We start from the raw sequence: 72,089 nt of genomic DNA, 5'->3' as shown, positions 1-72,089 counted from the left end.
AAATAATTTAAATATCATTGGTCCAGATGAGAAGTTTCCAAATTCCAGCATTATGCTGTGATAAAGCTTTAGTCATTATGAGGCAAAGTTAGATGTTTAATGTCACCAACTACTTTTTCTTTGGGAAATCTAAAATCTAAATCCCCTCTTTAAAGTTTTAAAAAATAATTTTACTCTTTTGCAAGTTACTCAAGTGAGGGAAACCACTGGTATATGATTTCCTATCTCTGACTTTAAATTTCCATTATTCTCTGGCCTTGAGAAAAAGTGGCCTTGACTCCTTGCCTACCTTTCCAGAGACCCCAGAGAAAGTATCCAAGCAATGTGAGTTATTTAGGAGCTTCCTTGCCAGTCTCAGTTTTCCCTCCATAGTGGGCCCAACTATTTAATTTAGTATACAATTTTAGAATAGTAGTATTTCTTGAGGAAAGATTCCAATAAAACTACATATTTCAGAGAAGAAAGGGAAAGCCTGTTTAATGTTGATAATTTTTTCTTGAGAAATCTTCCAAAGATCTAGGTGAATTTAAGCCCCTATTATTTACTGCTACTCATGTACCACTCTTTCAGTTACAGTCTTCCAAACATTTCCCCCTCATCTGTCATAGAAGCTCATCTAGCACAGATTTTAGGAGAACCTATAGGTATTACTATTCCCATTTTACAGAGGGGAAATTAGGATCAGAGAGGTTAAATAATTTTTCCAAGTTTCTGATTAAATGACTTGGTTTGTATTAGAATCCAGAGTGGTCCTTCTCAAAAACTCTACTCTTGAACTCTTATACAATCCTGCCTCCCTTGAGAGGTGTAAGCCAGCTGGCAGGACTAGTTATCTTAAGGGCAAGCCTATCCAAAGATACTGGACCAGACAAGTAGCAGTCATCTAAGGCCCATTTCTCTTATAAGAAATAAGTATTTCTCTGGAATGAGAAATCAGGGTTCAGTAAGGTAAGTACCACTTGAAGAAACTGGATCAGAGCCTCAGACACTCAGCTCTTGTTATAAGACTGTGAATGCAGAAGGGAGAAGAAGAGAGAGGGCGATGTAGAAGGAGAAGGTTAACATAGAGCTCCAGGGCCATAATAGGGGATGCTAAATGTGAGGAAATAAGGCAGTTATCTGAACTGAAGCCCAAGATTTTAGACAGAAGATCAGAGGAGGACTAAAACAAAGGTGACTCTATGGAGTGTCAGAGGGCTGGGCCTGGTAGGGCTATAGTTTCTTAAACTTACTCTGCTTCTGATGAAGACTGTCACCAGAGTTTGGAGCCTATTAATATGCACGTATGTGTTAAGTGTTCACCTCTGGGAAGAGTAATGTTGCAGCATCTGGGAACCAGGAAATCCTTGGCAGAAAGTCACTTGAACTTCTCAGAAATGTCTCTCTGAGAAGAAAAGACAACACAGTGGCAGTCCTTTCCTCCTATGTAAGCAAGACCTTTTAGTCAACCCTGATTTATACTGAAAAACAGCTTAAAATGTCACTATGAAATTGAGATTTCTTTTCCTAAGGAATTCTGAAATATTTTCAGTGTATATTAGGGGTGGAGGAGGTGGGGAGAATCTTACGGTTTATTTGAAAATTTATTTAAAAACTTAGCCTACATAGCATATCCTTTACATATTCTCTTGGTCTTTAACGTTTTGAAGTCACTGCTGTGCCTTGACTTTGCTTTCTTGGAAGAACAGTTTTATCAGATTACTAGTACCTGCTTTGCATAGCAATTAGGAAGAACACATTTTTAAATTTTAACTTTTTATTTTGAAATAATTGTTGCAAGAATAGAATAACTTCTTGTGTACTCTTCACCTCAAGACTCTAATTCAAATTTTACCATCTGTGCCAACAATGCCTTTATAACAAAATGATCCAATCCAACAAGATTTAATATTGTTAAGATGGCAATACTCTGTATCAAGGTTAGCTGCCCTTTTTGGAAAATGAATGAGCTAACCCTAAAATTCTAATGGAAATAAGAGTTAGCCAAAACAATCTTGAAAAAGAAAAAAGATGAAGAGCTCACACTTAACAATTGAAAATTTTACTACAAGGTTATACTTATCAAAAGAGTGTATAATAGAGTTGGGAATCTAAAAATAAATTCTAATATATATGGTCAATTCATTTTTGACAAGAATGACAAAACAATTCATTGAAGAAAGAATAGTCTTTTCAAAAATTGGTTCTGGGACAACTGGATATTCACATAGAAAACAATGAGATTGGACCCCCACCTCATTTTGTATTAAAAATCATAACATAAATTAACTCAAAACACTTAAATGTAAGAGCTAAAACTATACAATTCTTAGAAGAAAACGTGTAAATCTTTGTGACCTTTGAACAGGCAATGGTTTCTTAGATATGACACTTAAGATTACAAGAAACAAAAGAGTAAATAGATAAATTGGACATCATCAAAATTAAAGACTTTTACACTTAAAAGCGTCCACAGAATGGGAGAAAATACTTGCAAATCACATATCTGATAAGGGATGAGTATCTAGAACATATTTTAAAAATTATATTTACATCTCAACAATAACCAAATAATTTAGTTGAAAACCAAGCAGAGAATTGAAATAGACATTTTTCAAAAGAAAATATACAGATGGCCAATAAGCACATGAAAATATGCTCATCATCATTAGTTATTAGGGAAATGCGAATCAAAACCAAAATGAGATACCATTTCCCATCCATTAGGATGGCTACAATTAAAAAAACAAACAGACAAGATGTTGGCAAGGATGTGGAGATGTTGAGACTCTCATACATTGCTGGTGGGAATATAAATTGGTGCATCTGCTTTGGAAAATAGTTTGGTAGTTCCTCAAAAAGTTAAATGTAGAGTTACCATAATGACTTAGCAATTCCATTCCTAGGTATTTGCCCAAGAGAATTGAAAACATATATCCACCAAAAACATTAATGTTCATAGCAGCTTTATTCATAATAGCCCCAAATTGTAAAAAATCCAACTATTCATCAACTGATGAATGATTAAATGTAGTACATCCACAGATTAGAATATTATTCAATAAAAAGGATAAAGTACTGATAAATGCTACAGCATAGAATAATCTTATGGACAAAAGGCTACATACTTTATGATTCTATTTAAGCATAATGTCAAGAATAGCAAATCTATAGACAAAAGTCAGATTAATGATTGCCAGGGGCTAGAAGGATAGGGGAATAGGAGTGACTGCTAATGGGTATGGAGTTTGTTTTGGGGGTGATGAAATGTTCTGGAATTAGATAGTGGTGATAGTTGCACAGTTTTGTGAGTAGACTAGAACCCACTGGATTATACACTTTAAAAACAAGAATTTTATGATATGTGAACTATTAATAATCATAACAATGGTAATAATTTTAAAAATCCATCAAGGATCTTGCATTATCATGTCCTTCTGTCTTATTTATTTATCTATCTATGTTTTATTGAAGTATAGTTTATTTACACTTTTGTGTTAGTTTCAGGTGTACAGCAAAGTGATTCAGTTATATATATATATATTTTTCAGATTATTTTCCATTATTGGTATTACAAGATATTGGATATAGTTCCCTGTGTTATACTGTAAATTGTCTTTGCTTACCTGTTTTATGTGTAGTAGTTTGTATCTGTTAATCCCATGCTCCTAATTTATCCCTCCCGCCTTCTCCCTTTCCCTTTTGGTAACCATAAGTTTATTTTCTATATCTGTGAGTATGTTTGTTTTGTATATAGGTTCATTTGTACTATTATTTAGATTCTGCATATAAGTGATATCATATGGTATTTGTCTTTCTCTGTCTGACCTACTTCACTTAGTATGATATTCTCTAGGTCCATCCTTGTGGCTGCAAATGGCATTATTTCATTCTTTTTTATGGCTGAGGAATATTCCATTTTGTGTATGTGTGTATACACCCTACATCTTCTTAAACCAGTCGTCTGTTGATGAGCACTTGAGTTGTTTCCATGTCTTGGCTATTGTAAATAGTGCTGCTATGAACATTGGGATGCATGTATCTTTTCGAATTAGAGTTTTCATCTTTTCTGGGTATGTGCCCAAGAGTGGGATTGCTGGATCATATGGTTGCTCTCTGTGTAGTTTTTTAAGGAAGCTCCATAATGTTTTCCATAGTGGTTGAACCAATTTACATTCTCACCAATAGTGTGGGAGGGTTCCCTTTTGTCCATACCCTATCCAGCATTTATTATTTGTACACTTTTTGATGATGGCCATTCTAACCAGTATGATTTGCTATCTCATTGTGGTTTTGATTTGTATTTCTCTAATAATTAGAAGTTTTGAGCATTTTTTCATGTGCTGTGTTGGCCATCTGTATGTCTTCTTTCAAGAAATGTCTATTTACGTCTTCTGCCTATTTTTTGATTGGCTTATTTGTTTTTTTGACATTGAGTTATATGAGCTGTTTGTATATTTTGGAACATTAATCCCTCATCGGTTGTGTTGTTTGCAAATGTTTTCTCCCATTCTGTAGGTTGTCCTTTCATTTTGTTGATGGTGTCCTTTGCTGTGCAAAAGCTTTTAAATTTGATTAGGTACCATATGTTTATTTTTGCTTTTAATTCTTTTGCCTTGGGAAACTGATCTAAGAAAATATTGCTACAATTTATGTCAGAGAATGTTTTGCTTATGTTCTCTTCTAGGAGTTTTATGGTGTCATGTTTTACATTTAGGTCTTTAAACCATTTTGAGTTTATTTTTATGTGTGGTGTGAGGGAGTGTTCTAATTTCATTGCTTTACATGAGGCTGTCCAGCTTTGCCAACACCACTTGCTGAAGAGACTGTCTTTTCTCCATTGTATATTCTTGCTTTCTTTGTTGTAGATTAATTAACCATACGTGTGTGGATTTATTTCTGGACTCTCTGTTCTGTTGATCCATATGTCTGTTTTTGTGCCAATACCATGCTGTTTTGATTATTGTAGCTTTGTAGTATTGTCTGAAGTCTGGAAGGGTTATGCCTCCAGCTTTGTTCTTTTTCCTTAAGATTTCTTTAGCAATTCAGGGTCTTTCATGGTTCCGTATAAATTTCAGGATTATGTGTTCTAGTTCTGTGAAAAATGTCATGGGTAATTCGATAGGAATCACATTAAATCTGTAGATTGCTTTGAGTAGCGTGGACGTTTTAAAAATATTCTTCCAATTCAAGAACATGGGATACCTTTCCACTTCTTGAATCAACTTCAATTTCCTTTTTCAGTGTTTTATAGCTTTTAGCATGTAAGTCTTTTACCTCCTTGGTTTAGTTTATTCCTAGGTTTTTTTTTTTTTTTTTTCTGGATGCAGTTTTAAACGGGATTTTTTTTTTCTTTCTGATATTTTATTGTTAGGTAAAGAAATGCAACAGATTTATGTATATTAATCTTGTATCCTGCTACCTTGGTGAATTAATTTATTCTAATAGTTTTTGTGTGGAATCTTAAGGTTTCTCTGTAGAGTATCATGTCATCTGAAAATAGTGACATTTTTACTTCTTCCTTTCCAATTTGAATTACCTCTAATTTCTTTTTTTTTTTGTCTGATAGTTGTGGCTAGGACTACCAATACTGTGTTGAATAGAAGTGTTGAGAGGGGGCATCCTTGTCTTATTCCTGAATTTAGTAGCAGAAAGACTTTTAGCTTTTCACTGTTGAGTGTTATATGGACTGTGGGTTTGTCGTAAATGGCTTTTATTGTGTTGAGATACGGTCCCTCTAGACCCACTTTGGTGAGAGTTTTTATAATGAATGGTTGTTGAATATTATCAAAGGTATTTTCTGCATCCATCAAGATGATCATATGGGGGGTTTTTTTGAATTTTATTTTATTTATTTTTTTTATACAGAAGGTTCTTATTAGTTATCCATTTTATACATATTGGTGTATATATGTTAATCCCAATCTCCCAATTCATCACCCCCCCCCCACCACTTTCCCCCCTTTGCTGTGCAAAACCTTTTAAGTTTCATTAGGTCCCATTTGTTTATTTTTGTTTTTATTTCCATTACTCTAGGAGGTGGATCAAAAAAGATCTCGCTCTGATTTATGTCAGAGTGTTCTTCCTATGTTTTCCTCTAAGAGTTTTATAGTGTCCGATCTTACAGTTAGATCTCTAATCCATTTGGAGTTTATTTTTGTGTATGGTGTTAGGGAGTGTTCTAATTTCATTCTTTTACATGTAGCTGTCCAGTTCTCCCAGCACCACTTATTGAAGAGACTGTCTTTTCTCCATTGTATATCCTTGTCTCCTTTGTCATAGATTAGTTGACCATAGGTGCGTTGGTTTACCTCTGGGCTTTCTATCCTGTTCCATTGATCTGTATTTCTATTTTTGTGCCAGTACCACATTGTCTTGATTACTGTAGCTTTGTAGTATACTCTGAAGTCCAGGAGCCTGATTCCTCCAGCTCCGTTTTTTCCCTCAAGACTGCTTTGGCTATTCGGTGTCTTTTGTGTCTCCATACAAATTTTAAGATGATTTGTTCTTGTTCTGTAAAAAATGCCATTGGTAACTTGATAGGGATTGCATTGAATCTGTAGATTGCTTTGGGTAGTAGTCATTTTCACAGTATTGATTCTTCCAATACAAGAACATGGTATATCTCTCCATCTGTTGGTATCATCTTTAATTTCTTTTATCAGTGTCTTATAGTTTTCTGCATACAGGTCTTTTGTCTCCCTAGGTAGGTTTATTCCTAGGTATTTTATTCTTTTTGTTGCAGTGGTAAATGGGAGTGTTTCCTTAATTTCTCTTTCAGATTTTTCATCATTAGTGTATAGGAATGCAAGAGAATTCTGTGCTTTAATTTTGTACCCTGCTACTTTACCAAATTCATTGATGAGCTCTAGTAGTTTTCTGGTGGTATCTTTAGGATTCTTTATGTATGGTGTCATGTCCTCTGTAAACAGTGACAGTTTTATTTCTTCTTTTCCAATTTGTATTCTTTTATTTTTTTTTCTTCTCTGATTGACGTGTCTAGGACTTCCAAAACTATGTTGAATGATAGTGGTGAGAGTGGGCACCCTTGTCTTGTTCCTGATCTTAGAGGAAATGCTTTCAGTTTTTCACCATTGAGAATGATGTTTGCTGTGGGTTTGTCATATATGGCCTTTATTATGTTGAGGTAGGTTCCCTCTCTGGCCACTTTCTGGAGAGTTTTTATCATAAATGGGTGTTGAATTTTGTCAAAAGCTTTTTCTGCATCTATTGAGATGATCATATGGTTTTTCTTCTTCAATTTGTTAATATGGTATATCACATTGATTTTCATATATTGAAGAATCCTTGCATCCCTGGGATAAATCCCACTTGATCGTGGTGTATGATCCTTTTAATGTGTTGTTGGATTCTGTTTGCTAGTATTTTGTTGAGGATTTTTGCATCTATATTCATGAGTGTTATTGGTCTGTAATTTTCTTTTTTTGTAGTATCTTTGTCTGGTTTTGGTATCAGGGTGATAGTGGCCTCATAGAATGAGTTTGGGAGTGTTCCTTCCTCTGCAATTTTTGGATGAGTTTGCGAAGGATGGGTGTTAGCTCTTCTCTAAATGTTTGATAGAATTCACCTGTGAACCAATCTGGTCCTGCACTTTTGTTTGTTGGAAGATTTTTAATCACAGTTTTAATTTCATTACTTGTGATTGGTCTGTTCATATTTTCTATTTCTTCCTGGTTTAGTCTTGGAAGGTTATACCTTTCTTAGAATTTGTCCATTTCTTCCAGGTTGTCCATTTTATTGGCATAGAGTTGCTTGTAGTAGTCTCTTAGGATGCTTTGTATTCCTGTGGTGTCTGTTGTAATTTCTCCTTTTTCATTTCTAATTTTAATGATTTGACTCCTCTTCCTCTTTTTCTTGATGAGTCTGGCTAATGGTTTATCAATTTTGTTTATCTTCTCAAAGAACCAGCTTTTAGTTTTATTGATCTTTGCTATTGTTTTCTTTGTTTCTATTTCATTTATTTCTGCTCTGATATTTATGATTTCTTTCCTTCTGCCAACTTTGGGTTTCGTTTGTTCTTCTTTCTCTAGTTCTTTTAGGTGTAAAGTTAGATTGTTTCTTTGCGATGTTTGTTGTTTCTTGAGGTAGGATTGTATTGCTATAAACTTCCCTCTTAGAACTGCTTTTGCTGCCTCCCTTATGTTTTGGATCGTCATGTTTTCACTGTCATTTGTCTCTAGGTATTTTTTGATTTCCTCTTTGATTTTTTCAGTGATCTCTTGGTTATTTAGTAACGTATTGTTTAGCCTCCATGTGTTTGTGTTTTTTACATTTTATTTCCCTGTAATTGACTTCTAATCTCATAGCGTTGTGGTCAGAAAAGATGCTTGATATGATTTCAGTTTTCTTAAATTTACTGAGGCTTGATTTGTGACCCAAGATGTGATCAGTCCTGGAGAATGTTCTGTGCACACTTGAGAAGAAAGTGTAATCTGCTGTTTTTGGATGGAATGTCCTATAAATATCAATTAAATCTGTCTGGTCTGTTGTGTCATTTAAAGCTTGTGTTTCCTTATTAATTTTCTGTTTGGATGATATGTCTATTGGTGTAAGTGAGGTGTTAAAGTCCCCCACTATTATTGTGTTACTGTCGATTTCCTCTTTTATAGCTGTTAGCAGTTGCCTTATGTACTGAGGTGCTCCTATGTTGGGTGCATATATATTTATAATTGTTATATCTTCTTGTTGGATTGATCCCTTGATCATTATGTAGTGTCCTTCCTTGTCTCTTGTAACATTCTTTATTTTAAAGTCTATTTTATCTGATATGAGAATTGCTACTCCAGCTTTCTTTTGATTTCCATTTGCATGGAATATCTTTTTCCATCCCCTCACTTTCAGTCTGTATGTGTCCCTAGGTCTGAAGTGGGACTCTTGTAGACTGCAAATATATGGTCTTGTTTTTGTATCCATTCAGCAAACCTGTGTCTTTTGGTGGGAGCATTTAATCCATTTACATTTAAGGTAATCACTGATATGTATGTTCCTATTACCATTTTCTTAATTGTTTTGGGTTTGTTTTTGTAGGTCCTTTTCTTGTGTTGCTCACTTAGAGAAGTTCCTTTAGCATTTGTTGTAGAGCTGGTTTGTTGGTGCTGAATTCTCTTAGCTTTTTCTTGTCTGTAAAGCTTTTGATTTCTCTGTCGAATATGGATGAGATCCTTGACAGGTAGAGTAATTTTGGTTGTAGTTTCTTCCCTTTCATCACTTTAAATATGTCATGCCACTCCCTTCTGGCTTGTAGAATTTCTGCTGAGAAATCAGCTGTTAACCTTATGGGAGTTCCCTTGTATGTTATTTGTCACTTTTCCCTTGCTGCTTTCAATAATTTTTCTTTGTCTTTAATTTTTGCCAATTTGATTACTGTGTGTCTCGGTGTGTTTCTCTTTGGGTTTATCCTGCCTTGGACTCTCTGCACTTCCCGGACTTGGGTAGCTATTTCCTTTCCCATGTTAGGGAAGTTTTCGACTCTAATGTCTTCAAATATTTTCTCGGGTCCTTTCTCTCTTCTCCTTCTGCGATCCCTATAATGTGAATGTTGTTGCATTTAATGTTGTCCCAGAGGTCCTTCTTAGGCTGTCTTCATTTCTTTTCATTCTGTTTTCTTTATTCTCTTCCGCAGCAATGAATTCCACCACTCTGTCTTCCAAGTCATTTATCCATTCTTCTGCCTCAGTTATTCTGCTATTGATTCCTTCTAGTGTATTTTTCATTTCAGTTATTGTATTGTTCATCTCTGTTTGTTCTTTAATCCTTCTAGGTCTTTGTTACACATTTCTTGCATCTTCTCAATCTTTGCCTCCATTCTTATTCCGAGGTCCTGGATCATCCTCACTATCATTATTCTGAATTCTTTTTCTGGAAGGTTGCCTATCTCCACTTCATTTAGTTGTTTTTCTGGTGTTTTATCTTGTTCCTTCATCTGGCACATAGCTCTCTGCCTTTTCACCTTGTCTATCTTTCTGTGAATGTGGTTTTAATTCCACAGGCTGCAGGATTGTAGTTCTTCTTGCTTCTGTTTTCTGCCCTCTCGATGATATGGTTTTTGTCTTTTCTTTTGTTAACATGGTGTATCACATAGATTGATTTGCATATGTTGAACCATCTTTGCGACCCAAGAATAAATCCAACTTGGTCATGGTTTATGATCCTTTTTATGTATTGTTGGATTCAGTTGCTAATATTTTGCTGAGGATTTTTGCATCTATATTCGTCAAAGATATTGGTCTGTAATTTTCTTTTTTTTGTAGTGTCTTTGTCTGGTTTTGGTACCAAGGTAATTTTGGCTTCATAGAATGAATTTGGAAGTCTTTCCTCCTCTTCAGTCTTTTGGAAGAGTTTGAGAAGGATCGGTGTAAGTTCTTCTTTTTTTTTTAATTTATTTTTATTTAATTATTTTTGGCTGTGTTGGGTCTTCGTTGCCTTGTGTGGGCTTTCTCTAGTTGCGGCGAGCAGGGTCTACTCTATTGCATGGGCTTCTCATTGTGGTGGCTTCTCTTGTTGCGGAACATGGGCTCTAGAGCGCGTGGGCTTCAGTAGATGTGGCACGTGGGCTCAGTAGTTGTGGTTCTTGGGCTCTAGAGTGCAGGCTCATTAGTTGTGGTGCTCGGGCTTAGTTGCTCCACGGCATATGGGATCTTCCTGGACCAGGGCTTGAACCTGTGTCCCCTGCTTTGGCAGGCGGATTCTCAACCACTGTGCCACTGGGGAAGCCTGCAAGTTCCTCATTTTATGTTTGGTAGAATTCCCCAATAAAGCCATTCAGTCCTGGACTTTTGTTTGCAGGGAGTTTTGTTTTTTGTGTTTTTTTGTTTTGTTTTGTTTACAGATTCTATTTCACTTCTAGTGATTGGTCTGTTCAGATTATCTGCTTTTTCTTCTTGACTCAATTTTGGTAGGCTGTATGTTTCTAGAAAATTGTCTGTTTCTTCTGGGTTGTCCAATTTGTTGGAATATAACTTCATAGTATTCTCTCATGACTTTTGTTGTAGTTCTGTGGTATCAGTTGTTATTTCCCCTCTTTCATTTTTTATTTTGTTTATTTGGGTCCCCTCTCTTTTTTTCTTGCTGAGCTTGGCTAGAGGTTTTTGTTTTGTTTATCCTCTCAAAAAAACCAGGTCTTGGTTTTATTGATCCTTTCAGTTTTTTTAAAATTTCTATTTCATTTATTTCCTCTCTAATCTGTATCATTTCCTTCCTTCTGCTGACTTTGGGTTTTGTTTGTTCTTTTTCTAATTCTTTTAAGTGGTAGATTAGGTTGTGTATTTGTGATAGTTCTTGTTTCTTGAGGAAGGCCTGTTATTGCTATGAACTCCCTCTTAGAACTGCTTTTGCTGCATCCCATACGATTTTGTAAGGATGTGTTTTCATTGTTGTTTGTCTCAAGGTATTTTCTGATTTCCTCTTTGATTTCATCATTGACCCACTGTTTTTTTAGTAACATGTTGTTTAGTCTCTGTGTAATCATTTTTGGTTTTTTTTTCTCATTTCTCTTTCTGTGGTTGATTTCTAGTTTCATACCATTGTGGTCAGAAAAGATGCTTGAAATGATTTATATCCTCTTGAATTTGTTGAGGCTTGTTTTGTGACCTAGCATGTGTTGTATCCTAGAGAATGTTCCATGTGCACTTGAAAAAAAATGTGCATTCTGGTTTTTCTTTTTTTTTGGATGTAGTGTCCTGCAGATGCCAATTAAGTCCAACTGGTGTTATGTCATTTAGGATCTGTGTTGCCTTATTGATTTTCTATCTGTAAGACCTGTCAATTGATGTCAGTGGGGTGTTAAAGTCTCCTACTATTATTGTATTTCTGTCCATCTCTCCCTTTATGTTTTAGTATTTGTCTTATATATTTCGGTGCTCCTATATCGGGTGTGTATTTGTCAACAGATGTAGTATTCTCTTCTGGTATTGATTCCTTTATCATTATATAATGTCCTTCTTTGTCTTTCTTTATGAACTTTCTTTTAAAGTCTATTTTGTCTGAGTATTGCTACCCCTGCTTTTTGTCATTCCCATTTGCATGAAATATCTTTTTTACATCCCCTCACTTTCAGTTTATATGTCTTTCACCCTAAAGTGAGTCTCTTGTATGAAGCGTATTGTAGTTCTTGGCTTATCTAATCTGTGACTCTATGTCTTTTGATCCAAGCATTTAGTCCTTTGACATTTAAAGTAATTATTGTTGAGTATGTGTTTATTGCCATTTTTACCTTGTTTTCCAGTCAATTTTGTAGTTCTTCTTTGTTCATGTCATGTTTTTGTTTTTCCTTTTGTGGTTTGATGGTTTTCTTTTCTATTTTGCTTAACTTCCTTTCTTTTTACATTTTTGTTTGTTTTGTCAGTCTTTTGTATGTTTTTGATTTGTGATTACCCTGGTTTTCAAGTATGTTAACCCATAACTCTATCAACTTGCTTTAGATTGATAGTCATATAGGTTGAAACACATTCTGAAAGGCCTACACTTTTTTCCTCCCTTCTTCACATTTTGCAATTTTGATGTCCTATTTTACATCTTTTTGCTGTTGATTATAGTTATAATTGCTTTTACAAAAATTTTTTTGATTGTTTCTTAGTCTGTGTACTGGTTTATTTAAGTGATCTTCAATCCTTTTATATATTTGCCTTTCCTATTGTGTTTTTCCCTTTCCTATAGGTTTTTGCTTCTTTTCTATTGAGAGGAGACCTTAAATATTGCTATTAGGTTTAGTATTGTTGTATTCTTTTAGTTATTGCTTCTCTGAGAAATTCTTTATTTCTCCTTCTATTGTAAATGATAATTTTGCTGGGTAGAGTATCCTAGGTTGCAGGTTTTTCTCTTTCAGCACTTTGATGTATCATGCCACTCCCTCTGGCCTACAAATTTTCTGCAAAGAAATCAGCTGATAACCTTATGGGGGTTCCCTTGTAACTTTCTGTTTTCCTCTTGCTGCCTTTAGAATAATCTCTTTAACTTTTTTTTTAAATTTATTTATTATTTGTTTTTTCTTATTATTTATTTTTGGCTGTGTTGGGTCTTCGTTTCTGTGCGAGGGCTTTCTCTAGTTGCGGCAAGAGGGGGCCACTCTTCATCGCGATGTGAGGGCCTCTCAATATCGTGGCCTCTCTTGTTGTGGAGCACAGGCTCCAGATGCACAGGCTCAGTAGTTGTGGCTCATGGGCCTAGTTGCTCCATGGCATGTGGAATCTTCCCAGACCAGGGCTCGAACCCATGTCCCCTGCATCGGCAGGCAGATTCTCAACCACTGCGCCACCAGGGAAGCCATCTTTAACTTTTGCCACTTTAATTATGTCTTGTTGTGGGTCTGTTTGGGTTCATCTTGTGTTGGACCCTCTCTGATTCTCATATGTGGATATCTGTTTCCTTCAGGTTTGAGAAGCTTTCAGCAGTAATTTCTCCAAATATATATATATTTTTTTAAATTAATTAATTCATTCATTTTATTTTTGGCTACATTGGATTTTCATTGCTGCTTGTGGGCTTTTTTCTCTAGTAGCGGAGAGTGGGAGCTACTCTTTGTTGTAGTGCGTGAGCTTCTCATTGTGGTGGCTTCTCTTGTTGTGAAGCATGGGCTCTAGGCATGCGGGCTTCAGTAGTTGTGGCATGCAGGGTCAGTAGTTGTGGCTTGTGGGCTCTAGAGCGCAAGCTCAGTAGTTGTGGTGCACAGGCTTAGTTGCTCTGTGGCATGTGGAATCTTCCCGGACCAGGGCTCAAACCCGTGTCCCCTGTGTTGGCAGGCAGATTCTTAACCACTGTGCCACCAGGGAAGTCCTCCAAATATATTTTTGATCCCCTCTTCTCTTTCTTCTCCTTCTGGAATCCCTATTATGCGCAGGTTTGCACACTTTATATTATCCCATACATCTCATGTGTTGCTTTCATTTTCTTTTCATTTGTCTTTCTGTCTGCTGATACAATTGAGTGATTTCTGTTATTCTGTCTTCCAGATCACTTATTTATTCTTCTGTGAAACTTAGTCTGCTATTCATTCCTTTTAGCTTGGTTTTTTTGTTTGTTTTTTTTTAATTAATTAATTTTAGTTTTTTTGGCTGTGTTGGGTCTTCGTTTCTGTGCGAGGGCTTTCTCTAGTTGCGGCGAGTGGGGGCCACTTTTCATCGCAGTGCGCGGGCCTCTCACTGTCGCGGCCTCTCTTGTTGCGGAGCACAGGCTCCAGACGCGCAGGCTCAGTAGTTGTGGCTCACGGGCCTAGTTGCTCCGCATCATGTGGGCTCTTCCCAGACCAGGGCTCAAACCCGTGTCCCCTGCATTGGCAGGCGGATTCTCAACCACTGCGCCACCAGGGAAGCCCTAGCTTGGTTTTTATCTTGGCAATTGAGTTGTCTAATTTTGATTGGTTCCTCTTTATAGTTTTTAGTTCCTTGTTACACTGATCTGCATTTCTGTTGATAATCTTTCTTATTTCCTTTAGCATTTTTATTACCTCCTTTTTGAACTTGGGGTCTGGTAGACTTGAGAGGTCTGTTTCATTGTTTGTTCTTTCAGGGGATTTCTCTTGTTCTTTTAATTGGGAATAGTTCCTCTGCTTTTTCATGTTACTTAACTGTTTCCCATAAACTCATAGAGACAGAACAAGTTATCTACTGTGGCCTTGAAGGGGTGTTTTTATGTGGGAACATCCATGTGTAGACTGTGTAAGTCCAGTATTTTTGGTGCCAGGGCTATTTTTGGTATGGATGCCAGCCACTTCTTTCCTCAGCATGTGCTGGCCATTATCCCCTTGATAAGGGGTGTGATGGTGTTGTGGTGACCAGAGCCTGCACTGGATGATGAGAGGGGCCTCTTCTTTGCTGCATGGCTGTCACAGCCCTGTTGAGGGTGGGGTCTCCTCCCCAGATTTTAGAGTAGAAGCCCTGAGGGTTGATTTCATTAAGGGTCCATTGCCTTTACATGTGTGCTCTGTCCCCAAGGAGGTGAGTGCTGAAGCAAGTGAGGCCCATGTGATCAAAGTGAACCTATGGGCTGCATGTGCAGGTGTTTGTGGTTCTGCCCAGAGGCAGCCCAATTTTGCGTCCCTTTCTCCATTGTTTTTGTCCCAGACCTAGTGCTAGGCTCTGCGAGCTGGGCTGTTGTGGCTCCAGGAATCGAAGTGATTTTGCTGCTGCCTGGGACCTGGTCTGCCTCTGTGGTAGGGCTCCCCCAGGATCTGTTCACCCTAGATCTGGCTCCAAGCTGTGGTGTTACGTGGGCAGAACCAGAGTGCTCCTGCCTTGAAAGGGACCTCTGGGTACTCCTTCCCAGGTGCTGGTCATTGGGATCCTGTGATGCCACCCACTACCTGGTGAGTGCACCAACAAAGTCCACAGCTGCTAGATACACCCCTGGACCCACCCCTGACATGTGCATACACGATGTTGATTTGCCCCATCACTAATGATGCTAACTTAATCACTCAAGTAAGTTAGTAGCTGCCAGGTTCTCCACTGTAAAGTTACTCTCTTTTCCTTTCAAAATTAATTACTACATTGTAATAATATTCCTTGAGATTATGTAAATATCATTTTTATTGCAATTTTACTCATGCTATTAAGTGAGGCCATGTTCAAATGGGGCAAACTGTATAAGTAAATGTGTATAATCTTATATGTTTAAACTACATATTCTCCTTTTCACTTTCTAGTATCAATTTCTAATGAACAGAAATGTTCCCATTTCTCAAACCAAGGAAAAGTACCTGAGAATTTACTGGTCATGAGACTTTAACATGCCAAGCATATTGCAAAAATGTGGTATATATTTTTGTGCCTTTGTAAATGTTGGAGAAGAAAGGGCATACACATCATAATCATCCCTTTCATTTCTATCAGACTTTATAAGTTACAAAGCATGCATATCTCATCTGATTCTCACAATATACAGGTTAAACTAGGGATTATTATTCTCTTTATTTTATCAGTAAAGAAAAGGATATTGCACACATAGAGTGACCTACCCACAGCTACACACCTGGTAAATGTTCAGGTTGGGGTAAGCACACAGTCCTCTGTTTAAAGGTTCGCTGTGTTCTCCTGAGTTGCCTGGTGGAGTTTTGTAATGAAGACAATGATGATGAGGATGATAAAGACCTCAATGATGCAAATGTTGATGAATACAGAGAAACGAGTAAAACTAAATAAAATCATGTCTTCTCCAAGGCCTAAACATGGAAGTGTAAAATTTTAAAAATAAATTTACTTCACATTTACATTTGTGATTAGATATCTGGCTTTCCAGATCCAGGCTTATAATCCAGAGCTCCAAGTATGTGGGCAAGACTGATCCCTTCCCCAAAGTTCCCAAAGCACCCAGAGGTCCCAGGTCATTGGCTTGAGGAAGCCACAAGTGCATCGTGTCTTCACTGGTGCGGCAGAATGACTGTGGAAGGTGAAGAACCTATTTGCTTGTCCCACCTCTCAGGCAACTCTGTGAGATTGCTTATAGACACAGTGGGAAATAAACAAGACTATTAGAAATAGACACTTCCTATCTGCATTTTAGGCACAAACTGATAACCAGGAGACCCAAACTGAGAGAGACATGCAGTAAGGCAAACTCAATTAGGTCTCAATGGAAGCAGCTTGTCACAGAGGCACAGAATTGGCTTGAAATCATTTAACTTTAAAGCAACTGGAGTCAAAGAAACAGTTCAGGTTGAAAAATGATTTTGTTATAAATGAAAATTCCTTAGCCATGTTTTATTTTTTCTGTTATCTTGTGTTTTAACTTTTTATTTTAATTCAACTTAAACCTTTCAGTACTTGAGGAAACCAACAACAGGGACTTATTTGTACCAGTGTAAATAGTCAACAGTAAGATATTAAATGGAACAACCTACATATTTATAAACTGAAAATGAGTAACTCACTATTTTCTCATGCATAATGACTTTCAAATACAGTTCTTCTGGCCAGATCACTGGGGCCACCAGCAATGATCTGGTCATCTATAAAGAGTCACGTGTGAACATACACCTAAGTACTTATTAACATGCAAAGTGAGATTATAGCTTCCAGTGACACAGTCACACACAAGCAGAGTATGGTATTCATACAAACAGGCATTTTGATTCAATCAATGAATAGAAATAAGACCCAGAGACAACAAAAAATTTGGCTGACAGTTTTAAAAGTTCAGGACTGACTTCAATTTTGGTTCTCAGATTTATTTATATGAAATGAATCGTATGCAGAATAATGTTAAAGATTTCCATTTCAACGTTTGAGTTAAAGGAGAGAATTAAGAGTTGGCTTTTGAGGAGAATGGTTAAGAATTACGCTATAGAAGTAGCTGTGAAAGGTAAAAATTGGGATTTAGATATAAGGTGAACATTTTTTGTATTTATGTGAAATTAGAATTTATTTCTAAATGTTGAGATATAAGCTATAAATTAGGCCTCAAGCCTAGGTAAGGATTTGAATACAGAATAATATATGTGATAAAAGTTTTGGAGGTGGGTCCCAAGCTCTCTTCATTTTGAGACAAATGTCTAAAAATATAAATTTTCCCCAAGGGTGTATGTGGGCATATGTGCTCATCTGACCATCGCTGCAAAGGGATTTACAGTCAGACCTTGAGGTATGGATGTTGGAAGGCTTGAATAAATAAAAGATACTTATGGGGGCTAGAGAGAATGAGAAAAAGGTATTGAATTTAAGGAAAAGTTAGGAAAAGTTAAAAGAGCAATAAAAAAATCACAGAGAAGGAATATATAGAAAGAGAAAAAAATAAGATAGAGAAAAGGAAAACTATTTGATAGGAAAAAGAGGAAATGAAAAGGAAGGAGAAAGAGTGGTCTTTTGTTTTTATTCACTACTCAACATTTCTGGACCAATATTTCTTCTCTTTTGTGCACTTAGATACTGGTTCTTCATGTCTATGACTGGGTTGAGAAGGTGTGTCAGAAACATCAAAGGCTGAGAATTATTAGATTACTGAGCGTCTTATTGTGATTAACAGATTGGAGTCAAATATTGTGAGCTTAGTGTTAAGCATAGATTTGAGTTAAACACGATGAACTGGCTAGGTTTATGGATAAATTATGCATTTAACATTAGGATTAGAGGGTTGGGAGTCTAAAATCATGGGTCAGTAGTTATTAACATGGAATAGCTGACTTTGGTGGCACAATTAGATTGATAATTAAAATAATAAAGGTGGTTCAGAGCTGTGTTAAATTTAGAGTAGCATTTACAAGTGTGCCCTACTCCCTGAGTACAATCACACAGCATCCTTGTTAAAACAGACTGGTATGTCAAGTAAAGAAGACTCGACTAGGAATTAGAGTTTCATTAGAACAATTAGAAAATAAATTACCCAAATACTGTCTCTATTGCAGATGAAAGTATTTTTGCCAATTTATTCTAAAATTATAGCTTTTAAACCTTAGGATTAAGTTAGATTGTTTAAGCTGTGTCAGAAAGTTCACTGGTTTATTTTGATAATTTTTGCTATAAAATTATTACTATAAAATGTATTTATGGAATAAATTTGTAGCTATGAAGGCATGTCATTCCTAAAAAAATGTATGACCATTGCTATTGGTGTTATACATATTTTGCTCTTTATGTTCCATTTAAAATGGGTTTTTATCTTTTGATCTATTAAGGTTACTAGGTAGTGATAGTTCTACAAAGTTTTTAATAAGCATAATTATTTTATTTGATACTTAGACCTCAACAATGAATTGTTAGAATTTCATTGTACTTTTTAGTTTATTTTGACATGTTTGTATTTGTCAGTCAGTGAGGTGGGAGTCTGAAGGAGAGCACAACTTTCTCCACCCAACAAAGATGACTCTGAATCTGTGTCTGCCCCCTCCCTACCAACCCCGCCCCCTGGGAACCTGTGCCAACATGAGGGAAAAGGCCCAGGGATGATGAAGATGACAATGATGATATCCTTGCTCTGTATCCATGTCTATGGAGAAGTTAACATCTTCCTTCATGAAGAAACTGAACTTTTTCATTACTCTTCCTATGGGAACAACACAGTTAACAGGATTCATTAACACAAGAGGAAATTTTATACAATATTAGAGCTGAAAGGAACTATAGAGATTATAGGCAGAACCTCATCTTACAGATGAGGAAAATGAGTCCCTAAAAAGGAATGTCCTGGCCGCAGGCAGTTTCTGACAGAGGCAGAAGCAGAATGTCCCTAGACCAGTGACACTTCCATCCCACCTGCTGCCTCCACTTATCCCAGAGCCCAGACTGATCACCCAATGTCTTAAAACAACAAAGAAGGAGGACTTCTGACAAGGGAAGCTGAGGTGGGCTGCCCCTCAGCCTTTTCTGGTCAGCAGGGCCTGTGATGAGGCTGGATCCTGCACTAGTGAGGAGAACTTCCACCACATGTCCCCTTCAGTGTCCTTGGACACAGGCTGGTTTCTAGGCTGAGGACCCAGTGTCTGTGCACATTAGAGAATCTTCCCTTTTGTGAAATAGAAGTTCCTGAGTACGAATCAATATGTAGACATATCCTCCTGGGCTCAGGCCCTAACTCCGTATTTTAACTTGATAAGATAGTCACAAAGATGAAAAACCACAAGATCTGAGATAAGTGGCCAAAATCCAGTGGTCTAAAAGAGAGTTAACAGTGAGCAAAGGGGACTTGGTGTTAAGATAGTAAATGCTGAGTTGCCTGTTTGGTACCAAAGAAGTGACATCTGCCTGGTTAGTACTGCCTTCCAAAACCCTGTGCAGGCCAAACAGAATACTTAAAACATGTTCATGGGATTCTGGTCCAAGTACTGACAGCTTGTATTCCCCTATTTTAGATCAAAGAAAATATAATCTTTGTAGTAGCCTTATCCTCCCTATCTCCCTAAGGCTGCAGATACTCAGAGCCACTAGGAAATTGAGGAGAGTAAAGACCCTCTGGCTACAGTTTATCTAAGAATCATCTGTTGGCTGTTAAGTCTCTTAGAAGTCATGTAGGATAGTGGTTTTCAATTATTTTTTAGTGTGGGATTCAGAACCCTTTCTTCCAATAAGAAATTATTTGGAACTCTACTCCTTAAAATAGTCCAAAGCTGGTTGGGATTGGAGACCACCCCAAATGATCCCCTTGACCTCTTTGGTGACTCCTGACTTGCCTCTGCAGAACCCCTGGGCTCTGGGGACAGCAGTTTGGAAGCTCATGGTCTTGTTAGACTCTCTCAATTGACAGACAGGAATTAGAGGTTCTGCCATGGAGGGACCAGTCCAAGCTGGCAGAGCAGGTGGCTCAACCCTAATCTGACTGTGAGGCAGCAAGTTTTCTCTCTCTCCCAGCTTCTCTGGGTGGGCAGAGTATAGCTTCTGGAGAGTTAAGCAGGCTTGTGGAAAGAGGAGAAGATTGCAGTGGAGGACGCTGCCGTAGGCGCTTTTTCTTCCCATGCAGTACTCACAAGCTCTCAACACACAAGTGGCATTCATTCCCATAGGTGATGTAGTCAGACCGCAAACAGGCAGGTATGTGATGGGGCAGGGGATGGCCACCACTGGGTGCTTCTCGTAAATGCTGCAGTCTACCTGCGACAGTCACAAGAGGCTGTCCTGCTTTTCTCCTGGTCCTCAAGCTGGGCTACCCTGGCCTCTGCTGGACAGGAAGCACAGTACCATCTTGGAAGTCCCAGCTCCAGTATTCTGACGCTGCTGTGGCTGCTTCTATTGATGATAATATGACCACTCTGACAAATACTAGTACTACCAGCACCACTTCTATTATTTGTATATATATATGTGTGTATATATATGTGTGTATATATATGTGTATGTGTGTGTGTGTGTGTGTGTGTGTGTATATATATATTTATAATATATATATACATATGTGCATTTCTTTGCCAGGCATTAAACTTAAATCTTACATGAATTTTCTTTGTTTAATCTTCGGAACAACTGAATAGGGTAGGTTCTACTATTACCCCTATTTACAGATGAGGGGAATCTGGGCTTAAAAAGAGAGAACCTGTCTAACATAAAAGCTGGTAAGTGGTAGGGCTGGGATTTGAATCCGGAGTCTGTGCAATTAACCAAGGTAACTGTCTCTTGCCTCTCACATGTTATCCCTTCCGTGAAGACATCACCAACTTCTCAGCTAGAAGTCCTCTCCCGCTCTTTTTAAATTCTGGAATATTTTCTTTAGGCTATGGTTATTTACATATATGTATGTTATCTTTCTTCAGCTGCCTTCTGAAAAGCAAAGGCAATTTATATGTGGCTGCCTTCCCTTTCACCCCCCCTGCCAAGCATACTGAATTAATCTTACATATATATTTCATAAGTATTTGTTGGCTAAATATAGTAAGAAATTAAAGTAAAACTAAATAGGAAATTAAACTGAAATTAAAGTGTGGTTCAATATACTCACCGTTTTTAAAGGCAGACTGGCAGCTTCTGAAAGAGATATACAGTTGGAAATGTTAAAAATAAAGCAAAGTTGTGACGTCTCATTAATTAACGTAGTCTGTCAATTGAGACTCTGTAGTTCTCTTGTGATGAGTTTCAGCACCTACCCCGTCCTTTCACAAAATCCAGCTGTTTGCTGAGGAAGCCAAATGGCCAATAGGTTAGGTAAGCCTTGGCTCAAGTAAGAGAATCATCCAAAGTTCCTCCGTTTATTGACCATGGGATGTTTTCTGGAGTTCATCGTGTTTCTGATAATGTTTTAAATCAGATAGCAATAAAAATATTGCAGTCACCACTTCTAAGAGCCTGAAGCACCATCTTTGATATTCTCCCCCTCCTAGTTGATATAAAGGAATGTAATGGAATATCTCCAAGGCATCAGAATCTTATTTTATTTAAGTAATTTTTCACTGTTTAAAAGGTTAATTGTTGACTCCTGGGTTTTGGAGAATTGTGCTTTATTTCGATCCTCCTGTATTGATTTGGAGAGAGATACAAGTTTCTCTGCATCTTTGCACTGAGGAGTAGTATCTAATAGCACCAACAATTTCTAGTGTCCTAATAAAATGGGAGACTTACGAAAAAATAAGTTTTTTTTGGTTCCATGAATGGAAATATAAATCCTTAAAAGGAATGCACTAGATCCAAATCCCTCAACTCCAGGTGGGACATAAGAGTCTACTTTTCCAGGCCAGGGCTGTTTCTGTTACAAACCAGTATACTTTAAATCCACATGACCAGACATTTCTCTGAGATGTTCACATCCTATGAGGGGCTATTTCAGAGAACAAGCTTAATGGCTATACAGGGCACTATCTACCCTTAACTTACCTGAGCAGGTGCAGAGGTGGGCCACTGTACAGAACAGAGGAGATCCCCAATGATCTTCATGATGGAGATGGCTGTGATGCAGAGGCTCCTCAGGACCGTCACAGTAACTGCATCAGCCAGACCCTAGGAAAGGGGCATGTTTCTAAGGCAGTGCTTGGTTTCTCCACCTTTCCTGTGAGGTCATCCAGAGTCAGTGTTGGCTCTGAGAGGCTCTCAAAGCACAATGTCACACCCTGGGTGGTGATACAGTCCTTGTCACTCAATTGCTACTTCCTATCTGACCAACAAATTGATTATGCAAGGTGAGAAGTATTTTTCTGCCTGCTCTAGAGGTGGGGAATGTTGTTACTTAGAATTCTAAACCTCATATAGTAGAAGAGATTAAGAGTAGGCTGCTTGGCCTAGTTACGAAATAAATGAAAATATCAAACTTTCTTTATTTCACCAAAATAGAGGGTATTAAACTCAGATCAGACAGATTACACCTAGGTTTATATTTTGGCTCCTGGGAAAATGTCTTTTTTTCGAGGCAATAAACCCATGAAGCAAGCTGGGATATAGTGGAAGGAATAGTGACCTTAGCACTTATGAGGCTTGGAGAAAGGCATTGACATTTTCTAGCTGTGTGATCTTGGGGAAGTCAGTTGCGCCATGAGCCCATATCAGTTAGGAAGAGCTGGTTATGTTGTGGTAACATGTAACCCCAAGACTTCTGTGACTTAAAACAGTACAAGTGTATTTTTACTCAAGCTATACATGTATGGTGGTCAGCTAATGGTGCTGCATGCCTTCAGTGGATTCCAAGTAGACAGGGTAGTCACCATTTGGAATATTGTTCATTGTCAAGGTGAAGTGAAGATGCATTCCTGAGGATTTCCATTTACAGCAATTGAATATTCCATCTCAGAAGTGGCACCAGTGTCACTCTCCTTCACTGTCATGTGGATGTGGCCTGGCCTAACCATAGAGGTTACTGGGTACAGTGTTACCTTGTCTCTTTTTTTTTTTTTTTTTTTAATTATTTATTTATTTTTGGCTGTGTTGGGTCTTCGTTGCTGTGCACAGGCTTTCTCTAGTTGCATTGAGCAGGGGCTACTCTTCGTTGCGGTGTGCAGGCTTCTCATTGCGGTGGTTTCTCTTGTTGTGGAGCATGGGCTCTAGGCGCGTGGGCTTCAGTAGTTGTGGCACGCGGGCTCTAGAGCGCAGGCTCAGTAGTTGTGGCACACGGGCTTAGTTGCTCCGCGGCATGTGGGATCTTCCCGGACCAGGGCTTGAACCTGTGTCCCCTGCGTTGGCAGGCAGATTCTTAACCATTGCACCACTAGTCTTGAAAACCGGAATGGGAAGAACTGGAAATAGTTGGCAAACGACACAGAAACCACCCCAGAACCTTAGTTTCATGCCATGTCAAGTGGGACCTATTGCTAGCCCCAATAGAGTTCACATAATTGGAGTCTTTTACATGAAAGTCTGTTTTAAAGTGCAGTGCATGTAATTGTTGCTGTGATTGTTATTATTATTATTGACAGGCCAAGAGTCTCTGCTGTGGGTGGCTGACATTAGATTTTAAACTGTATTTTCCAAGCACAGTTGTCCACATGTCTGTTATTTATCTTTTGATCTTGAGGACATAGGTATGAAAACCTGGGGGAAGGCAGTAGACTCTGCTTCACCAGTGCTTTGCTTGGCAGGCTTATTGTAGTACATTCTGAAGCATAACACATACAAGAGATAATAAATGACATTGCATGCCTCCCTAAAATTTAGACTCTTACGTCTGTCTGGGGAGCAGTATAATCTCTTAGTTAAGAATATGTGCATTGGGACTTCCCTGACGGTTTAGGTGGTTTAGTCTTAGTGGTTAAGACTCCACGCTCCCAATGTAGTGGGTATGGATTCAATCCCCAGTCAGGGAACTAAGATCCCGCACGCCACATGGTGCAGCCTGAAAAAAAAAAATGTGCATTGAGTCCCATGGATCTTATTTGCAATCTTGTTTCTAATAAATTTTGGCTGTGTGACTTTGAGTGCATAGGTTAAGTTCTGGAGATTTTAGTTTCCTCATCTGTAACATAGAAATAATACCTCACAGAGTGGTTTTGAGTGTGAAATACAATTATATATATATATATAATGTGTGTCTATAAATAGGTAAAATCTCTGGTGTGTGTGTTTGTATATCAGATGCCAAGATCATAATTAGAGCTTGATATAGGGCACCTAATGATATGGAATGTGATATTCATGACAACTGATTGAGGGAGGAATTTTTATTATCCAGTTTTTATCAGTGAGTAAGTTGAGGCTCAGAGAATTTAAGTAATCTTCCCAAGATCATGATACCAATTAATGTAGGAAACTGTTAGGTTCAGTCATGGAAAAAAGGGGAAGTGAATGTTCTAATAAAGAGAGTTAATTATAAGCTTTATTGTTTACTGTGAAAGTTTGAAGAGACTGAATACTGAGAAAAAGCCATTATATTTCAAGAAGAGGTGTTCTGTTGTAGTTTAAAATGCAATTTTAGCTAAAAGGATTGGGAATGGAATCAAAGGGTGATCAGGATGAAGTGGAAAGATAGGGTTATTTTTTTTTAGATGTTTGATAGTCAAAGGAGGAGAATGGAAAAAACAAAGGCTTCAGCAAGGTCTAGGATGGACTGAGCATGTCTTAAAGACAAACGGAAGAAGAAGAAATTTAAGGTAACATGATGGAGGGTGTCTAATTAGAGGAGTATAGAAAAGTAAGAAATAAGATTAAGAGCACAAGTGTAACACCATTCCCTGTGACATGGAAGACACAGAAGAGCGGGTGAGTATAGAGACAGATATTATGAAAGGGAGAGAAAGAAAGGTGAAGGGGAACCCATTGTAAGCTTGGCTCTGACTGTTAAGTTCTGGGGTTGCCTTTTGCAGTGGAAGAATCAGGTTGGTCTGGAAGCTGGAGCAGAATGAAGAAGGCTTGGCACAGACCTGGATGGGAGCAAGTCAGATAGTCAGCAAAGGATATAAAATTAGTGGCCACTAGAAAAAATTAGTACTAGGTTTTAGCAGACCAAATCAATACCATGCTTAACATTCCTCCCAAAATATGTTATGACACTGAGTCACTGCGGTTTTTGCCCTGTTCCTTAGCTGAGGCAACAGGAACTTAGAGAAATGGCTAGTTTATGGTTAAGGTTAAGAGCCCATGCTTTTTACTCACTCTGGTGTATTGCCTTTAAATCGAAATCTAAGAGGTAGACCTGGAGACATATTGGAAATTGGAGTAATAGGAGTAAAACCAGCCACATCAGAGCAGTCAGGAAGGATAGCTGATGTTTTAAGTGAGCAAGCAGACAGGGCTGAGCACCAGGTCAGGGTGCATGGCTTTTTCATGTGTGAGAATCATCTGGAAAGAAGGAGGATCCCAGTGGGAGAGGGGATGATTGAGAATCAGGACACAAGGCCTCATCCCCTGTCCTCCACCTTCATCTAAGGTGCAGTGCTGTGACAGTCCTTTTGCCACCTGGTGCTTTCTGCTTCCCCCACAGCTAGAGAGATTAACTAGACTGGTGCTTCAAGTTTTCAAGTTAAAAACCCCTCCTAGGAACCCTAATATGTACAAGTAATAAATAAGGCTGAGGATGGGGGCTGGCTGGGGAGAAGTTGGAACTCTACTACTTAATTCTGTTTTTCTCTCCTAATTTCTGTACCAGCTCACCCCCAACCCCAGGCTCCTTCCTTCTTGGCATCCAACACCTTCAAGGCCTTCTTGTGGCAATTTAGAATCAGTGACCTACATTTGACTGAAGTAGCTCTAGCCTTTTGTCTGTCCTCTTCTCCTTTCCCTATGTGGCCCCTTCACGCTCCAGCTCCTTTTTTTTTTTTTTTTTTTTTCCCACACTGCATGGCATGTGGGATCCTTGTTCCCTGACCAGGGATCGAACCCATGCCCCCTGTGTTGGAAGTGCAGAGTCCTAACCACTGGACCCCCAGGGCAGTCCACTCCTACTCTTTTATCCCCTCCCCTCCCCTCCCCTGCCTTCCCCTCCCTTCCCCTCCCCTCCCCTCCCCCTGCACTCCCCTCCCTTCCCCTCCCCTGTCATCATGCCTCTGTGCACTGAGTCACAGTGACCCAGAGATCTGAATATTTGCATTTTGATCTTGTGTCTGGCAGGACCTTGTTCCCTGCCTCTCATGGGAACAGGGAGTTAGCACATCTAGGGATCCTATGCTTTGGTTCTATTCAATTTTCTTTGAATCACTGAGGCTTAATAGTTTCAGTCATGGGACAAGACGATGTGAATTAACAGTAAGGACTATTTCCTGTTGGTTCATGTTGCTTCTAGGTGACCTGACACTATCTGGATCTGGATTACATACACACACACCCACTTCCCAGCTCCTGTTAGTAAAATCCTGTCTACTGTGCTCAGTGCTGAAGGGAACACCTGTAACCCTAGAGTTAGCCAACATTAGAGGATGTATTAGTCTGCAAGGGCTGCCATAACAAAATACCAAAGACTGGGTGATTTAAACAACAGAATTTATTTTCTCACAGTTCTGGAGGCTAGAACTTCAAGATCAAGGAGCCAGCATGGCTGGTTTTTCCTGAGGCCTCTCTCTTTGGTTTGAAGACAGCCGCCTTTGCACTGTGTCCTCACAGGGCCTTTGCTCTGAGTGTATGAGCCCTGGTGACTCTTCCTCTTCTAATAAAGACATAAACCCTTGTAGATTAGGGCCCCATCTTTATGACATCAGTCAACCTTAATTACTTCTTTGAAAGCACTTTTCCAAATACAGTTACATTAGGGGTTAGGACTTCATCACGTGGATTTTGGAAAGGACACAGATCAGTCCATAACATTCTTCCCTCTGCTCTCCCACCCTCTACCAATTCATGTCCTTCTTCCATAGACCTTTGAACTTCAAGACACTGGTATCCCATGAAATGTTAACTAGTATTTCTTGAAAAAGGGACTCTCTGGTCAATTAGACTTGGGAAACCCTAGACACTCTGTTTCTTTTCGGGAGATTCATAATGCACTTTATTTTATTAAAGGTTCTATTAAATTTTCTGCAATACAGAAATTTTTTTTCACTTTAACTTAATTTTCACCAAACTTAATTTGCCACAGTTTATCCATTACATAACATCTAAAGAGATGTTGGTGTTTTTCTTGGACATTAACAAATAAGGAGTTACTCCAGTTTCCCATAAAGTCATGATGTTCAATATAAAGACTACTTACCAAGGAAGATCATTGAATTTTTGGTCTGTTTGGACTGCTCAGAAGTTCTTTATCATATTGAACAGAACTGCATCTCTATCTGGTTTCCATATATTCTGGTTCTCTACAGTGGAGCCCAACAGAATGTGTCTGCTCTCTCCAAGTATGCAAAGGCAGCTCTAGAGTGCCTAGTCAAGGTCTTTTTTCTCCAGATGATATAGATCGGCTCCTTTAATATTTTTTTATAGTATATAATCCTGTATGTCCTCCCTACCCTGACATATCAATGCAAAATTACTTAATAATAGTACAACACAGGTAATAACCTCACCATTTCCCTTCTCTGTTCCAGGCAGTGTTATCCACACTGGAGATACAGAGATAAATAAGACATGTGAGGACTTTACTTCTTGGACCTTACTTTCTTGTAGAGAAAATGATTTAAAAAATAATATGATTTTGGATTTTGACAAGTATTTAAAAGAAAATATATCATGGTATTGGGATAGAGAATAACGTGGATGTGGGTGACAAATTGAGTAATCAGAAAAGTTTTCTCAGAGGAGATATTTGAACAGACACTTGAATGATGAGAAGGAGCCAGTCTAGGAGAGCCAAGGGATCAGACAGTGCAGAGAGGACAGCAGGTGTGATGGCCACAGGATCATCAGCCTACTGAGGGATTCAGTTTTCTCCAGTTCCAGTATTATATACAATGGCTGGTTTTTCCTTAAAACTTTCAGCTTGTAAATCTGACAGACTATATAGCCTGTGTCTTCTGTGATTCAGCTAAATGCTTTATACTGAATTCTATGTGAGATTGGATTGAGAAATTCTGTAATCTATTTTTCTTTTTCCATCTTTCTCTCTTCTTATTTTCTATGACAAGCTTTTCTTATTATTTTAATTGGAGTCTGGGTCTAGAAGTTTACAGTTGCAAATATTCATTTAGCGTCTATTTATTTAACTCCTGTGATATGTCTCACTTATTATATGATCTTGTTTAATTCACTTTCATCACAGCATTCATTACAATCTGGCATTGCCTGTTCCTTTATTTGTATATTATTCATCTCTCACCACTAGAATGCACGTTCCACAAGAATAGGATCTTACCTATCTTGTTTGCTTGCCTGTATCAGCCCCTAGCACAGTGTACTGCACAGAGTAGGAATTACTTACTAAATAATTACTAAATGAATGAATAGTCCTAAGATTCCACATTATTAGTCAAAAGGTAGAGTAACACAAAATTTACCCAGCATTGGACAGAAATAGTCTTTTACATCAGTGAATTTAAAAATAAAGCCAGGAATTCCCTGGTGGTCCAGTGGTTAGGATTCCACACTCTCACTGCCAAGGTCCTGGGTTCAGTCCCTGCTTGGGGAACTAAGATCCCACAAGCTGTGTGGTACAGCCAAATAAATAAATAAATGAATGAGTGAATGAATAAAAAATAAAGTCTACCTCACTGGAACTTAAAATAATTCATTCATTTAGATTGAATTTAACTTTAATAAGAAGAGAAAACTGTGAAACACTTAACACATTCTCCTTCACTTTTTTCCCAAATGACTCAGAATCATCTTTAAGTTGAAATCACTCTGTTGTCTGAGTGAACTAGGGCTCCTTTCAGTGGAAGAAGCCACAAGATAAATGTGCCTATTACAGGTGAAAAAGAACCCCTGCCTACTTCTCCTTAGCTGCTACCACCATGCGTCCATGCAAGGAATCCACCAATCCTAGTAGTGTTCATACATAATCTATCAAAAGAATATTTGCCAGCTAACCTAAAGGCTTTATTAATTAAGGTTATACCTACAAAGAAGTAATGAAAACAGGATGTGAGAAATAATTGAAGTAACTAGAGCCCCCCCACCCACATTCTCCCAGAAAAAGAAAATTAAGTATGTAAAGAGTAGAAGACAGAATATTCATCTTCTACTGTTAATTGGGAGAGAGAGTAAGCTCCTTCTGTTTTGTCATGAAAGGCTCTGATGGTTGAAAGCATCATGAATGTAGGTTTGGGTTCAAGATAAGCCATGCTTCCTAACAATCAAACGTGTACCACCATGTTCCTGCTTCATCATGAAGTGAGTGTCCCATCAGCGGTAAATCCTGGTAGATGCTAGCTCATTAGGAATATTATAGAGGAGCTCAGAGATTGTTTCAGTGGTTTCTGAGTCCTCAATCCAATTCTGAAAGCCTATGACCGTACCCGAATTAAGCTCCCAGTCAGTGCATCTTGGGTTTAATTGACTTTACCCATGTTTGATACCGTGACAAAGACTCTCCTTGACCATACTTTAGTCAGGCTCCTCTGAGCCCTCTTCTCAACTAGGCTTCAACTTTGACCTATAAAAACTGCAGATTCTCAACACAAATAATCTCACCCCCACCCCCAATACACACACACACACACACACACACACACACACCCCCAAGGGATTTGAACATAGTGTCAAACAGCTCAAGGCCACATCCCTAGGATGACCCAGCCCCATTTAAAATGCCTACCTGAGAAAGCTCAATGCTGCTAGAATTTAGCATTTGATATAACCAAGACCTGGTGATAAGCAGACAGACCCCTAAACCCATCTTAGAGCACTTAGAGCACATGCTTTAGAAAGCATAGAATGATTAATGCAATTATAAATCTTTTCTCTGCCCTTTGAGTTATAAATCTACCACCCCAAACGGTTTCCTCTTGGACCTGAGAGCTGGCCCTTTGAAAGGCAAACATTCAGGGAGATAACTCTCCCTTTTACTCCCAGTTCCTTTGGGAGTATAAGTGCCTTAACTTTGGTGAGTATCTTGCTCTGTTATCACTGCCTCCTGTCACTGAGATACAAGGAATTTGTTTCTCCTCTAGAGAAGTGCCAATTAGCAAACCCAGATGGCCTGGTCACATTAACTAAGTCCCACTTCCTGCCTTTTTGTAAATTTCTACTTCCCTGGCTCTGCTCAACTTCCACCTTACCCAACACACCCTACTCCCTCATGGTTTTTTAAAAATGCCCAGTCATCTCTGCACAAATCACAGTTGAGTTCAGTTCACACTGGGCTATTTTCCCTATTGCAGTAGTATTACTGACCAAAATCTACCCTTACCTCTCTAGTGCCTGGCTTTGCTTATCTTGGACAATGGTTAATTAGTAACTTCTAAGTGGGAAAAACACAAAATACAATTTGGACACAGTCAGAAATGTTAGATGTGCTTATTTTCAAAGTTTAAACAACGGATCAAAATCAGGACTCAAAAGCTTGATGAAAAGCAGAATGTATTTAGACTTGTTAGAAAGACAATTAGGAGGTCCAATAGAAACTGCCCTGGATACAGTGATATACTCTGTAATGGTATATTCACTTTTCTGTCTTTACTCCTATGGCATTCTCCCTCACCTTCACAAAAAAAACCCATTATATCTGCCTCAAAATAGAGATATTTCCCTTTCAGTCTTTTCTTACAAGTGATATTGCCTTAGTAGCATACATCAATGGCAGTGAAATTTCTGGGTCAAAGAATATATATATATTTCCAGAAATTTTATATCCAGACTAAAATTTCTGAATTAGAATTGAGGGACAAGCATTAGAGGTTCTACAGGCTCCCTGAAATTTTATACACCGTTCAGAATCTATATGAGCACATATATAATTTTGTCTTTATGTTAGAATCTCAAAGGGGCTTCTCTTTAATCCTAGAATATGTCCTAGACTCTTAGATGCCAGAGAGTAGGGTTGTGTAAGTTCTCTTCAGCACAGGTCCCTGCACATAATAAGTGTTAGTAAATGGTAAGAAGAACAGCTTTGCAAAATGCAGTACTTTGGACTAAATTTTTCATCTAACATGACAATGAACCTGGAATCTTTTTATAAACTTATCTCCCTCTTGTAAGGTCTTATCATTTCTTATTACCCTAAATTTCCTTGTCAGTTGTTGTCTCTTCTCACCAGTTTGGGGTTTGAAATGAGAATGGTAAGTAGTGAAGAGGTGTGCAAAATGTTTCAAGTTTTAAATGGAGAGAACATGGCATTTGTGGGGAAAGGAATATAACAGCTCTGGGATATAAAGGATAGAGCTGGAGGAATGGAAGAGGTTGTGTCACTACCAAGGGGTTTTATTTAACCCTGAAGTCCAGGAAAAGTGAACCCATCACTCAGGCAGTCACATGTGTTTTCCTTCCAGGTGATGTGATTGCCAGTGAAGTTTGGCAAGAATGTGCCACCCCAAAATATGCCACTTTGGCATAAGCATTATTTTGAGCTAAAGGCACCTGTAAAACAGCAGGTGCAAGAAGGGTATTCTGAATGCCCTTTTCTTTCTGAAAGCAAGGGTTAACACTCCCATGTGAAAGATGTCCTCTCTATACAAGGAGGAAAGACGCACATCACAAGAAACGGGAGTCAATGCCGAGAGAATTCTGTAGAAACAGATCTCGTTAAAATAATTCTTACCTTCCTTAGCCTCCCATATATTTCAGTTACTTTTCTACAATTACCTCTCTTTGTTCAGCCAAGTATAAGAGCATTTAGGTCTTCTTTGGTTCTTCACTTCCTCCCATTTTATAAGTAAAACTTACACTAAGTACATTTGTATGCTTTTTTCTTGTTAATATGTGTTTTGTAACAGAATCCTAGTCAAGGTTTTCCTCCCCTGCACCATGTTGAATGACTGATGACATCAGAAGCTTCCATGCTCCTCTTTGTTAGATTCAGTCTCTGCAGGTGCCTGGCAGAGGATTTGGACAACAGCTTCTTAGAGTTCTTTCTCACACATTGCTTTTCCCAGATTTTGAATAGAGGTAATATGGGTGGGCACAGCTATCATCCAGAGTCATAGTTTGGACAGATCATGAGCAGAATTGTGAACAGGCATAGCAACACGGGAAGGGAGAAGCAGAAGGGGAGAAATCATGGCTAGTGCCTTCCATTTTCCCAGTCTATGAATGAGAACCTCCAGCCTAGCTCCTAGGCTGTGCCCCCAAAATGATGGTAAAGGGAAAATCTCCAGGTCCTTAGGTGAGGAGATTGGAATGTGAAGACATTAGAGTGGGTTGACTAGTAGAGTGATGAAGGGACACAGAAGTTAGGAAGGAGTGCCTCAGTCAGGTGGGTGTGAGGAGGGGATGTAGGAACCAAGGCGTTGAGAAGAAGGCAAAACTGGAGATAAGGAATCTTCATAGAAGGAGAGCCTGGGCAGCAAAGAAGGAGGGTTAGGAGTTGAAATCCAAGAAGAGGAGAAGAGAAGCAGAAGATCACACAGGAATTTTCTATGATTTTTTTTTTCCAATTGGGAAAATTAACTACAATGAGAAAGAGTTTTGGAGCCAGAAGAGTAGAATAATATCAAGTTTAATGGGGACGACAAAGGAAGAAGATGAAAAGAGAAGGGATTGTAGAGGGGCCCAATCTGGAAGGCCATTGGAGACAAGAGGAGGTTTATCAGGGGCTAGGAGTGAGTGATCAGTAGCCCAAATTTGAGAAGCTGTTGATTTAGAAGGAAAGAGCTGGAAGATAAAAATTAGAAAGTATCAAGTGATGAAGAGGGAAAGTAGAAGGGATACCACTTACTGTTTCTAAGTGGCAGTAACTTGAACAGAGTGAAAGAATTTAAAAGTTTTTTAATGTAACCCCTATCAAATTACCCGTGGCATTTTTCACAGAACTAGAACGAATAATCCTAAAATTTATATGGAACCGTAAAAGACCCAGAATTGCCAATGCAATCCTGAGGATAAAGAACAAAGCTGGAGGTATAACCCTCCCAGGCTTCAGACAGCACTACAAAGCAACAGTAAGCAAAACAGCATAGTATTGGCACAAAAACAGACATGTGGATCAACAGAACAGAATAGAGAGTCCAGAAGTAAACCCAAACACCTAGAGCCAATTAATCTTTGACAAAGGAGGCAAGCATATACAATGGAGAAAAGACAGTCTCTGGCAAGTGGTGTTGGGGAAGCTGGATAGCCACATGGAAATCAGTGAAGTTAGGACACTCCTTCACACCATACACAAAAATAAACTCAAAGTGGCTTAAAGACTTAAATATAAGACAGGACACCATAAAACTCCTAGAAGAGGACATTGGCAAAACATTCTCTGACATAAATTGTAGCAATATTTTCTTAGGCAGTCTCCCAAGGCAATAGAAATGAAAGCAAAAATAAACAAATGGGACCTAATCAAACTTAAAAGCTTTTGCACAGCAAAGGAAATCATCAAGAAAACAAAAAGATAACCTACATAATGGGAGAAAATATTTGCAAACAATGCGATTGACAAGGGATTAATATCCAAAATATACAAACAGCTCATACAACTCAATATCCAAAAACAACAACAACAAACCAATCAAAAGATGGGCAGACCACCTAAGTAGACATTTCTCCAAAGAAAACATACAGATGGCCAATAGGCACATGAAAAGATGCTCAACATTGCTAATTATTAGAGAAATGCAAATCAAAACTACAATGAGGTATCACCTCATACCAGTCCAAATGGCCATCGTTAAAAGGTCTACAAATAACAAATGCTGGAGAGAGTATGGAGAAAAGGAAACCCTCCTACACTTTTAGTGGGAATGTAAGTTGGTTCAGCCACTATGGAAAACAGTATGGAGGTTCCTTAAAAAACTAAAAATAGAGACTTCCCTGGTGGCACAGTGGTTAAGAATCTGCCTGCCAATGCAGGGGACATGGGTTTGATCCCTAGTCTGGGAAGTTCCCACATGCTGCAGAGCAACTAAGCCCGTGCGCCACAACTGCTGAACCTGCTCTCTAGAGCCCACGAGCCACAACTACTGAGCACGTGTGCCACAACTACTGAAGCCCGTGCACCTATAGCCCATGCTCCACAACAAAGAGAAGCCACTGCAACAAGAAACCCATGCACCGCAACGAAGAGTAGCCCCCACTAGCCACAACTAGAGAAAGCCCGCATGCAGCAACGAAGACCCAATGCAGCCAAAAATAGATAAAAAAATTTTTTTTAAACTAAAAATAGAGTTACCGTATGATCCAGCAATCCCACTCCTGGGCATATATCTGGAGAAAACCATAATTTGAAAAGATACATGCACACCGATGTTCACTGCCGCACTATTTACAATAGCGAAGACATGGAAGCAACCTAAATGTCCATTGACAGATGAATGGATAAAGAAGATAGATATAGATATATATAATGGAATATTACTCATAAAAAAGACTGAAATAATGCCATTTGCAGCAACATGGATGGACCTAGAGATTATCATACTATGTGAAGTAAGTCAGACAGAGAAAGACAAATATCATATGATATCACTTATATGTGGAATCTATGTTACAAATATACTTATTTACAAAACAGGAACAGACAGACATAGAAAACAGACTTGTGGTTACCAATGGGAAAATGGTTACGGGTAGGGATAAATTAGGGGCTTGGGATTAGCAGACACAAACTACTATATATAAAAAATAGATAAACAACAAGGTCCTACTGTGTAGCACAGGGAGCTATATTCAATATCTTATAATGACCTATAATGGAAAAGAATATGAAAAAGTAACATATATATAACTGAATCACTTTGCTATACACCAGAGACTGACGGAACATTGTAAGTCAAGTATACCTCAATTTTTTAAAAAGTTTTTAATTAGAATGAGATTATGTGATATTTTAAGATTAGTTTGTGGACTTAGAGTGGAGTACTGGAATCAGCTTTTACCAGCACTTGAGAGTTGGCTATTAAATATTCAGAGATTTTGCAAGCTGATTTTTAAAGGTAGCTTGGATTTGGCCACTAGAGAGTATTTACACCACAAAAATTGGCAAATGCTACAAATCATGACTCCCACCCTCCCTCCCCCCAGAGAACCAGTTGATCAGCATACCACTGCATATTCCCCAAGTATATAATGATCAAAGATAAGATAATTAAGCTTTTAAATTTTTGTGCTCATTAATTTTAAACAAGTCTTTTTAAAAGTTTATAATTTAACATTATTATGTAAGTTAGAAAAGTCAAAATTGTATTTGCTTTAGCCATAATTTATATATGGCAAAGTAAGCCTTACTGGATTTTCTTTTTTTTATTTGTTTGATTTGATAGAAGCTTTATTGACATATAATTCACAAACCATACAATTCATCCTCTTAAAGTATATAATTCAGTGGGTTTTAGGATATTCATAGGGTTATGCAACCATCACCTCAATTTTAGAATATTTTCATCACCCTCCAAAAGAAACTACACATCAGTAGTCACTTGGGATTTCTCCCCAGCCCTAAGGAATCACTAATCTTTCTGTCTCTGTGGGGTTTGTCTGTTCTTGACATTTCATATAAATTAAATCATACATTATGTGATCTTTTGTGACTGGCTTCTGTCACTTAATATTATGTTTTCAAAGGTTATTCATATTGTAGCAAATATCAGCACTTTATTCCTTTTTATCACTCAGTAACACTCCCTTGTATGAAAATACCATATTTTGTTTATGGGCAATTGGGTTGTTCCATTTTTTGGCTATTATGAATAATGATGTTATCAACATTTATGTACAAGTTTTCAGTAGGGGCATAAGTTTTCAGTTCTCTTGGTTTTATACCTAGGAGTAGAATTGCTGGACCATATGGTAACTCTATGTTTAAAGTTTTTTGGTTTTTTTTTTAAAAAAAAAAACACCTTTGTTGAGATATCTTTGACATATAAAATTGTATATATTTAAAATATAAAACTTTCTAACTTGCTATATACACACATACACACACACATACATCATGATATCACTACAATCAAGCTAAATAACATATCACCTCTACATAGCTACCATTTTGTGTGTATGTTGAAAAGATTTAAGATCTAACCTCTTCAAAAATTTCAAGTGTATAATCATATATTGCTAACCATCCTCACCATGCTGTACATTAGATATCTATAACTTATTAATTTTGCATAGTGGTAACTTTGTAACCTTTGATCAACATCACCTCATTTCTCCCTCCTCTAATTCCTGGCAACCACCATTATACTCTCTGTTCTATGAGTTTGGCTATTTTAGTTTACACATATAAGTGAGATCATGCAGTATTTCTCTTTCTGTTTCTTGATTATTTCATTTAGCATAAAGTCCTCCAGCCCCACCCATGTTGTTGCAAATCGCAGGATTTCTTTCTTTTTTTAAGGCTGAATAATATTCCAGTGTGCGTGTGTGCATGTGTGTGTATCACATTTTCTTTATCCATTCATTTGTCGTAACACATTTAGGTTTTTTCCCCATATCTTGGCTACTGTGAATAATGCTGCAAATGAACATGAGAGTGAAGATCTCATTGAGATAGTGATACCATTTCCTTTGGATATATACCCAGAAATGGGATTACTGGATCATATGGTAAATCTATTTTTAATTTTTTGAGGAAGTACCATATTGTTTTCCATAATGGCTGTACTAATTTTCATTCCTACCAGCAATGTGCCAGAGTTCCCTTTCCTCAACATCCTCACCAACAATTGCTATATTTTGTCTTTGATAATAGCCATCCTGATAGGTGTGAGGTCATATCTCATTGTGGTTTTAATTTGCATTTCCCTGATTATTATGTTGAGCACCTTTTCATATACCTCTTAGTCATTTGAATTTCTTCCTTTGAAAAGTGTCTATTTAAGTCATTTGCATGTTTCTTAATCAGGTTATTTGCATTTTTGGTATTGAATTGTATGAGTTCATCATATATTTTGGATTTAACCTCCTGTCAATATGTGGTTTTTGCAAATTTTTTTTTTCCCCATTCAGTAGATTGCCTTTTCACTTTGTTGATTGTTTACTTTGCTGTGCAGAGCTTTTTAGTTTGATGTAATCCCACTGGTCTGTTTTTGCTTTTGTTGCCTGTGCTTTTGGGGATACATTGAAAAATTTTTGCCAAGACCAACATCAAGAATGTTTTTCCCTATATTTGCTTATAGGGCTTTTATGATATCAGGTCTTATGTTTAAGTCTTTAATCCATTTTAATTTGATTTCTTTATGGTATGAGATAGGTACTCAATTTCATTCGTTTCATTTAGAGAAGACTCTTTTCCCCATTGTGTGTTCTTGGCATCCTTGTCAAACATCAGTTGACCATAAATGCACAGGTTTATTTCTGGGTTCTCTATTGTGTTGCATCAGTCTGTATGTCTGTTTTTTTCCCAGCACCATACTGTTTTGATTACCATAACTTTGTAATATAGTTTGAAGTCAGGAAGTGTGATGCTTCCAGCTTTATTCTTCTTGCTCAAGATTGCTTTGGCTCTTCTTGCTTTATTACTGAATTATCTTCATGATTTCCTAAAATACCTGGCAAAGAACTCTGCAACTTTGTTTAGTGCCAACGATTATGAAGTGGCTCCTCCTGAGTACCATTGGAAAGCTGTGTGAGGCACTTATACTCACTCATGTTTGTATCTCTGTAAACACATTTTGTTTCTTAGTCCTTCTCTTGTACAAATGATGTACTTTGGAAATGTTAGTGTATAACAGAAGTGATGTTTGTTTTCTGTTTGATTTTAAACAGAAAATAAAAGGGGTTACAGCTCCTTTTTTCTTTTTTTTTTTTTTCATTTCAAAGTTGATACCACTGTATTCAATGATGGACAACAGAGAGACGTACTGTAGGGTGTTTTATTGCTTAGTTGACAAAGCTGCTTTTGAATGCTGGTGGTTCTATTCCTTTGACACTACGCACTTTTATAATATGTGTTAATGCTATATGACAAAATGCTCTGATTCCTAGTGCCAAAGGTTCAATTCAGTGTGTATAACTGAACACACTCATCCATTTGTGCTCCCCCGTTTTTTTTATGGTGCTTACACTAAAGAGCCCATCCTTTGCAAGTCATCCACGTTGTTCCTTAGGCGTTTTATCTTTCCTCATATTGTCAAAGAATGGTGACTTGTTTCATGGTTTTTGTATTTGTGTCTAATGCACATTTTTAACATTATAGATGCAATGCATTGTGTAGCTAGTTTTCTGGAAAAGTCAATCTTTTAGAAATTGTTTTTCAGATCTTCAATAAATTTTTTCTTTAAATTTCAGGAAAAAAAAGATTGCTTTGGCTCTTTAATGGTTCTATATGTCCATTTACATATAAAACATAAAGAGACAAGCTCAAACCAAAAGAATTTGTCAAAAGAATGAGTATGGAATTTAAAAGTCTGATAGAAACAGAGTTTTAAAGTTTGACATAAATATATTACTGGGCTCCTTATTAAATATTACTTAAGGCCACTAAGACCAAAATAAATATATACAATGCTGAGTCATCAGTGAAAGAATTTGTATCAGAGATATTGACTTGAAAATGTTAGGTGAATTTTCGGCAAAGATGGTTGCTCAGCTATTAATTTCCAGTAGCACCATTGTATGCTAGTGGTGGTATGAAATATTAACTCATAGAACAAATAAAGCTAGTGTAGTATCTTCCACTATAACTTGACTTGTACTTGTGCAATTTACACATGATGTACATGTGAAGGAAGGTGTTTGTTTGTTTCTTTGTTTTTGGTCTTCACTGGCAACAAATAAAACTAATTCTGACCTACACAAAATTCTGAAAGATTACATTGTCAATAGATATGGTCTTAAACTAAAGTTTTGCATAGTTGTATTTTCTGATACTGAACCTCTAATGACAAGAAAACGTGCTTAATAATTCTCTAGATTAAAGAGGTTGCACTAGAATATAAATCACTTCTTCCTTCATGGAGAAAGTATCACTATGAAAAATACTTTTAGTAGTTGAACTAAACACAGTTCTTAATGACATAGTAGAAATTGTGAATTATATATGTCTAATGCATTACCTCTTGGATATTATTGTCTTTTTTATGTGATAATATGGTTGTGGATATTAACAATGGTTGTGCTCTATGGTTATCAGAAAGAAATGATCTGTTGAATATTTCAACTATAGAAAAAACTCACACTGTTTCTGCCAGATTTGAAACCAGTTTGATCTCAAATTTTAAAGATATGAATTAGCCAGACTTATTTGTCTGATATGCTCGGTATTTTTAGTGATTTTAATATATTCATTCAAAGAAGGAATGTAAGGTGTTTTTCATGAACCAAAGGTTAGATGTTTGGATGAACAGAGTATCTACAAACTGTTATGTCATATATGATTTAACAATGATCAATAGTTGGTGATAATTTTGATATTGAATGTCTGTGAGAAGTTAGCACCAAAATCTTACATATTTGTATCTAATTTAAAATTTTAAATTAATTAATTAATTAATTTGGTTGCACCGGGTCCTAGTTGCAGCGGGTGGGCTCCTCAGTTGCAGCTTGCTGACTTCTTACTTGCGGCACGTGGGCTCCTTAGTTGCGGCACATGGGCTTCTTAGTTGCGGCATGCATGTGGGATCTAGTTCCCTGGTCAGGGATTGAACCCAGGCCCCCTGCATTGGGAGCGCGGAGTCTTAACCACTGCACCACCAGGGAAGTACCTCAATTTTATCTTCTGTCAAAAGAACATTCATGCATAGGAAATTTATGGATCCAGATCTATTTGTTTCATCAAATATAAGTTCAAGTTAACTGTAATTTTACCCAACACATTTTGGAACTGGCTACTGATGAAAGGATTAAAGGTCAATTTTGAAAATACATCACTTTCTTCATTTCCTATGGAAGTTAAGACTGAATATCCTGAGCTGGCTGAAAGTGCTTTAAAATAGCTTCTAAAAAATTCATGTAAATATTGTCTGTGAGATTGGTTTTTATTTAAATAAAACAACAGAGAAAGAGTTTTAAACATACATTATCCTCTGAGGCAGCATTATCCTCTGGAGACAAGATTAGATGAGCTAACAAGCAAGGAGCATATTAAAACCTTTAATAGCTGCAAGAACACTGTTCTTTCAAAACAATCATATAGGTGTTTCTTACTGGGAATTGCTATTTTGCTCAATTGTACTGTAACCGCAAAAAACCATACATTGTGAATAAAATAGCAGTTAACTGTATTAATCACTTATATGCCCAATTTCAGTAAGTAAGTACAGTTCTCTAATTTTTTTCTCTTTTTTATGTTGTATTTGTACTTACTGAATTTATTCAAATTAATTTTATATGTGAATTTAATAATGTTGGCTTTGTTGTTTTGAGGAATTTTTATCATTCCATTTTCTAGTAATGCATTTTATATTTTGTAAAATTATTGGTCTTGGAAGGGTTGAACATTTAAAAAATTGGTCCTTAGACAAAAGTGGTTAAGGAATTTCACTAGAGGGTTTGGTGACTATGTGGCTATAGGTGGAGTCATTTGGGAGATAAAGGAAGAATAACATTTTTGAGCCTCATAACTGAGAAAATAAAGCTCCTTGGACTGAAACAGGGGCAGCTGGAAGAGGAGCTGACTTGTGGAGAGAGACACTTGGTTGAATTTGGACCTTTAGACTGTAAGATGATGATAGAAAATTCAGATACAAGGGTCTAGCAGGAGATTGGAGAGATGAGACTGAAGCTCACATCATGGAAAAGATAAGCACAAGGAATCATTTGCACAGATGTTGTAGTTGAGTCATGGAAATGGCAAGACATTCAAAAGAATGAATGTCCTATGAGAACTGAACATGCAGATTTTATCACACAGTGACTTTCAATAAAATTGGTTTACACTTTCCACAAATATTATTATTCCCCCAACTGATTTAAAGTTTCCTAATGTTGTACAGGAGAAAAGAACCAAGTGTGGTGATGATGATGATGATAATAATGATAATAATATAATATAATTATAAAACAATGATGATAAATCCTTATGTTCCAAGCACAGTTTTTGTTTTGTTTTGTTTTTTTAACATCTTTATTGGAGTATAATTGCTTTACAATGGTGTGTTAGTTTCTGCTTTATAACAAAGTAAATCAGCTATACATATATCCCCACATCTCCTCCCTCTTGCATCTCCCTCCCACCCTCCCTATCCCACCCCTCTAGGTGGTCACAAAGCACCGAGCTGATCTCCCTGTCCAAGAACAGTTTTTATCACATAAGAAAGTTAAGGTGCAGAGGAGAGAGGCTAACTAACTTGCTGAAGTTCACTTAAGTAACATGAGATTGAGTTGAGGTTTGAATTCAGGTAGTTTGGTTTCAGAGCTTGTATTCTTAGCCATTTACCACTAACGACTAATGGTGCTGAGGTGAGCCTTGTTCAGACTCATTAACACTTAGCCAGGCAATGTCTTGGGAGCATATGTGTCTCCCAGGAAAAACACAAAACCGTTGGAAAAAAAACCACTTCTCTTTCCCAAAGTCTCCTCTGAGGGGTATACATCAATGCCTCTCAACTTGAGATGCATTGAAATCCCACTGGGGATCTTGATAAATTGTAGACTTTGACCCAGCACGTCTGCAGTGAAATCTGCAATTCTGCATTTTTAACAAGCTCCCAGTGCTGTTCCTGACCATGCTCTGAGGAGAAAGGGTCTGGAAAGTCAGGAGGCAGATGAAGAAGTGAGAAATCCGCCATAGTGTTTACAGATAAATTATGTTCAGGAGTTGCGTCTAGAGGAGCAGGCTGTAGCTCAAAGTCTTCAAAGTATTAAAGGAATACCCTTTTAACGGCTTCTCATCTCATTTAGAATAAGACCTAGACTTCTATCCGTGGCTTTACGGCCTACCTACATGACGTCGTTGTATCTCCCAGATCTCTCTGATCTCAACATCTGGTCTTGACTTCTCCTAGCCCCTCTAGCAATCTCTCTGCTTATAGCAGGCAGTATCCATTCCTGACCTTGCTATTCACGTGTTTTGTTTATTTGTTTGTTATCGTTTTTCCCCCAGCACTATGCTCTTACCAAGGTCATCTGAATGTGAACTCCTTGAGAATACAGGCCTTATCTGCCCAGTGCCTAGAACAGTGTCTGACACAGCATAGGCACCCAATAAATGTTCGTTAAACAAACCAATAGGTTTTATTTGCCTGTGCTCTATTAAAAAATTTCTTACTGTTTTATAGAGAATAAATAGATCTGGAGATCAGAAAACAGAAATGGCAGATCAAACCTAAAAAGTTGATGCTAAGTGAGTATTAACTAATTTATTTTAAATATCTGAAAAGTAAGCAGGAAACTTGGCTCCCATTTGAGGAATGCTTTTATAATTTTGAAAACAAAATTTTATTTTGATACATTATTTGTCCATTAATGCATCTAGGCTCTCTTTTTCTAGTCCCTTTTGGGTTTGTAGACAACATAAGGTTGTGGTTAGGAGCAGGATAATTGAGTTTAAATTTCAATCCTTTATAAACTACAAGATTGCATAGTTTACCTTGTCTAAGTTTAGTTTCCTCACCTGTAAAATGGGGGTGACAATGGTAGCAGGCTTATAGGACTGTGGAGAGGATTAATTGAGATAAAGCAAATAAAACACAGCACTTGGCATGGTGCATGTGCTCACTGAACATGGGCTAATTATTGTCAGAACTCTACCTCTGCTTGTAAGGCTGGGCCAAGATGCCAAACTGCCCCTCCCTTTACTGGAACGCCTGTGTTCTCATCTAAAACTTCAGATGGTTATTTCCATTCTCAGCTTACACTTCATATGAGCTTAGTTACCGTGTGTGTGTTCCTATCTGTCTCCCAGTCAACCCAGCATTTTCACACAACAGAGAAGATGCTTGTTAAGCCAGGGGTTTCTAACTATGCCTGTTTATTTTCCTGCTAAAGTAGAATAATTGTGGGCTCTCTTTTTTTTGAGGAGGGGAAAATAAAAGATAGAATTTTCCTGGTTCTCTCTTTTTTATTCTGTGGTAGGACAAGTTATACCTCCCATCCCCTTTTTGGGGAGAAGATTCTGCTTTTGTTATTTTTGGTGAGGCGGAGATGGAAAGGTGAAATAATGAAATAGTGTTCAACTATACAAGTTGATAATTAACAAGAGAAGGTCTGTATTTTAAGAGACTCTTTATTTTGAGGGACCTGAGAGACCTGAAACTTTATCACCCCAGCTCCAAAGAGAGCCACCCAGCTGGATCCTACTGGCCTGGGGTGCTGGGGACAGGAGGCAGGAAGACATAAGAAGACGAGGGTCTCCCCTGCTAGCAGAGGTGGACCGTGTATATGCTGGAAAGGTGATGGAGAAAGTAGACTTGTGCACACCTTTCTGGACCTGTCTGGTTCAGCTAGTCAGATTAAGTTAGAAGAATGAGGCTGGCATCTAGTGGCAACAACAGGTACTAGCACAGAGCACACATGGCAAAGGAGAGAGGAGCTCTTTACTTTTCATTTCCCCAGCCTCAAGTAAAATAATGACTTCATCTCCCTGTATTAATCAAGATCTTTCAGCTACAAGTGACAGATTATAGACCAGATCAAGCAAAAAAAGAAAAGGGAATTTATTGAACGATGTAATGTGAACAATGGGATGGAGTGAGAATTAGGTATACTGCAATTGGGGGTCAGACGATGAGCACTCTCTCCCTTTCTCTCACAAACATGCTTGTTCCCCAAAGCTCTTGGCTCTTCTTCTCTCCTTCTGTTAGCATGTGGACCTTTTTCTCTTCTACTGAAGGTGGGCTTCATTTATGAATATGAGGTAGAAATTCTCAAACAACTGTGTGCATGTGTGGAGGGGATATTTTCTCTTTTGTTCATGTCTTTTAAGTGAGATTAGTGGGGCAGGGTCTGACCTTGCAGATAAGCCTGCAATTTGGGATAAACTGAATTCAGGGGAATGTTCATAAGCACGTTTGATAACAGACCTCAGCCCCAAGCAAACTGAAAGCTGACTTGAAACAATCAGTACCCAGAGATGAATATCTACCACCTTTTTCAGTATGGTGTTTATTTCTAATAAATGTGATACTCAGTTCTCCATTAGTTTTCTTTTGTTTCCAATTTTGTTCCAAATTTGGGTGCAGCATGGAGTTGTGTTATTTATTTATTATACACCCTCAAATTCCAAAAGAAATAATTTTCAGAATTAAGTAGTGGAAAGAATAAGCAAGTATATAGTACTCTGTTACCCATTAATCACATTTTCCGTATTTATCAAATTTAATATGAGGACCGAATTCCCTAAAGAAAAGAGAAGAAAAAAGAGATTAGTATCATAAGGAAAGGGGGCCTTGCTTCACATCCTTTCTCTTCCAAATGAAGTCCTGGGAAAGGGAGCTGCTTCTACAATTCCCTTTACCTCCATCTCTTTTCATGGCCACCACAGTTGGCACATTCCCCCCCATGTCTTGATTATTCAAAAATTGCTCTGTGAAGTTTTTCAGTAGAGAGTCTTTCATTCCCCAACCCATTCTCATTTTAATACCTTTCCATTCAGTGTAGCAATGTCAAATTTTTCTACCAAGAAGTAAAAGATAACCATAGCAATAATGCTATGCATAATAATTCACATAATTCACACTCTTTACTCAAATTTTCACTAGATTTACACTGCCCATAGACTACGGCCTATTCCCCTTACTTTAGGATTTATGTTTCCCAGAAGACTAGCCTCTGCCTAACTTTCCACCCTTATTTATTACTGTCCTTTTAATACCTGACATTCCTTTCAACACTATTTTTATCTTCCTTATTTCCCTAAAGACATTGCAGTTTCTCAGTTCCATGTGTTTTCCCAAGCAGTGAGCCCTGTGTAAATTGCCCATTCTATTTTCTTTTGCACTTTTTCTTTTTTTAAACCTCTCAACATAGTATTAGCTTTTTTTTTTATTTTTTATTTTTTATTTATTTGGTTGCTCTGGGTCTTCATTGCAGCAGGCGGGCTCCTTAATTGTAGCTCGCCGTCTCCCTAGTTGCGGCTTGTGGGCTCCTTAGTTGTGGCATGTGAACTCTTATTAGTTGCAACATGCATGTAGGATCTAGTTCCTTGACCAGGGATCTAAGCTGCGCCCCGTGCATTGGGAGCACAGAGTCTTATCCACTGCGCCACCAGTCCCTGCACTTTTTCTTTAAGAATACTTTAACTGCCTCATGACAAAGGAGGCAAGAATATACAATAGCGAAAAGACATTCTCTTCAATAAGTGGTGCTGGGAAAACTGGACAGCTACATGTAAAGGAATGAAATTAGAACATTCTCTAACACCATATATAAAAATAAACTCAAAATGTATCAAAGACCTAATTATAAGGCCAGACACTATAAAACTCTTAGAGGAAAACATAGGCAGAACACTCTGTGACATAAATGGCACCAATACCTTTTTTGATCCACCTCCTAGAGTAATGAAAATATAAACCAAAATAAACAAATGGGACCTAATTGAACTTAAAAGCTTCTGCACAGCAAAGGAAACCATAAACAAAACGAAAAGACAACCTAAGGACTGGGAGAAAATATTTGCAAACGATGAGACCAACAAGGATTAATTTCCAGAATATGCAAACAGCTCATCAGCTTAATATCAAAAAAAAAGACAAACAACCCAATCAGGAAATGGGCAGAAGACCTAAATAGACATTTCTCCAAAGAAGACATAGAGATGGCCAACGGGCACATGAAAAGATGTTCCACATCACTAATTATTAGAGAAATGCAAATCAGAACTACAATGAGGTTATACAATGAGGTATCACCTCACACCAGTCAGAATGGCCATCATTAAAAACTCTATAAATAATAAATGCTGGAGAGAGTGTGGAGAAAAGGGAACCCTTCTACACCATTGGTGGGAATGTAAATTGGTGCAGCCACAATGGAGAACAGTATGGAGGTTCCTTAAAAAACTAAAAACAGAGTTACCATATGATCCTACAATCCCACTCCTGGGCATATATCTGGATCAAACTCTAATTTGAAAAGATACATGCACCCCAATGTTAATAGCAGTATTAGCCAAGACATGGAAGCAACCTAAATGTCCATCAACAGATGAATGGAGAAAGAAGATATGGTGTGTGTGTGTGTGTGTGTGTGTGTGTGTGTGTGTAAGTAATGGAATATTACTCAGCCATAAAAAAGAATGAAATAATGCCATTTGCAGCAATATGGATGGACCTAGAGATTATCATATTAAGTGAGGTAAGTCAGAAAAAGAAAAAGACAAATGTCATATGATATCATATATATGTGGAACCTTAAAAAAGGATACAAATGAACTTATTTACAAAACAGAAATAGACTCATAGACATAGAAAACAAACATAGGGTTATCAAAGGCAATAGCAGGTTGGGGGGATAAATTAGGAGTTTGGGATTACATATACATACTACTGTATATAAAATAGATAAACAACAAGGACCTACTGTATAGCACAGGGAACTATACTCAGTATCTTGTAATGACCTATAATAGAAAAGAATCTGAAAAAGAATATATATATTGCCTGCACTCCATTTGGATGGGGAACTGCTACTAGATAACTGTTGCTTATTTCTTGAATGTGAAATCCTAACTTACTATTAATATAATGTTTGTTTTTTTAAAATAAATTGGAAATCTATATTTTTAGGTAAAATCTGATTTTTGAAATACTGTCAACCATAAAAACTTACTCAAATACTATTCTGGTTAAACAGAACCAATACTGTTTTCTATTATCATGAATTTTCTTATGTAATATATTCTTTTTGCCACATAAGACCACAAACTTATGAAGAGTCTGGGGTCTGTTTCATACAACTCTATTTTCTTGGTAGTTATTATGAGGGCCCTACACTGAGTAGGCTTGGGGGATTCCTTTAAGGATAATCACTGATTTTTTTTCAATTCTGGGCAAGACACACTCTTAAGTTTTCTGTTTTTCAAGGGATTTACATTGTTCATAAATGGCGGATATCTCTCAGGATTGTGAGTCCAGTTTCTCAGGATTTTTCTTCAAAACACTAGCTAAGAGCAGAGGCAGAAGAATTACTCTTATGCCTCCATTACTCAAAAGAGCATAATGACTATTCTTGTTGCCACGAGATCCAGAAATGGCATGAAGACCACGTTTATACATGCAAGTCACAGTGAGAATTAAAACAAATATACAGGCAACTGTACCATCCCTGCCATTGGCATCAGTGTTCTCTGTGTTCCAGAAATAGATATGTTTGATAAGAACTACGTTCATGATGGCTCCAATGAGAGAACCATTTTTTTCTTTTTTAATCAGCAGAGGCTCCTTATTTATACTTTGATTGAGAAAAAACAGCTAGTATTCATAGTATATCTGGCAGACTTACAGGATAGAAAAGGAAAGGAAGAAAGAAAGAAAGGAGAGAGAATGAGAGTGAGAGGGTGAGAGAGTGCCAGAACAGATCAGAGGCATGCTCATAGAGCTTTTGAGACTTTCTCAAGTCTCCTAGATGAGGCTGAAAAAAATCTCAGAACCATCTTTGAGAAGCCATTTGTTTGTAGCATAGTGGAAAATCAAGTCCCCAATGTAATTCTGCATCAACCTATGCTGATTTTCAGAAGCCCAGGCCATTGTGGGTGGGTCCTTCTTAGGCTGCTCATTTTAATGGTGTGCGTCCAAATACCAGACAGTGTGAAGAAGGCTTATGTGGAAGAGCTAAGAAGACACTTCCCAATGTCTTTTGCCTAATTAGCCCTGCCTGAGAAAGTGACAACAACCACATTTGGAAGGAATGATTATGTAGTTTAATCATTCTACATAGTCTGCTAATATTCATGAATTCTCATTCATCTTTCTTTGAAGTCAATGGGAGATACTTGGTTAATTCACATTTTTCAGTTCCCATTCTTTTCCTTTAAAGTCATCCTCTGAGTCTAGTACTTGCTCTGAAGATGAGCAAGTGTCACCCTTATTGGACTAGTTTCTACACCTCGTTTCCTTCAGTGCTCAGAAATAATTGTGGTGGCATGCTAATGTGATGCCAGAAGTCCATGAAGATTCTTCTCAAAGGAAGATATGCATTAAAGAGTTAGCTCAGCAGACTTGAGATGCTCAAATCAGCTCATAGGAAGTAATCTCTACACCCTTGGGATATTCTGGCTGATAAGAGTAACTTTGTAACCTAGGACCATAGGTCATGCCAGATAATTTACCCTGAGGTGAATGCCTGTTTCTGTTCACCTGTGGTGCTGAGCCACTCTGTATCAGTTTAACTCCTAGGGGGTGGGGGCTGGAGACTAAGTAGTTGTCAGTCATGTAGGTGCTGCATGTCCCCAGTAAAAATGCTGGACACCAAAGCTTTGGTGGGCTTCCCAGGTTTTCAATACTTTATATAAGTTATGACACATAGCTGGAAGAATTTAAGCACTGCCTGTGTGACTCCCCTGGGAGAGGACAACTGGAAGCTTGTGCCTGATCTCCTAGACACCACCCTATGAGTTTTCTGCCTTTGCTGATTTTATTCTGTATCCTTTCATTGTAATAAACTGTTAGCATGCATATAACAGCTTTTCTGAGTTCTCTCAGTCCTACTAGGGAATCATCAAACCTGAGGGTACTCCTGGAGACTCCCAACAGAGAGGATCTCATAGGTCATGGAAGAGTTACTGACAAGACACGACAAGGCTGATTTGTAAAAACAATTTCAAATAGAGCTAAAATAGATCACAAGGAATATTATTTTTTAATCTAAATTTCCCATTGAATTTATTTGAAAGGCAAACAAAAAATTAAAAGTTGACAGTCAATTTTTTTCCATGTAAGACCACATAATCACTTTGTTACTTATGTGTATATCTACACCTGTATTTATGTTTGTGTCTGTATGTCTGTATCAGTATCTATATTTACTTCTTCCAGGCAGCAATATGGGTGCTACTCATAGGGATGTCACTGTGACTTGTTAAAGAAAATTTAATTTTTTTAAAAATGGATTTCTATTTATTGCTTGAATATAATCTATAGACTATCTACTAATATGATCTCTGTACAATTATGCCAAAATATCATGTAAGCTTTTTTTCTTTTTTTTAAAATGAGTCAACTTTGAATGTTAACTAAATTTTTTAAAAAGACTTTTCTCTTTACTATGTATGTAGTCTGTCCCCAGTCTTTTGTGAACAATAGAGGCTATAAAAAAAAAAATCCCATGCATCAGCAAATCCAGTTCCTTGCTAAAATTATTGGAAATTTCTGTGAAGAAATATAGAGAAAAAATAATGGTATTTTATTTTGAACTTACCACTGATCAACACAAAGGAAACACTCATTCTTGTAAGTGTGGCCATTTGTAGCACAAACATATGCTGTCACCTCAGGACAGTTTGCGTCATAAAGAGGATCCAGTGGGTAGTACATTTTACATGGGGGCTGCAAACATCATAAAATATCATATGAATAACAACTGATAGATTTTCCCTCATCTATTCCTGGCCTGTCACTTCTGCCCCACATAGAAATAATATCAAATGTTACTAGTCAATTGATCTTTTTGCAAGATTTCCTCTCCTCTGGGCTTTGGTCAGGCAAGTTTTTTTCTGACTACAATATCCTCACTCATTCATCATTTGCTAGTCATAAGCAGTATAATAACTCAGCTTAAATCCCAAATGCAAAGTTTTCACTTAAACTTGGAGTCCCAATGCCAGTAACTCATTATAAGAAGTTTGTGAGTAGAGATAGTTGTGTGTCTCTGAACTCCTAGAAGATAGGGGCTTAAATGTAGTTTTTAAGAGTGAGGGTTCTGTATTGAGACTGGGATTAAATTCTGTATATACCATTGTTAAACTCTGTGGCCTTGGACAATTGACAGGTATTAATTCATTTAATGTTCAGAGATGCATCTTACTATTATAATGCTTGTGCTACATGGGAGTCAATCTAAGCCTGAAGAGGTTAAGATACACGCCCAAAGTCACATAGAAAACTTGCATTCTACTTAACCACTATGAACTTTTAGGTCTCTCATGTCAGGAGAGTGATCAGATTAAAATCAGAATTCAGAACTTAGAAATTTAAATTTACCATAGGCCATTTAGAATAGTCATGTGGTTTGAAGATTTCTGCAAATAAAGTACAGACAGAATAGGTTAAAAGAAACATTTCTCCATGGAGTTTGATTTCACTCACTGAAGTTACTGACTGAACAAAGAAATGTAATGCAATTGCTCATTTGCACAAAGTATACAAAATAATTTGTGACAACAAAATTTGTGGGTAGTATTCCTTTGTTAACTACTTCATCCACTTATTTATTCTCTCCTTCTTTTCACAGTCCTGACTTCATTTATAAATTTGCTGTGTCATTGAGGAAAGAGTAAAAACCATTTGGGGTTGTATGCTTAACTTGCAAACCGTGTTATTTTCATTAAGTTACTTTTGTCGGCTTTAGTTTCCTCGTCACGACAATTAGGATAAGTATATGCATTTTAAAGATTGTTGTAAAAATTAAAAGTAATATAGTAAATAAAGGATTAGGCCAGTTCCTACCAAGATGCTGAACTAAAGAGGATACTAAGAATGATGACAAGAAAACTTAGGAGTTCTTTGGCTCTGGAGAGACTGAGGGATATGGTGAACTGATTTGTGCGAGGGGTGCTGGTGTTGCTTAGGGATAGAGGATGACCAGCTGGCTATGGGAGAATAAAATAAGAAAAGACCTATTGAAGTTTTGCCCTATCTTTCACTGTTAGGTGATATTTAAAATATCCAAGAAAATTCTAGCTTTCCAAAAATTAGAATTTACAAAGTTAGAAAAGTTGTATGATTTTAAAATCTTCACATAAAGGAAACAACAAGCCTCCCAACCTCTCCAGGAATAGACTATGCTGTTTACATATGCACTCTTTCAGAGAATAAAAAAGATGGAATGCTCCTCTCTCATTCTAAAAAGCCAGAATATTTTAATAACAAAAGCAGCTGGATATAGTTATGAGAAAAGAAAAATAAAAGGCTTCATCTAGTAAAAGTAAAGTAATATATATGTACTGCATACCATATATAAGAACAAACTTCAAATGGATCTGGATCTGAACATAAAAAACAAAACCATACAAAGATCAAAATATAACACAACTGAGTTGCTCTTTAATCTTAATACACGAAAAACTTTCTGATAATGACTCATTAATCTCTGTGCAGTAACAGAAAGGACTGATACATTTTATTACATCCAAATAAAAATAACTTTTTCATGACAAAATATAAACATAAACTAAAAAAGATATCTGAAAAACTGGAAAAAATATTTGCAACACATATCATAGATAAAGGGTTAATATACCTGATCTATAAAGAATACTTTAAAATTGAGGGGGAATAAATCCCAATTGCTGAATGAGTTATATACATGGACCTACAATTCATACACACACACACACACAAAACCCCAAAGATATGGAAATGACCCTTGAATTTGTGAAGGATATTCAAATGCAGTATGATAAGAAAAATGCTAATGAAAACTATATTGAAATACCATCTATTACTGGTGGGAATGCAAGTTGGCACAACTTTTATGAAGTGAAATTTGGCAACGTTGAACAAAACTACTTTGCATTCACATTCAATCACAATTCAAGGAATCTACCTTGAAGATAAACTTCCAACAATAGAAAAATACATATGCATAAGATTATTTATTGCAGCATTGTTTTTAATTGCAAAATATTGGACACAAACTAATGCCCGTACACCTAAGACTGGTTGAATAAACTTTGGTACATCCATCCAAAAAAGTCCTATGCTGTCGTATAAAAGAATGAGGAAATCCCTGTGAACTGATATGTACTGATTTTCAGGACATTCTTAAATTGGGAAAAGCAGGATGCAAATAGGTACCTAAAATAAGATTGGTTACATAAAAGATGAGAGTGGGACTGCAGTGGAAGGAAAAGGGTATGGAAGCAGTGACACATCTTTGAACCTAAACTTTTGTTCATTTTGGTTTATTTTGTTTCACTTGTCATGTTCAAAATAATTTTAAATTGCTATCCAATAGCAATCCCTTTCCAATAGTGATACCCAATTGATACCCAATTTGCATTATCAAGCCCAAAGGCCTATGTTTCAGCAAAACTTTACCCATCCAGTCACAAATGACTCTTTCTCTCTCCTGCAAGTAAAAGAAAAACAGATGTTTCTCTCCCAAGACATATGCTTACCTGAAAAAACAATCTGTGCCAAAGTGGAGGATACCAGGAAAAATATGGTCATGCAGGGAAAGGCAGCCATTTGATCTCATCTAATGTCCTGCTTTGGTGAGGCCTGTGAAAATGCTCAAAATAGCTTATTCGTAATCTCTTGCACAGCTGGCTTTCCAAACGTGAGAGAACCCGCTACTCTGAATTGGTGCCATTCCCATGAACTTGGCCATGGTGGTTCCAAACTGGCCTGGTCTCTAGGGATTCAGACCTAAGAAGGCTCTTCTGCTCTAAAGAGGGAAAGAAAACCATTAAAATAACTTTTTTTTTCCCCCCTGCCAGCAGCCATTGTACAGTCACTGTTTCGGCTTGGAAGAGGAATTAGCCTCAGGGCTCTCACCAGGGCTGACCCCAGGCATGTTACGTATAAATAGGTTCATCCTACAATATATCACCTAAACTGAGACACTCATGTTAGTGAATATGGACACTTTAAGAATTCGTAAGAATTCTGAGAATACAGGTGTGAACTGAGGACTATGCTGCACTATCAGGGATGTGTCACTTTATAATACACGTTGTTTGATTTCCTGGGATAGACCAGTTTCTCCCACATGGAAGTCCTCCATTTCCTAAGTAAGTTTCTTCTTCCAGGCCAGTTACATGTGCTCAAATACGAAGAATAGATCGAAAATGGAATTATTGGTCTGGGGTCATAAAAATTATGTATACCTTTCCTGATACACATATCAGGATAATTGATTTTTATCATTTTTATGATTCATATATAGGTACACATGATTTTGATGACACTGGTAAGTTCAAATTCTAGCTTCAACATTTCTTAGAAGTATGAGCCTCAGAAAAAGCATGAACGTCACAGGATACTGAGAATATCAACTGATATTAATATAAGTAGAGTTTAACTATATTAAATTACCAATTTCTTTAGCCAAACTCTTCTTTTGTAAGAATGGAAATATTTGGCCCAGAGAGAAGATACTTTCCAAGTCATTTACTCAACTTCCCATGCCCTACTCTACTCATTCTGTCTCTTCTCCAAATTGCAGCTGGTGGGCACGTAGAGAAATGAGGGAGAACCATATTAGCTGTGCAGAGGAAACAAAAGGAGGGTGCTGGAGGAAAACAAACATACTGGGAAACCTAGTGACAGGGAAGAAAGCCAAAGAGATACCATCACTGACTTAGAATAAGGAGGTGAAGAGATGTTTACCTGAATGAGCTTGCTGCAAAATGTGAGCCCACTGTAGTCACCCTACAGGTCACTGTAGTCACCCTGAGGTCACCCTTTCACCCTAGCCTTGAGCAAAGTTGCTGTTCCATGAGTCTGTGGCCCAGGGGCATGTTGCGCAGAGGAGGCAGGCTCCTTGCTCAGTTGAGTGGCCAGTTGATTGGCAAGATATCGCGCTAATGGCTGTTTCCTAGTTTGACCTCTCTCTTAAACCACCTCCTCTGATGTTTCATGCTCCAGCAGGCAGGGACAGACCTGGAGGTTCTGTACTTGTGGTTTCTGATTGTGGATCATGAGAACAAGATGACATTTGCAAAGCAGGTTAATTACCTACCTCATTCCAGGTAATCTGGTATACATTCACCAAATTCAAGGCTGATTGATTTTCCTGGTCTCTGCCTCCAGAGGTCATTTAGCCCATCCTGCTTCTCAGAAGGGTTGTCTGTTTGATCTTTGTAGGACATGATTTCTGACATCAGCCAGGGAAACTCCAGCACCACGACTAATAATCTTTGCAATACCTAAGTCTTCTGAAGTCTTCATGTGTTTCCCTCCACTCCACCTTAACGTAGGCAAGCCTGAAATTTTGCCATAATCTGGAAAATTTCTGTCTCACACACTTAAACTCTCCTAGAGTAGTTAGTACTCCTTTTGCTGCTTGTCTTCCCTTCTCAGTCTGAGTCCCATAGACTGACATTTATATTTAGCCCCTTGACATGACCATACTCTCTTGACATCCAGTTCTTGATTCTTCCCTCTTTCTTCCAAGCCGGGATAAATTCAGCATGCTATTTTCCTGCTCCAGACCTTGGCTGTGGAGCAAGGATGGAACAACTTCCATACAATGGAGTCTACAATCCTGCTATCATCACTACTGACCTAGGCCCTCTAGACTCCTAAGGAGGTCTCTTATTATTTAATGTCAGGTTGCCACCTATGCCACCCATCTCCATATAATTTCCTTTTTTAATCCAATTTTTTCAACTGTCTGACCACACCTCTGCTACATTACTTTGAGTAGTAAACTTCACCTCTTCTTTACTGCGTAGGGAAACCTCAGGATGAACTAGCTCCACTTTTTTCCCCTTTGCCTTGTAATTCTGAAAATTTTATCATCTATCTTTCTGCTTTTATCCTTCTCTCCATATCAACTTACCTAGGGATTTACACATTCAGCCATTCCTTTCTTTTTGCCAGTACCTGGCTATGCGGTTTACATTTCTCATCGTATTTATTCCTCACAATAATCCCATGAGGTTTATATCACTCTGAAACTTGTGTAAGGGAAAAAGAAAATGAGGCTGAGGGGAGTAAAGTCATTTGCTGAAGCTAACTAGCTACTAACAAAGCTACGAATGGGCAGAGATGGGATTCAAACACAGGTACCTTTAACTCCAAAGCCCATGTTCCATTACTTTCTCTAAGTTTTCTTTCATCTTAGAGAATGAATGTTCCCTGTAATTTACTATCCATAGTCTTCTTAGACCAGTCTTGTATGATACCCTTTGCCTTTCTTGGCAGTGTTTCTGATTTTGCCCCCTATCTCCTTCTCTCCACAGTCAGTACTTCTAATCTCTCCACAATACTACCCCCTAGATAATTAGATTGCATGCTCTATGAAGGAGAAGACCCTATCTTTACCCAATTTTGACCTTGTAACTGCAGTGCATTGCAGGGTTTTGTTTTTGTTTTTCTTAAATCACTGGATTAGTATTCAGTAATATGTACAGAAGGAAGGAACAAAGAAATCCATCCATTTTTTAAAAACTGTGTTCTTGGATATTCTTGAGAGTGTGTCATCATGGATATATTTTAGACACACTGTGTCTAGTCCACTAAGACATAATTCTACTGGAATTTTATTTATTTATTTATTTATTTATTTATTTATTTTTGGCTGTGTTGGGTCTTCGTTTCTGTGCGAGGGCTTTCTTTAGTTGTGGCGAGCGGGGGCCACTCTTCATCGCGGTGCGCGGGCCTCTCACTGTTGCGGCCTCTCTTGTTGCGGAGCACAGGCTCCAGACGCGCAGGCTCAGTAGTTGTGGCTCACGGGCCCAGTTGCTCCGTGGCATGTGGGATCTTCCCAGGCCAGGGCTCGAGCCCGTGTCCCCTGCATTGGCAGGCAGATTCTCAACCACTGCACCACCAGGGAAGCCCCCTACTGGAATTTTTATTGGAGTCACATAAATTTGGTAAAAGTAACATCTTTATAATATAGTCTCTTTTTACATTAGTACTTTTATTACAAAAGGTTCAAACATACACAAAAATATAGAAAATAACATAATGAACTCATATATACCTATCATATAGATTCGGTAATTATCAAGATTGGCACATTTACTTTACCTATTCAATTTTTTAGAAAAATCCTCAAGCATTATAAAGTGTTTCAGGTATAGTCATTTCATTCCTACAACTTCAGCCGGCATCTCTTATACACACGAACATTTTCTTCAATAATCTTACTGAGATTCACACACTTAAGGTTAACAGTAATTCTTTTGTATCATCTAAAATGATAAATGTTTATAATCAAATTGCCCTGTTGTCTCAAACATGCTTTGTTTTTAGAGTTTGAGTAAGAATCCAAAGAAGGTCCACTCTTGACACTGGTGGTTATGTCTCTTAACAACTCTTAATTTGGAGCAGCCTACTTGTCTTCCTTTTCTTTCTCTGTGTCCTTGACTTGTTTAAATTGGGTCAGTTTTTTCACAGAACATACCACGTTCTGCATTTGCCTGTTAGCTTCCTTGTGGTATTATTTAACTGTTCCTCTGTATCAAAATACATTTTGGAATTGTCAGTTTTCTATTTATAAATGCCTTCCTTGGACATAGATGAAGAAGCTAGGGGAATTTATTGGGATGAAGATAAGCTTTATTTTTCTCAGAAAGGCAGAACTGAATTTTTTTAAATTTTATTTGATTATAGTTGATTTACAATTTTGTGTTAGTTTCAGGTGTACAGCAAAGTCAGTTATACATATACATATATTCATTCTTTTTCAGATTCTTTTCTCACATAGGTTGCCACAGAATATTGAGTAGAGTTCACCGTGTTATATAGTAGGTACCTGTTGGGTATCCATATTATATATAGTAGTGTGTATATGTTAATCCCAAGATCCTGATTTATCCCTCCCCCCACATTTCCCCTTTGGTAATGATGTTTGTTTTGAAGTCTGTGAGTCTGTTTCTGTTTTGTAAAGAAGTTCATTTGTATCTTATTTTAAAATTAGATTCCATTTATGAGTGATAGCATATGATATTTGTCTTTGTCTCACTTACTTCACTTAGTATGATAATCTTTAGGTCCATCCCTGTTGCTGCAAATGGCATTATTTTGTTCTGTTTTATGGCTGAGTAATATTCCATTGTGTATATGTACCACATCTTCTTTATCCATTCCTCCATCAGTGGACATTTAGGTTGCTTCCATGTCTTGGCTATTGTAAATTGTGCTGCAGTGAACATTGGGGTGCATGTATCTTTTCGAATAATGGTTTTCGCTAGATATGTGCCCAGGAGTGGGATTGCTGGATCATTTGGTAGTTCTAGTTTTAGTTTTTTAAGGAACCTCTATTTGTTCTCCATAGTATTTGTGCCAGTTTACATTCCCACCAACAGTTAGGAGGGTTCCCTCTTCTTCACACCCTCTCCAGCGTTTATTTTTTGTAGACCTTTTCATGATGGACATTCTGAATGGTGTGAGGCGATACCTCATTGTAGATTTGATTTGCATTTCTCTGATAATTAGTGATGTTGAGCATCTTTTCATGTGCTTTTTGGCCATTTGTATGTCTTCCTTGGAGAAATGTCTGTTTAGATCTGCCCATTTTTTTGTTTCTTTGTGGGAGTATTGAGCTGCTTCATTTGCAAATATTTTCTCCCATTCGGTGGGTTGTCTTTTCGTTTTATTTATGGTTTCTTTTGCTGTGCAGAAGCTTTTTAGTTTAATTAGGTTGCCTTGTTTATTTCTGTTTTTATTTGCATTACTCGAGGAGGTGGATCAAAAAATATATTGCTGAGATTTATGTCAAAGAGTGTTCTGCCTATGTTTTCCTTTAAGAGTTTTATAGTGTCCAGCCTTTATAATTAGGTCTTTAATCCATTTTGAGTTTATTTTTGTGTATGGTGTTAGAGAATGTTCTAATTTCATTCTTTTACGTGTAGCTGCCAGTTTTCCCAGAACCACTTATTAAAGAGACTGTCTTTTCTCCATTGTATATTCTTGCCTCCTTTGTAGTAGATTAATTGACTGTAGGTGTGTGGGTTTATTTCTGGGCTTTCTATTCTGTTGCATTGATCTATATTTCTGTTTCTGTGCCAGTGCCATACTGTTTTGATTACTGTAGCTTAATAGTATAGTCTGAAGCCAGGGAGTCTGATTCCTCCAGTTCCATTTTTCTTTCTCAGGATTGCTTTGGCTATTCAGGGTCTTTTGTGTCTCCATACAAATTTTACAATTTTTGTTCTAGTTCTGTGAAAAATGCCATTGGTAATTTGAGAAGGATTGCACTGAATCTGTAGATTGCCTTGGGTAGTACAGTCATTTTGACAATATTGATTCTTACAATCCAAGAACATGGCATATCTTTCTATCTGTTTGTGTCATCTTTGATTTCTTTCATCAGCATCTTATAGTTTTCAGAATACAGATCTTTTGTCTCCTTAGGTAGGTTTATTCCTAGGTATTTTATTCTTTTTGATGAGATGGTAAAGGGGACTGCTTCCTAAATTTCTCTTTCTAATCTTTTCATTGTTAGTGTATAGGAATGTAACAGATTTCTGTGTATTAATTTTGTATCCCGCAACATGACCAGATTTACTGATGAGCTCTAGTAGTTTTCTGGTAGCATCTTTAGGATTTTCTAGGTATAGTATCATGTCATCTGCAAACAGTGACAGTTTCACTTCTTCTTTTCCAATTTGGATTCCTTTTATTTCTTTTTCTTCTCTGATTGCCATGGCTAGGACTTCCAAAACTGTGTTGAATAAAAGCGGCAACAGTGGACATCCTTGCCTTTTTCCTGATATTAGGCACATTGCTTTCAGCTTTTCACCATTGAGAATGATGTTAGCTGTCAGTTTGTCATATATGGCCTTTATTATGTTGAGGTAAGTTCCCTATATTCCCACTTTCTGGAGAGTTTTTATCATAAGTGGATGTTGAATTTTATCAAAAGCGTTTTCTGTATCTATTGAGATGATCATATTGTCTTTATTCTTCAATTTGTTAATGTGGTGTATCACACTGGTTGATTTTCTTTCATCCCTGGGATAAATTCTACTTGATCATGGTGTATGATCCTTTTAATGTGTTGTTGGATTCAGTTTGCTAAATTTGGTTGAGGGTTTTTGTGTCTATGTTCATCAGTGATATTGGCCTGTAATTTTCTTTTTTTGTGGTATCTTTGTCTGGTTTTGTTATCAGGGTGATGGTGGCCTCATAGAATGAGCTTGGGAGTGTGCCTTCCTCTCCAATATTTTGGAAGAGTTTCAGAAGGGTAGGTGTTAACTCTTCTCTAAATGTTTGATAGAATTTGCCTGTGAAGCCATCTGGCCCTAGACTTCTGTTTGTTGGAAGTTTTAAAATCACTGTTTAAATTTCATTACTTGTGATTGGTCTGTTCATATTTTCTGTTTCTTACTGGTGCAGTCTTGGAAGGTTGTATCTTTCTAAGAATTTGTCCATTTCTTCTAGGTTGTCCATGTTATTGGCATATAGTTGTTTGTAGTAGTCTCCTATGATCCTTTGTATATCTGTGGTGTCAGTTGTAACTTCTCCTTTGTCATTTCTAATTTTATTGATTTGAGTCCTCTCCCTTTTTTTCTTGATGAGTCTGGCTAAGGGTTTATCAATTTTGTTTATCTTCTCAAAGAACCAGCTTTTAGTTTCATCTTTTCTGTTGTTTTCCTCTGTTTTGTTTTTTTAAAATTTCTGCTCTGATCTGTATGATTTCTTTCTTTCTACTTAACTTTGGGATTTGTTTGTTCTTCTTTCTCTAGTTGCTTAGATATAAGGTTAGGTTGTTTATTTGAGGTTTTGCTTGTTTCCTGAGGTAAGCTTGTATCACTATAAACTTCTCTCTTAGAACTGTTTTTGCTGCATCCTACATGTTTTGGACTGTCGTGTTTTTGTTGCCATTTATCTCTAGATATTTTTTGATTTCCTCTTTGATTTCTTCCGTGATCCATTGGTTGTTTAGTAGCATATTGTTTAGCCTCTATGTGTTTGTGTTTTTTACAGTTTCTTTTTTCCTGTAATTTATTTCTAATTTCATAGCATTGTGGTTGGAAAAGATGCTTCATATGATTTCAATTTCTTGAATTTACCAAGGCTTGATTTGTGGCCCAAGATGTGATCTATCCTGGAGAATGTTCCATGTGCACTTCAGAAGGAAGTGTATTCTCCTGCTTTCAGATAGAATGCTCTATAAATATCAATTAAGTCCATCTGATCTAATGTGTCATTTAAGGCCTGTTTTGCCTTATTGATCTTCTGTCTGGATGATCTGTCCATTGATGAAAGTGGGGTGTTAAAGTCCCCCACTATTATTGTGCTACTGTCAATTTTTCCTTTTATGGCTGTTAGCATTTGCCTTATATATTGAGGTGCCCTTATGTTGGGTTCATATATATTTACAATTGTTATATTTTCTTTTTGGATTGATCCTTTGATCATTATGTAATGTCCTTCTTTGTCTCTTGTAACATTCTTTATTTTAAAGTCTATTTTCTCTGATATGAGTATTGCTACTCCAGCTTTCTTTTGATTTCCATTTCCATGGAATACCTTTTTCCATCCCCTCCCTTTCAGTCTGTATGTGTCCCTAGATCTGAGGTGGGTCTCTTGTAGTCAGCCTATATAAGAGTCTTGTTTTTGTATCCATTCAGCCAGTCTGTGTATTTTGGTTGGAGCATTTAATCCATTTACATTTAAGGTAATTATCAATATGTATGTTCTTTGCTGTTTTGTTAATTGTTTTGGATTTTTTTAAAGATTTATTTATTTATTTAGTCTGTGCCAGGTCTTAGTTGCAGCACACGAGATCTTTGTTGCAGCATGTGGGATCTTTTATTTAGTTGCAGCATGCGGCCTTCTTAGTTGCGGCATCCAGACTCTTAAATCGTGGCATGCAGACTCTTGGTTGTGGCATGCGTGCTTCTTTTTTTTTTTTTTTTTTTTAAAGGGAATGCTATTTATTTATTTATTTTTGGCTGTGTTGGGTCTTCGTTTCTGTGTGAGGGCTTTCTCTAGTTGCAGTGAGTGGGGGCCACTCTTCATTGCAGTGCGCGGGCCTCTCACTGTCGTGACCTCTCTTGTTGCGGAGCACAAGCTCCAGATGCGCAGGCTCAGTAGTTGTGGCTCACGGGCCTAGTTGCTCCGCGGCATGTGGGATCTTCCCAGACCAGGGCTCGAACCCATGTCCCCTGCATTGGCAAGCAGATTCTCAACCACTGCACTACCAGGGAAGCCCTGCCATGCATGCTTCTTAGTTGCGGCATGCAGCCCTCTTATTTGCGACATGCAGACTCTTAGTTGCAGCAATGTGAACTCTTAGTTGCGGCATGCATGTGGGATCTAGTTCCCTGACCAGGGATCAAACCCAGGCGCCCTGCACTGGGAGCGTAGAGTCTTACCCACTGCACCACCAGGGAAGTCCCCGGATTTGTTTTTGAAGGTCTTTTATCTTACCTTCCTCTTTTGTTCTCTTCTCTTGTGGTTTGATGTCTATCTTTATTGTTGTGTTTGGATTGCTTTTTCTAAATATATATTTATTTAGTTAGTTAGTTTTAATATTTTTTGGGTGCGTCAGATCTTTGTTGCAGCACATGGAATCTTCGTTGAGGCATGCGGGATCTTTCCTCATGGCGTGTGGGCTTTTTCTCTTCTCTAGTTGTGGCGCGCAGGCTGCAGAGCACATGGGCTCTGTATTTGCGGCACATGGGCTCCAGAGCACGTGGGCTCTGTAGTTTGCTGCCCACGGGCTCTCTAGTTGAGGTGTCTGGGCTCAGCTTCCCCGTGGCATGTTGGAACCTAGTTCCCCGACCAGCAATTGAACTCACATCCCATGCACTGGAAGGCAGATTCTTTACCACTGGACCACCAGGGAAGTCCCCTGGATTGCTTTCTCTTTTTTGTTTCTGCTGCAAATTTTGGTTTGTGGTTCTCATGAAGTTTGATACAGCAGTCTGTATATGTACAAGATTGTTTTAAGTTGCTGGTGTCTTAATTTCCAATGCATTTCCTATCATGCATTAGTACTCTTTTCTCATGATTGCTGGTTTTGGTATCATATTTGTGTGTGGATGATTTTCTACCTTTACTTTATGTTTGCCTTTACTGGTGAGCTTTCCCATTCATAATTTTCTTGATTCTAGTTGTGGCTTTTTCTTTTCTGCCTAGAGAAGTTCCTTTAAGATTTCTTGTAAAGCTGGTGTGGTGGTGCTGAATTTTCTTAGCTTTTGCTTGTCTGTTATACTTTTGATTTCTCTGTTGAATCTGAATGAGAGCCTTGCTGAGTAGAATACTCTTGGTTGTAGGTTTTTCCCTTTAATCACTTTAAATATATCATGCTACTCCCTTCTGGCCTGCAGAGTTTCTGCTAGAAAAAATCAGCTGATAACCTTATGAGGATTCCCTTGTATGTTATTTGTTGCTTTTCCCTTGTTGCTTTTAATATTTTTTCTTTGTCTTTGATTTTTGTCAGTTTGATTAATGTGTGTCTCAGTGTGTTCCTCCTTGGGTTTATTGTGTGTGGGACTCTCTGTGCTTCCTGGACTTGAATGAGTGTTTCCTTTCTCATGTTAGAGAAGTTTTCAGCCATAATCTCTTATAATATTTTCTCAGGCCCTATCTCTCTGCTCCTTCTGGGACCCCTATGATGCGAACGTTGGTGCTTTTAATGTTGCCCCAGAGGGTCTCTGAGACTGTCCTCATTTCTTTTCATTCTTTTTTCTTTATTCTGTTCTGTGGCAACGATTTCAGCCATTGTCTTCCAGCTCACTTATTTGTTCTTCTGCCTTAGCTATTCTGCTATTGATTCCTTCTAGTGTATTTTTCAATCCAGTTATTGTTCATCTCTGTTTATTCGTTCTTTAAATCTTCTAGCTCTTTGTTATACATATCTTATAACTTCTCAGTCTGTGCTTCCATTCTTTTTCCGAGATCTTGGATCATCTTTACTATCATTACTCTAAAGTCTTTTTCAGGTCGGTTGCCTATCTCCACTTCATTTAGTTGTTCTTGTGGGTTTTTACTTGTTCCTTCTTCTAGAGCATATTTCTCTGCCCTCTCATTTTGTCTATCTTTCTGTGTTTGTGCTCTACTTTCTGTGGCTGTAGGATCATAGCTCCTCTTGCTTCTAGTCTGTGCCCTCTGGTGGGTGAGGTTGGTCCTGAGGCTTGTGCAGGCTTCCTGGTGAGAGGGACTGGTACCTGCCCATTGGTGGGTAGAGCTGGGTCTTGTTCCTCTGGTGGGCAGGGCCATGGCAAGGGGTGTGTTTAGAGGTGGCTGTGAGCTCAATATGGCTTTAGGCACCCTGTCTGCTGATGGATGGGGCTGTAGAACTGAGTTTTAATGCCAGCTTCTCCACTTAGTTGTTGTATAAATTCATATTTGTATACATTTTTTTAACTTCTACAAGTTAGTTTTATTATCAGTGATTTCATGGGGTTGCAGCCAGTCTTCCTCTTTGTCCTTCTTCTTAAGTGAAGGGATTTCCCATATCACTTTCTGGCAAATTTAAAGTAAAAATTGAAAAGGTAATGCAGAGCCTTGGTACACTGAGTAGCGAAAATTCCCAGAGCAGCCACAGCTCAGACATGTCAGTGCACCCTCTCTAATATAGTCTTTTCATATATGAATGTGATATGCCTTCTTTGTGACTTCTAGGGAAATCTATCCATTCTCTCAATATTTAGGAGTTTCAAGAATGCTATTTCTGAGACACAAATCTGATCTAGTTGCCCTACTCAAGTCTTCCATTGGCTCTTCATTGCTTATATTATGCAGTTATTATTTATGGTAAAACTTGAATGTGAAGAAATGTAACATTTTATTTTGTGCAACTGAAATCTATTTGTTCATGAACATCCATGAACCATGTACACCTGATGATAGACAAAAAGTATGTTGGGGACTTGTGTCTTCTGGGGCAGGAGATGGAGGCTGAATTCAAGTATGAATCACAAGAAAAAGAGTATAGAGAAGGGTGAGGTAAGTTAGAAGGTCTTTCAATATGCTTAGCACTAGTGTCCACTTTTCGAGTGCCTTTAGAAGCACTTTAGAAATTAAATTAACATGCGAAAAGAAAACTGCCTGCACCCTCCAACTAAAGAGAGTTTTATCTGCTAAAGATTCAGAGTCCTTTAGCTACTAATTACCTGTTGCCTCCCTGGGGCTCCTTTTCCCTTGTTCTCAAGAGCCTAAGTGATCCTTTGTTTACTAGCATAATTTTAGTTTTGCCAGGCAGAAAAAAGGCACTAACATTAAGATTAAGAAGATTTCCTGATCCCTATTAGAAAATGACACCTGGGTAAATCAGATCTCCTCACACATCTCCACCCCCAACCCCCAAAATACAGATTAATTTGGAGAGCACATAAAATTGCACATGGCCTATGTCTGGAGCATAACTGGAAAAACAGACAATATGATCCACTTTGCATTCCCGAATTGTGTCCTGCAATCATAGTAAGAACCACAAGGGCCATTCCAGCCACAGCACTGACTCACTGGGGAAATGGGGCTGCCATAAGTATTCCAGGCCTCACACATTCCTAGCCATTAGCATCTCCATCATTAGACTGAGACTGACATAATACATGTGTTTAACATACAAAGAAATGCAGCTCCGTACAGAAGGTTGGTTGAAGTTCACTGTATTTGTTAGGATACAGGCTAAACTATATAACAGACGTAAAAGACTATAGCATCCTTATTTACGATTTTATTTGTTTCCATGTAATGGTTCCAAGGTAGATGGATAGATCTGCGCTGCCATCCACAACTTAAGTCTTCCATTTTGGGGTAGATGACAGATGGTGGTCCATTCCTCTCCACCTCTAAGCCAGTGAGAATTATGCTTAACTGGAAAGCCAAATGCTCATTTAAAATTTTTTTTCTAATGAAATGTACAATTAATATTTGAAAACAACAGTATACCATAATTACTATGTCAGATTCATGGTAATGACTCCATAAATATTTTGGGGAATGGAAGGGTGATAAATATAACACCCGTTATAATTTATAAATAAATTATAAATATAATTTAACATCTCAGGTGTCTATTCTTTATTTTATGTATTCATTAGAATGAAAATTTATTGAACAACATTAACTTGGCCTCTAATAGATTTGCTTTTGAAGGGAAGGAAAATTTGCCACCCCTAAATGGATCTCTTTGGCATGAGGATTATTTTAGGTTGACTGTTTTTAAGAAAGAAAAGACTAAGGAAGGACCTTTGACCTAACTGCCTAAAGAATGTAAATAGAGGACCTGTTCCAGGAAGGGAGCTATCACCAGAGATACCTAGAGTATAATATAAACTGGGTGTGGTAGACAGGGAGGAACCTAGCAAATCCCTGCATCTCATTGTGTGTGTGTGTGTGTGTGTGTGTGTGTGTGTGTGTGTGTGTGTGTGTGTGTATGTATGTGTATCATTTTGCCTGTCTTTGGGATTTCTTATGTTTGGATTCGCCATATTTAAATAATTAAATTTTATTTTCTCCTGTGAATGTCTCTTATGTCAATTTAATTCTTAGACCAACCAGAAGAACTTAGAAGGGTAGAGAGAAAAAAAACTTTTTTTTCTCCCCAGCACTTTCATCAAGTTTTATTCTTTCTTTAATAGGTAGTTGGTATAAGAGATACTTTAGCAAATGGTGATTTTTCTTAAAAATGCTAAGAGTTTAGACCCCAGTTGAATTGACATTTCCAAATCTTTCTTCTTTTTTCCAGTTTGATTCTCTTGTTCCTTTCCAACTCACATGCTTGGAAAGTTTTCACATTTTTTTCTTTTTTTCCCACATATCTTCTTACTGTAAAATCTATAACTGCAGGTATTTCCTTCTTTCCTCCTCATACTTCTGGGTTCATCAGATCAAACTGTCCCAAGCCCCCTGCTGAGGGAACATGTATTGCAAGATATCTGTGAGGCATCTCTCCTGACCTACTGAATACCCCCCAGGCAGGACACGGAATATCTCTGCCTCTTATCTGCCCTGAGTGCTCTGTATTACCCTACCAATCTCCTCACTCACAAGTCAGTAAGAGCGGAAATGGATGGTCAGGAAGGAAAGGTGAATTAGATAGCCACTGTTGCTTCACTCTTGATCTCTCCGTCAGGCAGGTCAAGTGGAGAACCTAGGGAAGTAGCCCTGGAACACTGCTGTGAGTATTGCTCCAGATTTATTATTCCAGAAATACCTATTCCTATTTGTCAGAAGAACACACGGAGGTTCAAATGTGCATGTTTACTCAAAGTGTAGCCAGGCTCCTTGTGGGTTGACTCAAAGATTTGGGAGAATAATCAGCTTCTTCTCACTTATTCACAGAGCACTTTTCATGGGTTTTCTGTCACACTTTAGGGCAGTCTTCTGATGACATGATATTTCTTGCTGAATTGTAGGGTTGGGGGAGCAACAGATGGGACAGTCCACCTTAACTTGGGATCTAGGGGGTTGGAGTAGTTCCTCTACAAGTAAGACACTTTCTAAGATTGTCTAGATTTCATTTGCCTGTCTGTTGGAAATGGGCCATGTATCTCTGTGTCATTGTTACAGACATCCTGAGGTGTTTCTCTGACAGATTCGATAAAATGCCTCTCACCTCTTCATGGATCAAAGTGATTTTCATCATCTTGGCCGTTACTCTTTATTCTGGTGAGTAAAGTTTTCAGTCTTGGGGAAAACACTTCATATATCCTAGAAATGCAGGAAGCATTTTGCTGTAACGTAGGAATGTAGTGGTGGTTTCATTGATTCGTAATTCTTAAATTGGTAAAGTGACACAGGGTTTACTATAAATTCCTTTTAAATATTTCATCATTGAATTGCTTCTTCTCATTTCCCATATTAGAGAAGTTAAAACAGAGTGGTGCATTAGAATGGGCAGTAGACCTTACCTCTTTGTTTAACTAAATTATTTTTCCTTTTGGGGCCCAGATTCTATGGTTGTAATTACAAAGTGTGGGGAAAGAATGAGCTCTTCTAGATCTGGTATTCCTTGAAAATCTAATGTTTTAGTTATCAGCTCTGAGTCCCTGAAATTAAGGCCTTGTGTTAAGAAAGAACTCATTCATACCTCAGTTGACCAGTTATCTTCCTTAAAGCTCAAGGTGGCCCATAAAATTTGGGGAAAAAAAGGAGCTGTTATATAGGTATCGAATAATACCCTGATACTGAGCAGAATTTCTTCACATTTAAGTGACTTCACCCAGGGCATTGTCTTTCATCACAATGGAATGTCTCTTTTACAGAGCTTTAAAAAATTGGTATCTTCAAGAAGGATATTAGGAGTTACTAAAAAAAAATAATACATAATACCATTTTTCACAAAGCTAGATTAATTGGGGAATTATTTTTTCTAAGATTCGTATATATTTGAGAATTTATATTTTTGTTACTACCACAAAATTCTTACCTCATTAGTTGTAGTTCCTTGAATAGGCCACTTACATAGACTTCTACTGCCAATGTGTGTGTGGGCTTCTTATTTTTTTAAACTGTTCTTTGGTTGCAGAAACTGCTCTTACAAAAACATCAAGTTACCAGCATTGGGTAAGTTACTGCTGGTTCATTTGGAAGTTGAAATGTAAATTTTTAACCATTTTCAATTTTTAAAATCACAGTAAAATTGATCAAACAGAATGTAAAAAACACTCATTCTTCAAAAAGTAAAAATGTGTATGTATTATTACACCAAGGTTAAGAAATAGAATCTAGCAAGTAATACAAAACCATTTAGCAGTGTCTATACAAGGTGGTAGCGTATTTATCCTATTACCTTAAATTTCCTATCATGGGTCGTTACTTGCTCCACACAAAACTGAGAGCTATAGAAGTTATGTTTAGAGTAGAGTTATTCATCCTAACAAAATGAAAGGGAAAAAAGCACCATCCCAATTACCAGTGTGTAGGAGAATAAACAGTGATGATTTCTATATGACCAAATAGTGGAATATTACTTAAGGGTGAAAATAAATTACAGCTCTAAACATCAGTACAGGGGTATAAAAAGAAAGGCATATAAGAATACATATTGTATCATTTATTTGTGAAAATTACCAAGATACCCAAAACTACAAAATATATAAATATAGTGAACATATATATGTATTGATATGTAGTGAAATTCTAGAGGGAGGTAGAAACTCAGTTTGGTGACTTACTTGGGTTTGTGTGTGTGTGTGTGTGTGTGTGTGTCTGTGTGTGTGAGTGATAAGAAAAATATCACCTAGGAGGGGAAGATCATGGGTAAGGGTGGGAAATTGGTTACATTATAAAAATACATTCAGCCAGTTGCATGGCCTTTTTGTTGATACACTATTTCTATAAAAATATTGATAATAGTTTCTTATTTACTGGATGTGACTCCATAAAGTTTTCTCTTTAACCCTAAACATATATTGTATTTATCCTTTTCTGGATGTATGGCATTTCATGTTAAGATTTAAGAAGACTGTATTCAAATATTCATTGACTAATAAATGTATATTATCTCTCTATATTTGACAGATAGAATGTGGTCCATACAGTGATGTGGAAACATGCACGAAAGAATATCATCCATTCTGTGCAACCAATGGCCACACTTATTGCAATACATGGTTTTTTTTTTTGTGGTGCACTCAAGTAAGAACACAATAGTGAATATTTACTCTTCCAAAGTAATAAAAAAATCATGAAATGATAAGAAAATTCATTTGCTGATAATGTAGGCACAACATACACAGAAAATAACTGTAATATTTCTCTAAAAGCCAAGGAGACACACTTCTACCATGTCTTAAAATTCTTACTTCTGAAAGTAGTATTAAACTATCACTATAACCATGCTGGATGTTTTGCAAATGAACGAACTAGTTAACTTAGCTTAATTTAATTGATTATGAATTACTAATGGCTGACTAGTGGCCAAGATGACGTTATTCCAAAGCTCTGATGCTCAACAGCAGATCTCACTGAAGTCATGAGAATCAGCCTTGCAGACCTCCAGCCACAGGGGGCATAATTGAGCAAAGAACAGACTCATGATTACACACTGAAATCATGTGATTGTCAACTTTGTCTCCTGAAATCATGATGGCCTTTGAAACCTTCCTGAGAGTGCAGAGTAGTCTAGGACACCTCCACCCAAGCTCACATCCCCCTCTCCTCCACTTGGAAGGAGTTTGTGGTCTAAAGCTTTGCCAGCCTTTTCTGCAACACTCCCCCATTTTGTTACACGTGTTCCTCATAAAATCTTTGCCCATTTACTCCCAAAATTATGTCTGCCTCTTGGAAAATCTGGATTAACACAATGCCTAATGCCTTCCTTTCTTAGGTCCAGCTCCTTCTGGAAGTAGAGCACAGCCTTTCTGTAATGTCCCATAGTTCAGATCTCCTCATTTAGAAACATTTTGTGTACTGCCACAGCATTTAATTTTATGTGTTCTTTTAATAATTTTTTTTCACTTTCTCTTTGATTCTTTCTACAGAAAAAGTGGTGGCAAATTTACTATTGCTCATTATGGTGAATGCTGACTTTTTCCTGGAGCAACACATTCCTACAACTTCTACTGTGATCCCATTTTGCAGTGGATTCTACAGACAATTAGAGTTGCAGAGTCAGGGTCTTCCATTCTTAGAGGACCAGGTGAACCCTGCAGAATACAAGGTGGAATGTAGTATATTCCAAGTTCTTTCTAACTTTAAGATCCTTTCGTTTCAGCATTTTTACTCTCTATGTTCAGTTCTTCAATGACAGTTTGAAAAATTAGTATCTTAGTTATATGTTTGCTAATGTAAAACCTAATGTAATTTAAAACCCTAAATATTTTGCTCCATGAAATGTTAAATGGTGTTATATTTTTTTTTAATATGCCCCTTGTTTATTTCGTTGGGTAATGGGTTAAGACATAAACATATTTTTGATACCTATAGCCAAAAAGATATTTTCCAAATATGACCAAATATTAGATTACTTGGGTATTTATAAAAAGTACAGATAACTGGATTCTGTCTGTTCTAAAGATTCAGAACTTCTAGGAGAGGTTTATGGGAAATTGAAATCTAACAAGCACCCCAGGTAATATTATGATCATGGATCTTAGGTAATACTGACTCTAAGACCTTGGATATGTCTATAATTGAATGAATTTCAGAACGTATAGAAAGATAATATAAGATTTATGAGGCTTGGGAAAAATTTATCGTATGTTTTTCATTCTTGATCACAAGTCAGTTGAGAGGTAAGTGGGTGCTCCTGGGATGGGAGACAACACGGCCTTTATTAACTTAGGACTTGCTTTATTAGGGCCAAGTCAGATGTCTCTCCATTAGCCTCAGTTTTCCAGCCACAAGAAGCAGGCTTTAGTTGTGTGCCCAAAGGATCATTCAGACCTTGAATGTAATGGCAGAAATGTAGGTTGACTGTTGAATGACAACTAGAAATCTATGACATATGCTATGCTAGGCATGCTGTTCTTATCAATACTTTTACATCTAAAGAGTAATCAGTGTGAGAGCTATTAAATCATTTAAAATCTCTAATATCCCTCTTAAAGAAAGTATCCATTAGAATGTTAATTTGTAGAGCAACATTATAAAAATGCTTTTCGCCAATTGCACCACTTTTTCTTTGCAGAGGACTTTGTGAAAAAGTTCTTCAGTGAACATGTGTATTCATTTATGTATTCTTTTTTTTTTTTAATTCCACATAAATAAAGGTCTACTATGCATCAAGCCCTATTTAGATGCGAGAAATAAGATAACAATGATCAGCTCTGCTTTTACTTATCATCTAGGAATTTAAATGTTATCGATTAAAGTTATTATCCACTAATGAATGGAAATCCTCCTTTTTGCATGACTGGTCTCCTCAAAAGCTCTGTGAAACAGTTTTCTACATGTTACCTAACTCAGTTCTTCGAAGAATCACATTAAGTAGACATCAGCTCTATATTTTACATGTAATGAAAATGAGACACAGGAAATCTTACAGTATTTTAAACCTGACATTTTGGTAAAGAGAGTTTGAATACAAAACTTGAAATTTTATTCTTTTTAAAAACCAGTTTATTGTTGTAATTACATACCCAAAATTAATCAGTTTTAGACATGATGTAATAATTGAAATATATATATAGAGAGAGAGAGAGAGAGAGGGAGAGAGATAAGCAACCATCACCACAATTAAAGTTTAGAGTGTTTACATCACCTCCAAATATATCCCTCTCATCCTCTGGAGGTCATGCCCTCTTCCTACCCCCAACCCAAGGCAACTACTCATCTACATTGTATTCCTCTTGTTTTACCTTTTCTAGACATTTTCTGTAAAGACAATGAAACAATATGTTGTTTTTATATCTGCTTCTTTCACTTTACAGATTTTTGTGGTTCATTCACACTGTAGCATATACATCAGTAGTTCATACTTTTTAATGTTTAATAGTATTCCATTTTGTATTGATATACCATGTTTTGTTTTATTTTTTCACTAGGTTATGAACACTGGAATTGTTGCCACTTTTTGATTATTAAGAAAAATGGTGCTATGAACATTACTATACAAGTCTTTTTTTCTTTTCATTTTTTCTTGGTTAAACACCCAAGAGTAGAATGGATGCTTTGTATGGTAGGTTTATCTTGCGCTCTTCAAGAACCTAGCAGTGTATTTTTCAAAGTGGCTGTACCTTCTTAACCATTCCCACCAGTAATGTATGAGAATTCCGTTTCCTCCACATCCTCACCAACAACTGTTACTGCATACCTCTTTTTTCTCTTCCAGTTTTATTGAGATATAATCGACATACAACACTGTATAAGTTTAAGATGTACAGCGTAGTGATTTGACTTACATAGATCATGAAATAATTAATAGTAAGTTTAGTGAACATCCATCATCCCATACAGATACAAAATTAGAGAAATAGAAAAAAAATTTTTTCCTTGTGATGAGAACTCTTAGGATTTACTCTCTTTCATATATAATACTCAGCAGTGTTAATTATATTTAACATGTTGTTTATTGCAAGCCTGATACTTATTTATCTTATAACTGGAAGTTTTTACCTTTCAACTACTTTCATACAATTCCATCTCTCCTCACCCCCATCTTTGGTAACCACAAATCTGATCTCTTTTTCCATGAGTTTGTTTTTGAAGTATAATTGACCTACAACACTGTGTTGGTTCCTGGTACACACATAGTGAT

The 72,089-nt window shown here is 37.5% G+C and overlaps 1 protein-coding gene across 1 annotated transcript; it reads right to left on the bottom strand.

Moving 5' to 3' along the window:
• Window positions 1–44,443: 44,443 nt before the first annotated feature.
• SPINK13 (serine peptidase inhibitor Kazal type 13) lies at window positions 44,444–52,501 on the bottom strand. Its single transcript, XM_007194196.1, has 4 exons — window positions 52,432–52,501; window positions 50,294–50,331; window positions 49,512–49,639; window positions 44,444–44,492 (listed from the first exon to the last, which is right to left on the bottom strand). Exons 1-4 carry the CDS (start codon window positions 52,499–52,501, stop codon window positions 44,444–44,446), a joined length of 285 nt encoding a protein of 94 aa, XP_007194258.1.
• Window positions 52,502–72,089: the final 19,588 nt, after the last annotated feature.

This window comes from Balaenoptera acutorostrata, chromosome 2 (assembly GCF_949987535.1).
Source record: "Balaenoptera acutorostrata chromosome 2, mBalAcu1.1, whole genome shotgun sequence".
Lineage (NCBI taxonomy): Eukaryota > Metazoa > Chordata > Mammalia > Artiodactyla > Balaenopteridae > Balaenoptera > Balaenoptera acutorostrata.
Note: the sequence above shows the minus strand (reverse complement) of the source record. Positions and strands in the feature narration are given on the sequence as shown.

Coding starts and splice junctions, on each gene's coding strand:
- SPINK13 (XM_007194196.1), bottom strand. CDS start 52,501: ATGGCTGCCTTTCCCTGCATGACCATATTTTTCCTGGTATCCTCCACT. Junction 50,332..52,431: donor GGCACAGATTGTTTTTTCAG/GTAAGCATATGT, acceptor CTTTATTTGCAG/AAATCTTCAAACCACATGAC. Junction 49,640..50,293: donor ACTATTCTAAATGGCCTATG/GTAAATTTAAAT, acceptor TGATGTTTGCAG/CCCCCATGTAAAATGTACTA.